We start from the raw sequence: 72089 nt of genomic DNA on the forward strand, positions 1-72089 counted from the left end.
GAGCTAAATGACCGTGAAATTGAAAATCACTACAAAATGAACTCTGAAAATGTCAAAACTTGGCATGGTATCATCATTTCACTCACATAGCATGTGCAAAAGAGTAGAGAGGGTTACGGCAAAAACCGGACGCACTTCGTGTACAAACTGGACAATCTCTTTCGAAGTATCAGGGTTTCTGACGAGAACTCATCTGTTACATGGGCACTTCATTTTTTTTAACTTATTACAACTCCAGACTTTTTTGCGTTCCGTACACATCATTCAAAGCGACGTCATCAATTTTCAACACTTTCTGACAGCATTTGCTATTTTTCAGTCATTTACCGATTTGGGGAAAAGAAAAAAAAACTATATAAAAAACTAATCAGAAATAAATAGAAGAAAATAAAAAAAGCAGAAAAGAAAATACTGTATAAAAAACTACTCAGAAATAAATATAAGAAATTAAATAAAGAAGAAAAGAAAAAAACTATATAAAAAAATTTCAACACTTTCTGACAGCATTTGCTATTTTCAGTCATTTACCGATTTGGGGAAAAGAAAAAAAAACTATATAAAAAACTAATCAGAAATAAATAGAAGAAAATAAAAAACAGAAAAAAAAACTATATAACAAACTTCAGAAATAAATAGAAGAAAATAAATAAAGAAGAAAAGAAAAAAAACTATATAAAAAATTATTGGGGCGCTGCCCAGTGGGCCTGCTAGACCACGGGCGTGGAAATTCAGGCCCACAAGGGCCAGCAGGCTCACAGGGCAGCGCGCCATAGTTAGGCCCAGAAGCCTGCTTTACAAGGGAGTTCAAAGTAGCAGCTGTGGCTGGGTTTATAAACCAGTGCGGCTGCCTTTCGCCCGGCGAGGTGGGACTAAACTTTCTACACCGCGGGTGGCAACGCACCCCCTTTAGTACCGGTTGGTAGCCCAACCCGGTACTAAAGGTGGGTCTTTAGTACCGGTTGGAGCCACCAACCGGTACTAAAGGCCTGCTTTTCCCGCCTCTTGGCCTGGCCAAAATAGGCCTTTAGTACCGGTTGGTGGATCAAACCGGTACTAATAGCCACCGCTATATAAGCACCACTTACGAATATTTTCAATTCGTTTCAGTTTGTTCTTCGCCCCCGTCGCCGCCCCTGTCGCGCCCCAGCCCGTCCCTGTCGCCGTCGTCGTCGCCGCCCCCGTCGCCGCCCCAGCCGGCCCCCATCGTCGCGCGACCCGCCGCGCCGTCGTCGCCATCTCGCGCCGTCGCCCCCGGCCCGCCGTCCGTCTTCGCCGTCCCCGTCGCCCCCGGCCCGCCGCCCCGTACGTGTCGCCGTCTCGCGCCGTCGCCCCCGTCGCGGCGTCCCCGCCGCCCGTCCGCCGCCGCCCCGCTCGTACACACACACACATACACACACATACACACACACATACACACACAGACACACACACACACATTTTTTACTTATTTTCTGTTTTCTGTTGTTTAGATTAATGCATGTCAAATTTTCTGTTGAATTAATATAACTAGTTTATTTTTAGTAAATGCTTAGTTGAACTTGTTGAATTAATAAAACTAGTTTATTTTTAGTAAGAAAATTTAGGTACATGAGATTTGATGATCTAATTAAAATATTACTATATATAGCTACTTTATATTTTTTAGTAAGAAAATTAATATAACTAGTTCATTTTTAGTAAATTCTTAGTTGAATTTGTTGAATTAGTAGAACTAGTTTATTTTTAGTAAGAAAATTTAGGTATTTGAGATTTGATGATCTAATTAAAATATTACTATATATATAGAACTAGCTACTTTATTTTAGTAAGAAAATTAATAGAACTAGTTTATTTTTAGTAAATGCTTAGTTGAATTAGTTGAATTAATAGAACTAGTTGAATTGATAGAACTGGTTGAATTAATAGAAGTAGTTGAATTAGTTGAATTAATAGAACTAGTAAGTGTTTAATGTTTCACCTATATGAACATAGGAAATGTCGTCTGACGACGAAAAAGATTTCATTAAGTGCGAATACTGTGAAGACCAGCGCGGCCTGTGCGACAGAAATTTCCTTGTTGATGATAGGCGCTTCAGCATCAAGCTGGATGAGATCTTCGAAGTGGATACAGTAAGTCACAACGACAAGTATTTTTTCGTAATTAAGCATGACTTATGCTTCATTTGCTTCAACTTATAATTTTTAATTTTCACTATTGTATTAGCGCATCCCCTGCCATGCAAGAATTTTTGTCTTCGATAAGATAGGTTTCAGTGCTATGAGAACTATGGAGGTAAAGAGAGTTTACCTGAAGACCGAGCATGGTTATACTTTCAACGTCAAATTATACAATGCAGACACATACACCTATTTTGAATGCAAAACTTGGCAAGCACTATGCAAGACTTATGCATTTGAGCCTGATATGGTTATCACCTTTGATATTCGTCCGGAAGATGATATTGAAGGTAATAGAGACATCTGGGTCAATGTGCAGACGCCTCCAGTTCTACCATTATGTGAGTTTCTCAACCATATTTATGTCTTCGATATTGTTTATTCAAAAATAGTTGACAAGTAATTTCTATTGACAGCTTATTTTGATTCAAGCAAACATGATCGGCGCTTGGTAGACAGGACCATCTAATGTCCCGGGGCTGAACTAAACTGCGAGGAGATAAGTCATTATGTTTCATGGCTTGAGGATCTTGATGTTGTCAAGAGAAATCATTTTCCTGAATTTGAAAATCTTAGTACTCAAAAAGTGCGACCAATAGTGATCGTATTGAACTACGGTCACATGTATTTAGGAAAGATGGTAAGATTTTTACTATTAGTCCTCAGTGCATCTTTTGCATACATTATTTTTCAAGCTAAACTTTCATTGCTAAGTATATTAATTACTATACGATGTTCTTCAACAGGGACTCCCGATGACAGTTGTGCCTCAGTGGATCGAGACTAAAGGTCGCATGTCAATTGTTAGCTTACGGCCAAGATATCCTACAGTGCACATTAGTGCATTTAGGATTTCTGAAAGCGATGAATGCTTAATAGTGAAAAATTGGAGCAAAATTGTTAACGATCGCAGAGAAGTACTAGGGGGCAGCAATCAGAAGCGCAGCCCACGATTAGGAGACAGGTTCATCTGCATGCTCCAATATGATGAATCAGGAGAGCTATACATCTTATATGCTATTTTACCTGAGAGAGAGCAGCAGGAGTGATTTAGCTAGTTATCATGCTCTTAGTACTTGTTGTCCTCTCATGCGTGTCCGTGTTCTTCGTCCTGAATTTAATCTCAAAGAGTGATTTGCTTTTGTGGTGTTATGAACGCTTATAATATCATGACCATGTTGAACTCGATGATATCTTTGCTAGCTAGTATATACTGTTGTTGGTGATGATATGATGCAAGAGTTTTTATATTAATATGATGATGATTCGTTATTATATCATTTATGAAAGAAACCGCATATTAGTTTCAACTGGATGGATATGGCATATACTTGATCACTTAGCTAGGATCCACATGCATCCAGTCGAAACTAATCTGTGGTACTTTCACCTAATGATTTAACAACTCATTATAATGTAAAAATCTCACTAAATTAAATTGAAAACACAAACTAAAGGAAAAATAAAAATTAAAACCAAAACACACCCAAACATTTAGTACCGGTTGGTGTTACCAACCGGTACTAATGTCCTACACGCACCCAGGCCTGGCTCGTGCCACGTGGTGGCACGTTAGCGCCGGTTCGTGCCGAACCGGTACTAAAGGGGGGGACCTTTAGTCCCCACTCTTTAGTGCCGGTTGCAGAACCGGCACTAAAGGCCCTTACGAACCGGTGATAAAACTCCGTTTTCTACTAGTGGCTGCGGAGGGGTTGGCGCAGGCGGTGGCGCGATTCTTCGCCGGCGTGCGGCGGGAGACGTGGAGGAGCGGTGTGGTGGAGGCGGTCGGGCGTGGGCAGCGGCATGATGGTGGAGGACGGGCGCGGCGGTGTGGTCACGAGATGGCGGCGCGAGCTTCAGGCCAGGTCCATGGCGGCGCAGAGAGGCTCGGCTAGGAGGTTCCTGGCGAGCAGCGTGCGGCCGGCCAGGTGGCTTTGGCGAGCGACATTCTTCTCCTGGCGAAGCTGGCGTGGAGGCGCGGTCCGCGGTGGGGCGGGTCAGATCTGGGCCTGCTTGTCCCGATCTGGTGCCTGGGTGTCGGTGTCATCGCAAGGCCGTACCTTGAGCGGGTGACGGCAGTCCCCGGTGGCCCTTGCCCTTGCCGGTTGTGTGTTGGTCGGAGGTTGCCCTTCCGTTGGGGTGCAGGGGTGGATGGTACCACGTCCCCCGTTTCGCCGTGGTGGTCGCCGGTGCACGGCGGGGAGCGCGGCGGTGCGGCGGATCCAGGCGAAGTGCACATCTGGGTAATGGAGGAGGGTGGTGTGCCGGCTCTAACGGCGGCGGCAGCGTGAACTCAGCCATGGGGGCGGCGGCGCTGAGGTGGCCCTGCCAGGAAGGAGATCCTTGCGGGCAGCGGGCGGTCCGCCGTCTCCGCGAGAGGGGTGAGCGGTGATGCCTCGGGCGAGTTGGCGTCGGAGTGATCGGAGGTGCGGGTCAGAACCATTCTTGTGGCAGTCCCCTAGTGTGGGTGAAGGCCGACGTGGTGGTTCTGGCACTTGCACGGCTTGGTTGGAAGTTGCTGCTCCTTGGCTTTGTTGGTGGATTTGGTCGCTTTCTCTCGGCAGTGCGGGTGGGGGAGGACCATGGCTGCATGGCTTCGACGGCAATTTGCTGCAATGACGGCGGTGCGAGGCATCTGGGTCAGTGCTGCCCGTACCTTGGAGGTGTGGAGATGCGCGGCATTACGAATGAAAATCATGTCTCGTTTTGACCGTGCCGGCGGCGATGGCACCCGTGGGTATCGTTCCCCTCCCTAGAGGCGCCGTCGAGTGTGTCGCCATTCTCCTCGCCTGCTTGGTGTTGGCAGCTGCCTCTGGGCGAAAGCCTTGATTCTGCTGGATCGACACGATGGCGGCGTCTTTGACGTCATCCCTCTGTTGGGAGCATCGTGCCAGGAGACTTGATGATCCTATGTTGCGCTCTTCCCGTGTTCACCGTTGCCCTGGTCGTTCTGCCTTGGCGCAATGTACGATTGTCGTCGGTGATGCCAAGACGATGCCTTCCTCGGGTCGGATCGAGTCCCGTCATTCTCCTGCCACTCTTCGGCTTTATGGGGGGATGGTGCGTTGACAAGAGAAGCTTGACGGGAGCTGCTGTTCTTCGGAGGTGACTGACGTCGGTCGAGCCGCAGCGAGGCTCTCAGTTTGGGTAGGCTTTGTTGTGTTGTCGTGTGTGGCTGTTTGTGGGCTAGCCAGATATGAAGTTGTGCTACGCTCGTTGTTCGCATCGAGTGGTAGTTGTCTTGTACTCTTCTTTTATAAAGCTATGGTACGCAATTTGCGTACTCTCGAAAAAAAATTAACACATCATGAAGGATGGGATTTTGTAGGTAAGGAAAAACCTAAGAAGATTTGTAGCCTTCGAGGTCCACTAGGGGTTCGAGGCGACAAAGGTGCTCCAAGTGGTCTGGGGTTATTATTCATCATTCATATACTCCTCCATGGCCAATACATCTCCTCATGACATCCTTCTGCCGTGTCTTCTGCACATGTCGTTGGCCATTTATCCTCATCTCATTTACTCGTCCACCTATGAAGTCGACTCATCCATTCTCTCTGTCCAATGAATGACACACACCAGAATCTGACACAACCTCCTTCGTACTTATTCATTGCAAATTCTTCGATTCTTCACGTAGAATATATCAGAAAATTAAAGTCGTTAACAACACCCATGTATCAGAAATTCACTGCACACATGTGCATATCCTACACGTTAAAGAAATAGTAGAAGCACTGCCGACAATACCCAGTGTCTTTTTTTTAGTATTTGACAAAATACTACCACATTAGGGGTTCCCGTCCCATTGAACTACCATATTCAAAAAATTGACTGATAACTACCAAATTTTTTAAATTTTGTGACTAAAAACTACCACTTTTGATAAATGGCCAGTTTAGACAATTTAAACGCGTTTATGACAGGCGGGGCCCATCCGTCAGGGCTGACATGGCAGCAGAGTCAACTCCGTTTGTTTTGACCATTAGGGTTGACCGTTCTGACAAGCGGGACCCACATCAACCATCTTCTTCCCCCTCCTCTCTCTCTTTTTGGCATTTCAACAAACATCTTATGTGCATAGGAGAAAGCAGGTGAGCTCCGGCCGACGACGGCCGCAAGCGTGCTCATCCAGCTGCTCTCGTGTCGATTGGGAGGAGCAGGTGTACGCCGGCGTGGCTGAATTCAGCGGTGCTGCTCGTCCTCCACCTAGCGTACCTCGCCAGCAAGCTCGCGACTCTGTCCGACGTCGCGCTCGCCGCCTGCGCCATGCTTCGCGGCGACCGGCCGAGCTCGTCCGCGGCACACCCCGGCCTCTTCGCCGGCGCCGCGCTGGTCACCGCCGTGGAGCTCGCGTCCACGGCCGTCCCGACGTATTATCTTGACTCCTGGTACATGTACAGCTCGAGTCACTCGGACACCGGCGGCGTGGAGTCGTTCGTGCAGGGCGTCCTGCTGTTCGTCTTCCTCGCCACACTCCTCTTCCGCCTCTGCCTCGCCGCGGTCTTCCCGGTCGCCATCGCTGCGTCGGCGACGGCGGCGGCAGAGGAAGCCAGCGACGGTGCTGGCGGCGCAGCCGCTCATCTCCAGCGCGCGTGACAGCTCATGAGCGCGGCCGTGAGCTGGAAGGAGGCCGCCGTGCAGGTGGTCGTCGTGAGCGTCGTGCAGGAGGTCGCTCTTCCCTTGTCGTCGCCTCCTTGCCTTAGATGCACGGAAGGTGCTTGTTGAAATGCCCAAGAGAGACAGAGGAGGAGCAGAAGGAAGGTTGATGATGACTTGTGGGCCCCACTTTGCATAACGGTCAACTTGACAGTCAAAACAAACGGAGTTGACTCTGCTGCCATGTCAGCCCTGATGGATGGGTCCCGCCTGTCATAAACGCGTTTAAATCGTCTAAACTGGTCATTTTTCAAAAGTGGTAGTTTTTAGTCACAAAATTAAAAAATTTGGTAGTTATCAGTCACTTTTTTGAATGTGGTAGTTCAGTGGGACGGGAACCCCTAATGTGGTAGTTTTTTGTCAAATACTCCTTTTTTTTGAAAGGACACAGGAGAGCTGCGCATTTCATTTAGAAGAACGGCGAGAGAAACGCCAACTGTACATAGCGAGAATAAAGCTCCCCAAAAAAAGTAGAAAAAGAAAAAAAAAAGGAAAAACGCGAAGAACCAAGACAGCTACTCTCGCATCATCAAGTGTCGGCCTCCCGCCAGCGCCCAGGAGATCCTCTCTTCGTCAACTCTGAAAAGGACCAATGCAGGTGAGCACTCCACGTTCCGGAAGATGCGATCATTGTGCTCCCGCCAAATTTCCCAGATCAGCAGCAGCACCAAGGAGCGCGCCCTCTTTGCCGTCGCCGGGACGGCGGACAGCTCGCTAAGCCAAACCTCCATGGTGCCATTCCCACGCCAGGACGAAGGCGAAAGAGCCGGAAGCTGGAATTTGTTAGCCGCCAGGTCCCAGAGGCTGACCGTCCAAGGACATTGCAACATGAGGTGCTCAGCTGTCTCGAGGTTCCGCCGACATAGTGGGCAAAAATAAGAGTTCGGCCATTGCCTAGCCAGCAGCCTATCGGCAGTCATGATCCTTTTTTGCGCAAGAAGCCAGGCAAAAAACTTGTGCTTCGCCGGCGCCCAAGCTCTCCAAATCGTGGACATCGCTCCGTAAGCCACAGAGCCCGTGAACTACAGCATGTACGCCGAGTGCGCGGAGTAGCATCCATTTGTCGAAAAACGCCATTCGAAGGAGTCGATCTCGGTCGCAACGAGAGGTGCCACGGCAGCTAACTTTGTCCAGAGCGCGACAAAGGATGGAAGGGTGTCAGCCGTGATACGCCCTTGCAGGTCCCGTATCCAACGGCCGTCAGTGAGGGCAGAAGCCACCGTCCGGCGCTTGCAGGCAGTAATATTGAAGATGTCGGGGGCAATGAGGCATGGGGCTTGCCCCTCCAACCATGCATCAAGCCAGAAGCACGCCTTTCGCCCATTTCCAAGCTGGCAGCGAGTTGCCATGGCAAACAGCAAGTGGTCGGTCATGGAGCATGGCGTTGGGAGTCCCACCCATGGTCGAGTAGGGGCAGTCCTCTCAAACCAAAGCCATCGCAGCCGTAGCGCAATGCCAAACTGCCGCAGGTCCATGATACCAAGACCCCCAAGATTCTTCGGCCTGCAGATCCGGCGCCATGCCACCTTACAGTGACCGCCATGACAACACTCATCGCCACGCCATAGCCAGGCCCGACGCAACTTATCGATTTCCTTACGAGCCCAGGCTGGCAGTTCAAACATAACAAGCCAGTAAACTGTCATGGATGAGAGAACAGCGTTGATAAGCATGAGTCGGCCTGCTGTCGTTAGGAGGCGAGCCTTACAGCAAGCCAGGCGCGCCCGAATTTTGTCCAGCAATGGCTGATAATCAATCTTGCGCAGCTTCCTGAGGGAGAGTGGTAATCCCAGGAACCAGGTTGGCATGGCAGCGATACGGGCGCCGAAAGGGGCGACTATGTCCTGCATATCTAGCCCATCGCACCTGATGGGGATCACAGAGCTCTTCGCAAAGTTTACCCGCAGTCCCGTCACATCGCCGAAAGCGGAGAGAATGGATTTGAGTACCACCAGTTCATCCTTTATAGGGTTGATGAAGAGGGCCACGTCATCGGCATATAAGGAGACGCGCACCGGTGGAATTCTACCTCGCAGCCGCGAGAGCAGGTTGCTTTCAACCGCCTTGTTGGTGAGACGTTGTAAAGGCTCCATGGCCAGGATGAATTGGAAAGGGGAGATGGGGTCACCCTGACAAACTCCCTTGGCATGGTGAATTGGGTCTCCAGCGCATCCGTAAGGATCATAGCGATCCATTCACACCAGTGCTCACCAAAACCCCGTGCCCTCAACATGTTTAGCAAGTAGGGCCAGGCCAGCATATCAAACGCTTTGGCAATATCCAGCTTCAGAAAAAGCATAGGGCGTTTAGTCCGATGGAAGTGGCGAGCCAATCCTTGAACGAACATAAAGTTGTCTTGGATGCTACGTCCTTTGATAAACGCGCTCTGTCCTGGCGAGACAAGTTCCGGGAGACGCTTAGCGAGGCGCATCGCCAGAACCTTGAGAAATAGCTTGGCAACGTTGTGCAGCAGACTGATCGGTCGATAATCTGACAGTGCATTTGCTCCATCCACTTTAGGAATTAAGACAACGTGAGCCCCATTCATTTTATCCAGGCCACGAGGGTTTAGCTGATATAGTTGTTGAAACGCGAGCAGGAGATCAGAGATGATGATGTCAGCAGTTGCCTTGAAAAAGGATCCAGAAAAACCGTCCGGTCCAGGAGCACGGTCACCCGGCAGGTCCTTTATTGCATTTATAATCTCGTCCGCTGAGAACGGGGCTTCAAGTTCAGTAAGGTTCAGTCGCGGCAAATCTAGGCCCGCCCAGTCAAAATCTGCCACCGCTGCCGCCAGTGTGCCAATGATGCTTGTGAAATACTCTTTGGCCACCTGCTCCTTGTGAGCCTGATCCGTGGCGATGGCCGTAGGTGTACTGAGCCGGGCTATGAAGTTTTTACGGCGTCGGCTGTTGCATTTCAGGTGGAAAAACTTAGAATTTGCGTCCCCAAAACGCAACCACTTTACTCTAGCACGCTGCCGCGCCTTAATGTGCTCCACCACACACAGTCCGAGGATCCGGGATTTGAGGTCATGCCAGAGTTGCATCTCATCCTCTTCCAAGAGTCTGGACTCTTGCGCGGCGTCGAGAAGGAGAAGTGTATCCTGTGCCATAAGAAGCTGCAGTCTAATGTCTCCAATGCAATTTTTCTGCCAAAGCTTGAGGGTGTGTGCCGCTCATTTGAGCTTGCAGTCCAGCCGCCCAAGGGAGTTGAGCGGGGGGCATGGCTGATTCCAAGCAGAGGTAATCACCTCTCTGAACCCTTCAATATGGGTCCAGAAAGCCTCAAAACGGAAACGCGGCGATCTTCGCGGTGTGCTTTCACAGGTCAGAAGCAACGGACAGTGGTCGGACATAGCCGTGGCTAATGGTTGCAATCTTGCATTGGGAAATCTCAGGTCCCAAGCCGTGTCACAGAACGCTCTGTCAAGGCGGACCAGCGTGGGGTCGGCCTGTTCATTGGACCAGGTGAAACGGCGCCCAAATAATTTGATCTCTTTGAGCTCGCTATTGTTTAGTGCATCACGGAAGCGTCTCATCATCCGGATATTCAGATTGGAGTTGTTCTTGTCTCGCGCCTCATAAATGAGGTTAAAATCTCCAACAATTACCCATGGCCCAGGAGTGACAGCACGGATTCGTGCAAGATCAGCTAAAAAGAGCAGCCTGGCATCATCGTCACATGTAGGGATGTAAACGGATCGGATCGGATCGGATAATGCTTTTACCATATCCTTTATCATATTTTTTTGTCGGATAAGCGGAGCGGATAATGACCAGATGCGGATCGAATGCGGATTATATCGGATTACGGATTCGGAGCGGAGGCGGGGCGAATTCGGACCGGAAACGGATTAAACATATCGGATGATAGACATGATTTATTTCTACTATGCAAAAATAGGACGTGGCTAGCGAGCGCTCGGGCGCCTGCTCATGTGATCCAGCGCTCCTGCCATATATAAAAAATGCAACCGGTCCTTCCACACGCACTTCCAAAAAAGGAAAGCACTCTGGTCCCTAGCCATCATCTCCCCCCCCCCCCCCCCAAACACGATCCTGTTAAATCAGCCTAGATCTTGTCGTCACATGCATTTGTTAGGGTTCAAAAATTCTTAAAAGTCATAACTTTTGATTCAAGTATCGAAATCCAGTTTCGTTTTCACTGTTGAGTTTCTCACGATGAGTTCTTCAAAACTAGATCTCATATGGGTAGGTTTCATCAAACTTTTTTTGTGGGCAACTTTTGGTGAGATGGAGGCAACTATAGTGCTACACGGAAACAACTTCTTCTTTTTATCCTAGTAGACTGTCTATTAGGTTGGTTTGCATAAAACGAGGAAAAAAACACAAAACATCATACCCCTTTAGTGTTACATGCAAAACAACTCCGCTGGACTATGTGTACCTGTGAATTTTGCTAACATTATCCTAACTTGCCCATCATGGCTACTCGGTTGTCTATTTTTTGATGGTTAGTTGCCTATGGTTGATGTTTAGTTGCCTACAAATACAATAAATTGTCTATCATTGATGCCTAGTTACCTGATATTGGTAATTAGTTGCTTATCATTGTTGCCCAGTTACCTAACTTTGCAGAAATAGTTGCTACAGTATTGTGAAGTGTTTTATCATTATTTTTCTAAGTTGCCTACAAATACTCTGAAGTTGCCCCGATTCGCCACCAAGTTGCCTACCATAACTAGCAATAGCAGACACAAGAGTATCAACGGTAGATGACATTATAGTATTATAAGCAATTTAGAAACAACGACTTGTGACCATGAACAATAGGAAACTTAGAAGTACCGGTGAGGAAGTTAGGAGAATTCCAGACAAAATTAATTAGGACACAAAATGTAGAGAAGTTGCCTATTATTAGCACTAAAGTTGCCTCTAGTAGAAAGGAAGTTGCTTATGAAGGTGATGTGATGTTATATACGTCTGTTTCAAAGTTGTTCTCTATTACTAGTTCGTTGCTTATTGTTGGTAATTAGTTACTTTTAATGGAGTGAAGTTGCTTCTGTTTAGCACTAAAATTGCCTCATCTGGCATTAAAATTGTTTTTTAATCACCGAAACATATCCATGTGGGGTTTAGTTTTGCAGAGCTCGTCGCAACATGGGTAGCCAATACTTGCGCGCTCAGTACTGTTGGTGGGCAGACCCCCCCTAGAAAAGGAAAGCACACATATCGTATACCATCCATCCCCACACAGTTTCGAAATTTGAAATCCTAATGGATGACTTAGATCCCATAAAAACCTTTTGAAATTGTAGGCAACTTAGGTCCCTTATGGACAACTTTCATAGTATTCTAGGCAATTGTGGATCACTCGTAGCCAACTTCGTAGCGACTTAGGCAACTTGGTTTCTGACGCCATGTTAGATAAGTTTCCACTCTATGGTAAGCGACTTTCACAGTACGGTAGACAACTAAACAATCTACAACATAATTTCTAGACCATGGTAACCACCTATTACACAAGTGCACACAGCTAATTAGGAGGCTACTAGGCGAATTCACTTATATACATGGTGCAATTCCTTTAATATCAAAGTTGCTGATTTTTAGCACTAAAGTTGCCTCATATAGCATCAAAGTTGTTTTTTAAAGAAGATCATCAAAACATATCCAAATGGGATCTGCTTTTGAAGAGCTCGTCACGAGGAAACCAACAGTGAAAACGGTTCTTCGTTTTGAGACCCGGTTCAAAAGTTATAACTTTTTGAAAAAATTGGAACGAAATAAATAGGTGACGTTAGCACATGCATGTGCATCGGCGGTGGCTATCCACATGCACGCTAGCACAGTCCCCACACACTGCCACCAATTGTTGTGTTAAAATAGACAAAGCATCAGCTCATGCATGCATCAGACGGATCACGCGCGTGCGCTCGCAACGTCCAGATAGCGCAGCTGCGCGTTTAAGTATTTAGGGCAAAAATATCGGTCTACTATTCACATTGTTTTGTAGTAGTTATTAAGATGGAGCCTACTCTACTCGACTACTACAGAATTAACTTGGTGTTCATACTGGTACGTGACTGCATGCAAGGAAGAAGGAACCACTACGGGTGTTCATACTTGTTCATACTTAGTATTCCTATATACGTGTATATGTACGGAGACCACCGTTCGGACGAATCGCCGTCGTATATGTACGCAGTCGCAGACCTCCGTCTGATGCGCCGCCGGCACATATGTACGCAAAGGTCCGTCTTGACGCCGCCGGCGTATATGTGGATTACCCCTCGTCATGTATGGGTTTAGTGTAGATCATGACCACGAGCCCACAACCGTTGTGCATGCAGAGAAGAGAAGCGATGCATTCATGCATACAGTATACCTACCTTCGTCCTTAGACGCCCTAAACTCACATGATTCATTGCATCTAGAAAAACATGGAAGATCAGAGTGCTCACCTCCTTCGCTTGGACCGGCGCCGGCATTTTTACCCATTGAGCCGGACTGACTTGCCGGAGAGAGGAGGCCGCCGTTGGCGGCGCAAGACAAGACGACGGCTGCGTGTAAATTGTGATTGTGGTCTCGTACTAGGGTTAGGTTAAATTCTATTTATATGTGGTTATTTTTATTAATGGTCAACGTGGGCATTTGGGCTCCTCCATTGGGCTAAATTTATCGGATAATCCTATTTGACAATCTCGGATAATCCGCAAAAAATAACGGATAATCCATATCCATCGGATATTACCAATACCATATCCGCCGGATATCTAGTTGACCAAAATCCGTATCCGCATCCATATCCGCCGGATTTGTGTAAGTGCATACCATATCCTTAAAAACGGATGCGGAAGCGGATTCGAAATGGAAATTATCCATACCATTTACATCCCTACTCACATGGCCCATAGACCGTGGTGATCGACCATGGGGCATCTCCCGTGCGAGGATTTAGTGTAATTGTTATGGCAAAGGAGGAAAGATCAGTGTTTGAGACCTGAAACAGATGGGTGTCCCTCCCCTTGTCGCAGTTGCTGGAAGGATGGCCTGACCAGCAAGCCGAGGCCAACCAGTTTCAGAAACTTCAAGGGAGGGAAACACCTCCCGCTTGGTCTCCTGCAGGCACACGAGAGAGCAACGGGTCTGATCAATGAGTGATCGCACAGTTGCTCTCCGCGCACGGTCGTTGAGGCCCCGCACATTCCAGTTGAAAATTGTGCAGCTACTCATCAGGACACGGGTCATCAACACAGAAAGCAGGCCAGCGGCGTGCGCATGGAATTGCAAATGGTACGGCCGGTGACAAACACGGGCGCCCCACGAGGTCGCCAAAAGTACACAAGGACATAGAACCACGGCGGTGTGGCAGCTACGCCACACGGCACACTCGGAGCTAGGTAGGCAAGCTAACATGAGAAACAGACGGACCCATCAGCAAACTAGCTAGAAACGCGGCACTCAGGCGGCGCTATGATACGTCTCCAACGCATCTATAACTTTTGATTGTTTCATGCTATATTATATTCTGTTTTGGATGTTTAATGGACTTTATTATACACTTTTATATTATTTTTGGGACTAACCTATTAACCGGAGGCCTAACCCAAATTGCTGTTTTTTTGCCTATTTCAGTGTTTCGAAAAAGAATATCAAACGAAGTCCAAACGGAATGAAACCTTCGGGAACGTGATTTTCGGAACAAACGTGATCCACAGGACTTGCAGTCCACGTAAAGAAAGCAACGAGGAGAGCACGAGACAGGGGGCGCGCCTACCCCCCCCAGGCGCGCCCTCCACCCTCATGGGGCCCACGTTGCTCCACCGACGTACTTCTTCCTCCTATATATACCTACGTACCCCCAAACCATCAGAGGCATCCACGAAAACCTAATTTCACCGCCGCAACCTTCTGTACCCGTGAGATCCCATCTTGGGGCCTTTTCTGGCGTCCTGCCGGAGGGGGCATTGATCACGGAGGGCTTCTACATCAACACCGTAGCCTCTTCGATGATGTCTGAGTAGTTTACCTCAGACCTTCGAGTCCATAGTTATTAGCTAGATGGCTTCTTCTCTCTCTTTGGATCTCAATACAAAGTTCTCCTCGATTCTCTTGGAGATCTATTCGATATAATCTTTTTTTGCGGTGTTTGTTGAGACCGATGAATTGTGGGTTTATGATCAAGTTTATCTATGAACAATATTTGAGTCTCCTCTGAAATCTTTTATGTATGATTGGTTATCTTTGCAAGTCTCTTCAAATTATCAGTTTGGTTTGGCCTACTAGATTGATCTTTCTTGCAATGGGAGAAGTGCTTAGCTTTGGGTTCAATCTTGCGGTGTCCTTTCCCAGTGACAGCAGGGGCAGCAAGGCACGTATTGTATTGTTGCCATCGAGGATAAAAAGATGGGTTTTATTGTTGGGGATCGTTGCAGAATTTTAAAATTTTCTACGCATCACCAAGATCCATCTATGGAGTATACTAGCAACGAGGGGAAAGGAGTGCATCTACATACCCTTGTAGATCGCGAGCGGAAGCGTTCAAGTGAACGGGGTTGATGGAGTCGTACTCGCCGTGATCCAAATCACCGATGACCGAGTGCCGAACGGACGGCACCTCCGCGTTCAACACACGTACGGAGCAGCGACGTCTCCTCTTTCTTGATCCAGCAAGGGGAAAGGAGAGGTTGATGGAGATCCAGCAGCACGACGGCGTGGTGGTGGAAGTAGCGGGGATCCCGGCAGGGCTTCGCCAAGCGCAAGCGGGAGGGAGAGGTGTTGCAGGGGGAAAGGGAGGCGCCAGGGGCTGTTGTTTTGCTGCCCTCCCTCCCCCCCACTATTTATAGGGGTCCTGGGGGGGCGCCGGCCACCCTGGAGATCCCATCTGAGGGGGGGCGGCGGCCAAGGGGGTGCCTTGCCCCCCAAGGCAAGTGGGGCGCCCCCCACCCCTAGGGTTTCCAACCCTAGGCGCAGGGGAAGGCCCAAGGGGGGCGCCCCAGCCCACTAAGGGCTGGTTCCCTTCCCACTTCAACCCATGGGGCCCTCCGGGATAGGTGGCCCCACCCGGTGGACCCCCGGGACCTTTCCGGTGGTCCCGGTACAATACCGATAACCCCCGAAACTTTCCCGGTGACCGAAACTGGACTTCCTATATATAATTCTTCACCTCCGGACCATTCCGAAACTCCTCGTGACGTCCGGGATCTCATCCGGGACTCCGAACAACTTTCGGGTTTCCGCATACTAATATCTCTACAACCCTAGCGTCACCGAACCTTAAGTGTGTAGACCCTACGGGTTCGTGAGACATGCAGACATGACCGAGACGCCTCTCCGGTCAATAACCAACAGCGGGATCTGGATACCCATGTTGGCTCCCACATGTTCCACGATGATCTCATCGGATGAACCACGATGTCGAGGATTCAATCAATCCCGTATACAATTCCCTTTGTCAATCGGTACGTTACTTGCCCGAGATTTGATCGTCGGTATCCCAATACCTTGTTCAATCTCGTTACCGGCAAGTCACTTTACTCGTACCATAATGCATGATCCCGTGGCTAACTCCTTCGTCACATTGAGCTCATTATGATGATGCATTACCGAGTGGGCCCAGAGATACCTCTCCATCATACGGAGTGACAAATCCCAGTCTTGATCCGTGCCAACCCAACAGACACTTTCGGAGATACCCGTAGTGCACCTTTATAGTCACCCAGTTACGTTGTGACGTTTGGTACACCCAAAGCACTCCTACGGTATCCGGGAGTTGCACGATCTCATGGTCTAAGGAAATGATACTTGACATTGGAAAAGCTCTAGCAAACGAACTACACGATCTTTGTGCTATGCTTAGGATTGGGTCTTGTCCATCACATCATTCTCCTAATGATGTGATCCCGTTATCAATGACATCCAATGTCCATAGTCAGGAAACCATGACTATCTGTTGATCAACGAGCTAGTCAACTAGAGGCTCACTAGGGACATGTTGTGGTCTATGTATTCACACATGTATTACGATTTCCGGATAACACAATTATACCATGAACAATAGACAATTATCATGAACAAAGAAATATAATAATAACCATTTATTATTGCCTCTAGGGCATATTTCCAACAGTCTTCCACTTGCACTAGAGTCAATAATCTAGTTACATTGTGATGAATCGAACACCCATAGCGTTCTGGTGTTGATCATGTTTAGCTCTAGGGAGAGGTTTAGTCAACGGATCTGCTACATTCAGGTCCGTATGTACTTTACAAATATCTATGTCTCCATTTTGAACACTTTCACGAATGGAGTTGAAGCGACGCTTGATATGCCTGGTCTTCCTGTGAAACCTGGGCTCCTTGGCAAGGGCAATAGCTCCAGTGTTGTCACAGAAGAGAGTCATCGGGCCCGACGCATTGGGAACCACCCCTAGGTCGGTAATGAACTCCTTCATCCAGATTGTTTCTTGCGCTGCCTCTGAGGCTGCCATGTACTCCGCTTCACATGTAGATCCCGCCACGACGCTTTGCTTGCAACTGCACCAGCTTACTGCCCCTACATTCAAAATATACACGTATCCGGTTTGTGACTTCGAGTCATCCAGATCTGTGTCGAAGCTAGCGTCGACGTAACCCTTTACGACGAGCTCTTCGTCACTTTCATAAACGAGAAACATATCCTTAGTCCTTTTCAGGTACTTCAGGATATTCTTGACTGTTGTCCAGTGTTCCATGCCGGGATTACTTTGGTACCTTCCTACCAAACTTACGGCAAGGTTTACATCAGGTCTGGTACACAGCATGGCATACATAATAGACCCTATGGCCGAGGCATAGGGGATGACACTCATCTTTTCTCTATCTTCTACCGTGGTCGGGCATTGAGCCGTGCTCAATTGCACACCTTGCAATACAGGCAAGAACCCCTTCTTGGACCGATCCATATTGAACTTCTTCAATATCTTGTCAAGGTACGTACTCTGTGAAAGACCAATGAGGCGTCTTGATCTATCTCTATAGATCTTGATGCCTAATATATAAGCAGCTTCTCCAAGGTCCTTCATTGAAAAACACTTATTCAAGTAGGCCTTTATGCCTTCCAAGAATTCTATATCATTTCCCATCAATAGTATGTCATCCACATATAATAAGAGAAATGCTACAGAGCTCCCACTCACTTTCTTGTAAACACAGGCTTCTCCATAAGTCTGTGTAAACCCAAACGCTTTGATCATCTCATCAAAATGAATGTTCCAACTCCGAGATGCTTGCACCAGCCCATAGATGGAGCGCTGGAGCTTGCATACCTTGTTTGCATTCTTAGGATCAACAAAACCTTCCGGCTGCATCATATACAATTCTTCCTTAAGAAAGCCGTTAAGGAATGCCGTTTTGACGTCCATCTCCCATATCTCATAATCATAGTATGCGGCAATTGCTAACATAATTCGGACGGACTTCAGCTTCGCTACGGGTGAGAAAGTCTCATCGTAGTCAACCCCTTAAACTTGTCGATAACCCTTAGCGAAAAGTCGAGCCTTATAGATGGTCACATTACCATCCGCGTCTGTCTTCTTCTTAAAGATCCATTTATTTTCTATGGCTCGCCGATCATCGGGCAAGTCAGTCAAAGTCCATACTTCGTTTTCATACATGGATCCTATCTCGGATTTCATGGCTTCAAGCCATTTGTTGGAATCCGGGCCCGCCATCGCTTCTTCATAGTTCGAAGGTTCACCGTTGTCTAACAACATGATTTCTAGGACAGGGTTGCCGTACCACTCTGGTGCGGAACGTGTCCTTGTGGACCTACGAAGTTCAGCAGTAACTTGATCCAAAGCTTCATCATTAACTTCCTCCCCAGTCGGTGTAGGCACCACAGGAACATCTTCCCGCGCTGCGCTACTTTCCGGTTCGGAAGGGGTGACTATCACCTCATCAAGTTCCACTTTCCTCCCACTCAATTCTTTCGAGAGAAACTCTTTCTCCAGAAAGGACCCGTTCTTGGCAACAAAGATCTTGCCTTCGGATCTGAGGTAGAAGGTATACCCAATAGTTTCCTTGGGGTATCCTATGAAGACGCATTTTTCTGACTTGGGTTCGCGCTTTTCAGGTTGAAGCTTCTTGACATAAGCATCGCATCCCCAAACTTTTAGAAACGACAGCTTAGGTTTCTTCCCAAACCATAATTCATACGGTGTCGTCTCAACGGATTTCGACGGAGCCCTATTTAAAGTGAATGCGGCAGTCTCTAAAGCATAGCCCCAAAATGAGAGCGGTAGATCGGTAAGAGACATCATAGATCGCACCATATCCAATAGAGTGCGATTACGACGTTCGGACACACCATTTCGCTGAGGTGTTCTAGGCGGCGTGAGTTGTGAAACGATTCCACATTTCCTTAAGTGCGTACCAAATTCGTGACTTAAATATTCTCCACCACGATCTGATCGTAAGAATTTTATTTTCCTGTCACGTTGATTCTCAACCTCACTCTGAAATTCCTTGAACCTTTCAAAGGTTTCAGACTTGTGTTTCATTAGGTAGACATACCCATATCTACTCAAGTCATCAGTGAGAGTGAGAACATAACGATATCCTCCGCGAGCCTCAACACTCATTGGACCGCACACATCGGTATGTATGATTTCCAATAAGTTGGTTGCTCGCTCCATTGTTCCGGAGAACGGAGTCTTGGTCATCTTACCCATGAGGCATGGTTCGCACGCGTCAAATGATTCGTAATCAAGAGACTCCAAAAGTCCATCTGCATGGAGTTTCTTCATGCGTTTGACACCAATGTGACCAAGGCGGCAGTGCCACAAGTATGTGGGACTATCGTTATCAACTTTACATCTTTTGGTATTCACACTATGAATATGTGTAACATCACGTTCGAGATTCATCAAGAATAAACCATTGACCAGCGGAGCATGACCATAAAACATATCTCTCATATAAATAGAACAACCATTATTATCGGATTTAAATGAGTAGCCATCTCGAATTAAACGAGATCCAGATACAATGTTCATGCTTAAAGCTGGCACTAAATAACAATTATTGAGGTTTAAAACTAATCCCGTAGGTAAATGCAGAGGTAGCGTGCCGACGGCGATCGCATCGACCTTGGAACCATTCCCGACGCGCATCGTCACCTCGTCCTTTGCCAGTCTCCGCTTATTCCGCAGTTCCTGTTTTGAGTTACAAATATCCGCACCGGTATCAAATACCCAGGAGCTGCTACGAGTACTGGTAAGGTACACATCAATTACATGTATATCACATATACCTTTGGTGTTGTCGGCCTTCTTGTCCGCTAAGTATTTGGGGCAGTTCCGCTTCCAGTGACCACTTCCCTTGCAATAAAAGCAGTAGTCTCAGGCTTGGGTCCATTCTTTGACTTCTTCCCGGCAACTGGCTTACCAGGCGCGGCAACTCCCTTGCCGTCCTTCTTGAAGTTCTTCTTACCCTTGCCTTTCTTAAACTTAGTGGTTTTATTCACCATCAACACTTGATGTTCCTTTTTGATCTCCACCTCCGCTGATTTCAGCATTGAATATACCTCAGGAATGGTCTTTTCCATCCCCTGCATATTGAAGTTCATCACAAAGCTCTTGTAGCTTGGTGGAAGCGACTGAAGGATTCTGTCAATGACCGCGTCATCCGGGAGATTAACTCCCAGCTGAGACAAGCGGTTGTGTAACCCAGACATTCTGAGTATGTGCTCACTAACAGAACTATTTTCCTCCATTTTACAGCTGAAGAACTTGTCAGAGACTTCATATCTCTCGACCTGGGCATGAGCTTGGAAGACCATTTTCAGCTCTTCGAACATCTCATATGCTCCATGTTTCTCAAAACGCTTTTGGAGACCCGGTTCTAAGCTGTAAAGCCTGCCGCACTGAACGAGGGAGTAATCATCAGCACGTGATTGCCAAGCGTTCATAACGTCTTGGTTCTCTAGGATTGGTGCTTCACCTAGCGGTGCTTCTAGGACATAACCTTTCTTGGCAGCTATGAGGATGATCCTCAGGTTCCGGACCCAGTCCGTATAGTTGCTGCCATCATCTTTCAGCTTGGTTTTCTCTAGGAACGCGTTGAAGTTGAGGACAACGTGGGCCATTTGATCTACAAGACATATTGTAAAGATTTTAGACTAAGTTCATGATAATTAAGTTCATCTAATCAAATTATTCAATTAACTCCCACTCAGATAGACATCCCTCTAGTCATCTAAGTGAAACATGATCCGAGTTAACTAGCCCGTGTCCGATCATCACGTGAGACGGACTAGTCAAGATCGGTGAACATCTCCATGTTGATCGTATCTTCTATACGACTCATGCTCGACCTTTCGGTCTTCCGTGTTCCGAGGCCATGTCTGTACATGCTAGGCTCATCAAGTCAACCTAAGTGTATTGCGTGTGTTCCGAGGCCATGTCTGTACATGCTAGGCTCGTCAACACCCGTTGTATGCGAACGTTAGAATCTATCACACCCGATCATCACGTGGTGCTTCGAAACAACGAACCTTCGCAACGGTGCACAGTTAGGGGGAACACTTTCTTGAAATTATTATAAGGGATCATCTTACTTACTACCGTCGTTCTAAGCAAATAAGATGCAAAACATGATAAACATCACATGCAATCAAATAGTGACATGATATGGCCAATATCATTCTGCTCCTTTGATCTCCATCTTCGGGGCGCCATGATCATCTTTGTCACCGGCATGACACCATGATCTCCATCATCGTGTCTTCATGAAGTTGTCATGCCAACGATTACTTCTACTTCTATGGCTAACGCGTTAGCAATAAAGTAAAGTAATTTACATGGCGTTATTCAATGACATGCAGGTCATACAAATAAAGACAACTCCTATGGCTCCTGCCGGTTGTCATACTCATCGACATGCAAGTCGTGATTCCTATTACAAGAATATGATCAATCTCATACATCACATATATCATTCATCACATCTTCTGGCCATATCACATCACAAGGCACATGCTGCAAAAACAAGTTAGACGTCCTCTAATTGTTGTTGCAAGTTTTTACGTGGCTTCTATAGGTTTCTAGCAAGAACGTTTCTTACCTACGTAAAACCACAACGTGATATGCCAATTTCTATTTACCCTTCATAAGGACCCTTTTCATCGAATCCGTTCCGACTAAAGTGGGAGAGATAGACACCCGCTAGCCACCTTATGCAACTAGTGCATGTCAGTCGGTGGAACCTGTCTCACGTAAGCGTACGTGTAAGGTCGGTCCGGGCCGCTTCATCCCACAATACCGCCGAAACAAGATAAGACTAGTAGTGGCAAGAAAAATTGACAACATCTACGCCCACAATTGCTTTGTGTTCTACTCGTGCATAGTAACTACGCATAGGCCTGGCTCATGATGCCACTGTTGGGGATCGTTGCAAAATTTTAAAATTTTCTACGCATCACCAAGATCCATCTATGGAGTATACTAGCAACGAGGGGAAAGGAGTGCATCTACATACCCTTGTAGATCGCGAGCGGAAGCGTTCAAGTGAACGGGGTTGATGGAGTCGTACTCGCCGTGATCCAAATCACCGATGACCGAGTGCTGAACGGACGGCACCTCCGCGTTCAACACACGTACGGAGCAGCGACGTCTCCTCCTTGATCCAGCAAGGGGAAAGGAGAGGTTGATGGAGATCCAGCAGCACGACGGCGTGGTGGTGGAAGTAGCGGGGATCCCGGTAGGGCTTCGCCAAGCGCAAGCGGAAGGGAGAGGTGTTGCAGGGGGAGAGGGAGGCGCCAGGGGCTGTTGTTTTGCTGCCCTCCCCCCCCCCCACTATTTATAGGGGTCCTGGGGGGGGCGCCGGCCACCCTGGAGATCCCATCTGAGGGGCGGCGGCGGCCAAGGGGGTGCCTTGCCCCCCAAGGCAAGTGGGGCGCCCCCCACCCCTAGCGTTTCCAACCCTAGGCGCAGGGGAAGGCCCAAGGGGGGCGCCCCAGCCCACTAAGGGCTGGTTCCCTTCCCACTTCAGCCCATGGGGCCCTCCGGGATAGGTGGCCCCACCCGGTGGACCCCCGGGACCCTTCCGGTGGTCCCGGTACAATACCGATAACCCCCGAAACTTTCCCGGTGACCGAAACTGGACTTCCTATATATAATTCTTCACCTCCGGACCATTCCGGAACTCCTCGTGACGTCCGGGATCTCATCCGGGACTCTGAACAACTTTCGGGTTTCCGCATACTAATATCTCTACAACCCTAGCGTCACCGAACCTTAAGTGTGTAGACCCTACGGGTTCGTGAGACATGCAGACATGACCGAGACGCCTCTCCGGTCAATAACCAACAGCGGGATCTGGATACCCATGTTGGCTCCCACACGTTCCACGATGATCTCATCGGATGAACCACGATGCAGAGGATTCAATCAATCCCGTATACAATTCCCTTTGTCAATCGGTACGTTACTTGCCCGAGATTCGATCGTCGGTATCCCGATACCTTGTTCAATCTCGCTACCGGCAAGTCACTTTACTCGTACCGTAATGCATGATCCCGTGGCTAACTCCTTAGTCATATTGAGCTCATTATGATGATGCATTACCGAGTGGGCCCAGAGATACCTCTCCGTCATACGGAGTGACAAATCCCAGTCTTGATCCGTGCCAACCCAACAGACACTTTCGGAGATACCCGTAGTGCACCTTTATAGTCACCCAGTTACGTTATGACGTTTGGTACACCCAAAGCACTCCTACGGTATCCGGGAGTTGCACGATCTCATGGTCTAAGGAAATGATACTTGACATTGGAAAAGCTCTAGCAAACGAACTACACGATCTTTGTGCTATGCTTAGGATTGGGTCTTGTCCATCACATCATTCTCCTAATGATGTGATCCCGTTATCAATGACATCCAATGTCCATAGTCAGGAAACCATGACTATCTGTTGATCAACGAGCTAGTCAACTAGAGGCTCACTAGGGACATGTTGTGGTCTATGTATTCACACATGTATTACGATTTCCGGATAACACAATTATACCATGAACAATAGACAATTATCATGAACAAAGAAATATAATAATAACCATTTATTATTGCCTCTAGGGCATATTTCCAACATTTATATCATATTGCATGAGTTTATCCCTCTACATCATGTTATCTTACTTAAAGCATTACTCTGTTCTTATGAACTTAATACTCTAGATGCATGCTGGATAGCGGTCGATGTGTGGAGTAATAGTAGTAGATGCAGAATCGTTTCGGTCTACTTGTCGCGGACGTGATGCCTATATACATGATCATACCTAGATATTCTCATAACTATGCTCAATTCTATCAATTGCTCGACAGTAATTCGTTTACCCACCGTAATACTTATGATCTTGAGAGAAGTCACTAGTGAAACCTATGCCCCCCAGGTCTATTTTGCATCATATTAATCTTCCAATACTTAGCTATTTCCATTGCCGTTTATTTTACTTTGTATCTTTATTTCTTTTTATTATAAAAAATACCAAAAATATTATCTTATCATATCTATCAGATCTCATTCTCGTAAGTGACCGTGAAGGGATTGACAACCCCTTTATCGTGTTGGTTGCGAGGTTCTTGTTTGTTTGGGTAGGTGCGTGTGACTCGCACGTCTCCTACTGGATTGATACCTTGGTTCTCAAAAACTGAGAAAAATACTTACGCTACTTTACTGCATAACCCTTTCCTTTTTAAAAAAAAACCAACGCAGTATTCAAGAGGTAGCACGCTACCATCCTCTCCAACAGGAGCGCGGAGATCTTTGTCCGGCAGGTTGATGCGGGCCGGGGAAAGAACTCCAGCTGCCTTGGCCAGCTTGGTCGTGAGCCGCCCCAGCGGCGTCTTGAACCTGTCCACGTAGCGCTCCCTGACACGCGGCGTGAACTGAGAAGGCTTGTCGATGAACTCCAGCTGTTGTGCCAGCCTAGCTTGCGCCTTCTTCTGCTGGGTCATGCCCTTCGAGAAACCCACCTTGGCCACCCTTGTGCTTGAGCGGCGCGCCACCTCAGCAGGCGGCGGCGTGGGGATGAAGAGGGTGTCTGCTTCCGGAGCAGGCGGGTCGGCGTTGAACTTGAAAGGCGGTGGCCCCATGATGGATGGGGGGAGCATGCCAAAGACTTGGTTGAGGAAAGTGGTGTTGGCGTCCACCTCCAGTGCCTGCAGTTTGGAAGCCAGACGATTGGCGTCGATCTCTGGCTCCGGCTGGAAGGAGGCTCGACGCTCCGGTGTGCCAGAACGCAAAGGGAGGAGCGGCAGCTCTGGCTGAGCAGACCCCGCGCCCATGTACTCTGCATTGGGCCAAGGCTGCAGGGGCAAGCCACCGGGATGGGGGCGCGAGGTGGACTGCGCACCGGAGGAAGGCCAAGCTCAACCTCGGTGAGGTTCGCCCCAGACCAGGGCGGCAGGCTCGGGTCCACAAAGGGCCAAACCGCCTCGTCCGCCCCGAAACTGTCCAGGACAGACGGCGGACGACGGAAGGCCGTGTCGTCGAGCTCGAGCAGCAGAGGGTCGGTGCGGGTGATGTCTTGCCAAATGGACTCCACCTCCAGCAGGAAGGGGGACTGGTCCATCGCCCCTGGCCAAGCCACTGGTACGCCAAAGATGGCATCAGCAGCGTTTGCACCAGGGGGAGCAGCCACACCTTGGAGGACAGGGAGGGTGCGGACGTCGACGGCAGCAAAACGTGGCTGGAGCAAGTTGCCGTCGCGTGCCGGCCTCGACGAGCGCGAGCGGCTGTAGGAGCGCTCGGTGCCCTCAGACTCGGACAGTGCGCCAGTGGGAGAGCCATGGCGACGCCGGCCACCACTGGACGTGCCATGGCGCTGGTCCTGACGGCGCCTGGATGGCCCGTCCTCGCGGGCAGCTCCACCTGAGCGGCACCCGAGGAGCACACCCCGCCAAGCTGGGCCAGGGCGGCTGCGGCGACGGCGACGGCCGCGGTCGCGGTCTGCACCATCATCTTCATCTTCGTCATCGTGGCGCCTCGGACAAGGATGCTCGCTGTCACCGACGCGAGGGACGTGAGCCGGCTCAGCCCGCCCTTCCTCGACGTGGCGAGCCCTGCGGATATGCTCCTCGAGCGGCCATTGGGGGTCGTTGGCGCGCGGCATCTCGGGGTCGCGGTCAGCTATCGGGGTGTAGTCCTTTGTGGTGTCGAGGTGGATGAGCAGAGAGAAATCCGGCCCCTCTAGCCCCTCGTCCCGGGGGCAGCCCTCCGGCAGCGTCTGGCGGCCCCTGGGGTCCAGGGGTCGATCGATGATGGAGAACCCCCTTTTGGTGGGGATGTCGTCCGGACTCCATGCCCACACCCAGGCAAAGAGGCAGGCCGTGTTGGAGAGGGAGGTCGTCTGCCGCTCCAACCAGTCGACGTGGCATGTCTTCCCGAGCGCATCCTGCCCCGCCTCCTTGTTCCAGGACTGCACCGGCATGTTCTCGACGGCGATGCGGCAGTAGTACCGCCAGACACGGCGGTGGCCGTGTGCCGATGGTGACCAGGCCGACAGGGAGAGCGCGACGCCCCAGCAGGAGACGACCCCAGCGTCGAAAGCGATGTCCCGGTGCCTGAAGTGGACGAGCCCAGAGATGGCCAGGCGCATTGACGCGGGGAAGGGGAAGGAGTTAGGATGGGCGACGCGGCCGGAGTGAACCGCGGCGTGGTGGCCGACGGGGCTGGAGAGGCAGAGGCGGAGTCATCCGAGAGAGGTGTATCAGTGGCTCTGCACAATACCCAGTGTCGCCACATCATATCCTGCTGAATAACCACACATGTGTACTGTCGTTAAATAAATCATTGGTCACGCGAACCCGGAAAAAGACGGCGAAAAATTCACGGACACACGACTAGTAGTACCCAATATACTCGGCAAAAACAGTGACACGTCGTTTTGCGTTGTCGGCCGGTGTTGTCGAGTCATTGTACTATGTTTTGTCGTTTCTTTCTTTTCTCCAAATCGACAAACCGTTTGTCTTTGGTTAAAAAACAGAAACATACAAAATCAAATGAATGCATTCAAGGGCCGGTAATCCAATTCTGAGCCCAGGCTCAGCTACACCCGCCCTTACAAAAAAATCAAAATAAATACTAGAAAAATTCAAAAAATTCCAATTTGTTTGTGCGTGGTAGATAATTTGATGCGTGAGGTACGCTTCAATTTTCAAATTATTTGGACATCTGAGCAGCTCTCAGCAAAAAAGACAAATTCGGGGTCTGTAAAAATGTTTACTGTTCATGCACTGTTCTGACCCGATTTGTCTTTTTTGCTGAGAGCTTCTCAGAAGTCCAAATGAGCTAAAATTTTGAGCGGAGCTTACGTGATAAATTGTCTATCATGCAAAAAAGGATTGGAATTTTTTGAATTTTTTTTATTTTTTGTGATTTGTTTCCTGGACGGGTGCAGATAAGCCTGGGCACCGAAACGCCGCACTCAGGCTCACCCTTTTCTATAAAAGAAAAGAAATACATACATTTTCCCTCTGTTTTTTGAGCAAGGGGCACCACCCACCAAAGAGTTTTCAACTCACATGGTATTAGAGCATCTACAGCCGGGCGTCTCAAACCAGCCTCATACGCCTGAGCGGGTCGCCTGGTCACGATTTTTTGACCCAGACGGGCCCCTCAAACGGTCCTTAAACGCCCAGGCTGACCGACAACCCACATATCCAGCCCAAATATGGGGTGGATATGGGGGCGCCCGGGCACGCCAGCCCGCGGACACCACACATCTTCAGTTTCTAATTTGAGATATCCGGATGTGGAATGCGTTTTTGAGGGGTGACCGGTCCCTGTCCGTGGATGCGCCCGGACGTTTGAGGGGTTGGATTTGCCAAGTCTGATTAGAGATGCTCTTAGGTGTTCCACCCCCATCCCTTGATGGCTAGGGCAAACTCTCCCCTCCAAACTTTGTCGGCGAGCCTGTGGATTCTTCTCTCCTCTGCCCGCTGCTCCGGCGGCTGATGGCGGGGAGGAGAATCCCGGTGTCTTCGCTCTGGTTAGTTGTTTAAGTTACGTACTTTTTTAGTCCTCGCAGGTGCGGCGTTCGGACGTATGGTCGTGCTTCTTTTTTGAGTTTGTCTTCCGGGCTCTGATCCTCCTCGAGTTCGTCCATCTGGACGTACTCGACGGAGCTCCGGCATAGATTCCTATCATCGTCTTGGTGAGGTGAGGTTATGGTTTCTTGTCATGTGGGCAGATTTGGTGCCAGATGCTTCATATCTATTCAAGGGTTCAGCGGCAACAACTGCGGCTCCAGAGCGATGGTCCTTAAGGGCACGTGCACGAAGACTTCGCGGCTGTTATCGACAAGGTCAAGCCGGCTCCGATAGGGGAGCAGCGACAGCGGCGCGTCAACCGCTCGTTCCGGCGGCAGTAGTGGTCGTTCGGTGCTCTCGGAACCTCGATGTAATTTTTATGATTTTAGAGATGCTTTGTACTTCCGATCGATGAACTCTGATAATAGATATCTCTTCTCTCGCAAAAAAAGAGAGTTTTCAACTGAAAACAAAAGAGTTTCACTAGTTCTTCTTTTAGAAACAGAGTTTCACTAGCACTTTTTTTTGCGAGAAGTCGAGTTTCACTAAGTACTAAACCCACGCAATTATTCTAAAAAAAAAAACCCACGCAACTGTCTGGATCCATCTTCGTTTTTTCCCCGAGAATCGTCTGGATCCATTTTCGTGTGCGAGGCATCCTCTCATTTTGCACGGCCCAGCTCTCTTCTCGCCGGCGTACGCTGCTACATGTCGGCACTCCACGCAAACAAAAAGAAGCCCAACCGAAAACGCACGCGCCTTTCCAGGCTCACCACGGAAAAAAATACCACGCGCCGCTCACGAGCAAACCGTGACAACAGCCAGCCAGATATGGCAACGGAGGCACGGGCCGCACACAGCCACTGAAAACCGCAGCTGCTCTTCCGTCCGTCCGTCCCTCCGCCCGTCCGCGCCACTCCACTCGCCTTGCCCCACTCCCACTCTTCTCTCCCCGCGCACACCGAGTCGGCACCGGCTCATCACCCATCACCTCGGCCTCGGCCACCGGCAAACCCCCCGATCCGCTTTTGCAGGCAGCGCACTAAAACCCCGGGGAGCGCGCCCCGCGGCAGCAGCAGCACCGCAGTGGGAGAGAGAGGCTTCGCCCCGGCCCGCACCGAGCGGGGCGATCCACCGTCCGTGCGTCCGCACCTCCTCCGCCTCCTCCCCTGTCCCGCGCGCCCACACCCATGGCGGCGACGGGCGTCGGCGCCGGGTGCCTCGCCCCCAGCGTCCGCCTGCGCGCCGATCCGGCGACGGCGGCCCGGGCGTCCGCCTGCGTCGTCCGCGCGCGGCTCCGGCGCTTGGCGCGGGGCCGCTACGTCGCCGAGCTCAGCAGGGAGGGCCCCGCGGCGCGCCCCGCGCAGCAGCAGCAACTGGCCCCGCCGCTCGTGCCAGGCTTCCTCGCGCCGCCGCCGCCCGCGCCCGCCCAGTCGCCGGCCCCGACGCAGCCGCCCCTGCCGGACGCCGGCGTGGGGGAACTCGCGCCCGACCTCCTGCTCGAAGGTAAAAAACAAGGCTGAATCCTCAGATCACTCCGCGTCTTCGTTTTACCAAATACGGTACTGCGAAGTGGTGCTGTATATGTGAAGTTTCTGTCGATTTCTTCCTGACGGATGTTCAGTCGATTCAGTTGTATATATGTGATACGTTCGTTGTTCATCGATCGTACAGATTTACCAGCACACTAGATAGAAATCGAGACCGACGCGGGCAGATCAATAGATTTTTCTAGACGTTTTATTGGATCGTGAGATGATTGATTGGGGTGGCGTGTCGATACGATAGCGGTGCACCGCCGATGTATCGGGGCATGTGCACGTGGTTGGGTCTCAGCAGACATATCACTAGACTGGTATCGTAATTTACTAGTACTACTGGAAAGAGGACTAAAAAGGCTAGGCCAAGTGCACGCATGTTGGGAACGTAGTTAAATTGATGAGTTTGTCCTTTGCTTGGGCTGGTATTATTACCAAAAAATGGTGTTAGTCCCTGTACTTATTAATGGGAAAATCTTAACATGACACTGGGGTTTATGAGTCTCCAATTGTATATTCTCAGCACTCAACTGATTTTACTGATACTGTAGTGGAAATGACACGTGAGCACCCCCCTTCAAGGAATGCAATGCTTCTTTCTGTTTTATATTACAGGAACTAGAAGGAGCTTCCACCTTTGAGTACAGAAGTACTCCCTCCGTTCCAAAATAGATGACTCAACTTTGTACTAATTTTGTACTATAGTTAGTACAAAGTTGAGTCATCTATTTTGGAACGGAGGGAGTAGTATCGAAATTGAAGACCCTTGTATTACTGTCTTGTTTTTCAATGAAAATGGGAGGCCCATGCAGTAAGTCACATGGGCACCTGGGAGGCTGGGATCATGTGTGCTTTGCAGAGTACTAGACCCAGCTCACCCTCTGTTAGATTACTTGTTGGGCTGCTACTTTGTGTTTGCTGTGCAGTATATCAGACATCCTGAATTTGGCATCTAGCTGAGAACAGAATGCAGGTTGCACCATTCTTATTATTGCTAAACTGTTGTCACGCAATTTATAAAGAATGTGATCTTCTGAGTATTAATTAATCATGTTCTGCTAATATCTGTCCTCGCTCTGGTGTTGACAAATATACCATATGAATATTTTCCATTTTGCAACCAGGGATTGCTGAGGATTCCATCGACAGCATAATTGTGGCTGCAAGTGAGCAGGATTCTGAGATCATGGATGCGAATGAGCAACCTCAAGCTAAAGTTACACGTAGCATCGTGTTTGTGACTGGTGAAGCTGCTCCTTATGCAAAGTCAGGGGGGCTGGGAGATGTTTGTGGTTCGTTACCAATTGCTCTTGCTGCTCGTGGTCACCGTGTGATGGTTGTAATGCCAAGATACTTGAATGGGTCCTCTGATAAAAACTATGCAAAGGCATTATACACTGGGAAGCACATTAAGATTCCATGCTTTGGGGGATCACATGAAGTGACCTTTTTTCATGAGTATAGAGACAACGTCGATTGGGTGGGTACACAATCACCTTCTTATTCTCTGTTGAATTGTAGCAACTGTTTATCCTTGTTTACACTTCTTTTAGCCCTGCAAAGACATATGTGATTTCCATACTTTTTTGTTATTTCCCTTGTACTCTTGCTCATGAAGGTCAAAATATCATATATCCATGGAAGTCATGCATGTGCCTAGTATTTTTGGTGTCGGTGCCTTTAACTTTCAGGGATTAATACGTGGAATTTGATAACTAAAGTTTATTTTATTGAAAAAAATTGTAGGTTGGCTGAGCCCACAGCCACGCAGTGGCACCACTGCTTGCACATGATTTTGCATTTCTGTTTGCACCGAGCACTTCATGTGAATAAGGTGTAAAATCATAAAGTACCAATTTTATTCTGCCAATTGCACTTAAGAGTATATACATTTATCTTGGCCTCAATCATGGGAGTACTGTGCATTCAGTGCACCATCATTGTTCTAAGGAGAAAATGTGGGTGCAAGGAAGACACTTTTGTCCCTTAATAAAAGGCAGGCACTCTGTTGTCATATAGATAGAAAGCAACAAACTTATTTCAAAGAGCTAACAATGGCAAAAGAACCAAAAAAAGCATGCTAAGGCGGCGACACCAAAAGGTGAGGGGGGCCTTGTGACTGACAGCACCCCAAACTATTGCCATTGTTTTACTAAATGAAGATCATTTTAGAAGCTCTCAGGAACTTCGAAAACAGTGGCTTTCCGTCCACAGATCGTCTGTTAATATTTTTGTCCAGTGATACTTTTTTTGCTCCTTACAAGAGTGCCTATGTTGACATATACATTGTTAAGTTGTTCATAAGTTTACTTCTTATTCTAAACAGCAAGTGCCTAATGCTTGCATTTATTTTGGCTATTTATTTTTATTCTCATTTCAATCAACACTTTTGTTCAGGTGTTTGTCGATCATCCGTCATATCATAGACCAGGAAGTTTATATGGAGATAATTTTGGTGCTTTTGGTGATAATCAGGTACACTACACTATACTAAGCTCCTAGTTGACTAAGTCGTAAGTTGTACCTCCTCGCTGACCGGCTGCTCTATGTCGTGCAGTTCAGATACACACTCCTTTGCTATGCTGCATGCGAGGCCCCACTAATCCTTGAATTGGGAGGATATATTTATGGACAGAATTGCATGTTTGTTGTGAACGATTGGCATGCCAGCCTTGTGCCAGTGTACGTTGTTTGTGGATCTGAAAGTCCAATCCTTTATTCATTCTCTGCTTTGCAGTGTGCCCATGTCTACATTTCTTTTATGCTTTTTTCATGTCTGTTCTTATATTGCATATATGCTTATGGAGTCTAAAAGTTACCGGAGGGAATAACTCTTAAGGATTTCCTCAATCAATTATCTTTAGCTTTAGTTAACATTTATTGTGGCAAACATAATGTGTTTTGAGATTTACAAGTTCAGAGATTGCACTTCACTAGTTCGTAGCTAATCTGATGTTTTCCCCGAGAAAATGCCTAAAGCTTTGTGTCTTGATGCATTGATAGAAAAAGAGTTTATGTACAATCCCAAAGAGGGGACCCAAAATTACAACACCGCACCCCTGAGAACTAGGCGCTGCCGGAAGAAGCGATGCAAGCCCCACTGCCCCTGCCTTAGCTCAAAGCCGGGCCTCAGCCTTGATTGTGTCAAGTAAGCTAGCAGTGCTAGATTGCGCAAGGTCGATTCGTCGAAGATGACAGTGTTGCGCTGCTTCCAAATCCACCAAACTATGAGCATGATCACTGGAGAAGTACCTTTTCTCGCGGCTGAGGGGGTGGACTGGTGGTCTGCTGCTGCCAGTTTTCAGATAATCTGAAAAATGCATGTTTTGATGATTTTAGTATCTTGCGGACCCTGGGTACCACCTAAGCTTTCACACAGTAATTTGCAGTTACACCTATAAAAGTAACGGTCATGATATGCATGTGTTTTGGGTAGATCATGGTGCATGCATTTTAGGAATTAGGACATGTCAGAACCACGTGAGGCTTATGGGGCAATTCATTTGTTCCATTATACGAGTCATGAATATGGTTCAGCATGTTTGGACGCTACTTGTTTGGGGCAATTTCAGATGGTGAATTGTAGCTGCTTGATGTTGGCTAGCTGGCTTATTTTGTACAAGTATCGATGTTAGATGCATATTTCCTTTTGTTCTTGTGCTGTTTGCCATGTTGTATTCCCCTTTTCTGTCGCCAGTGTTGCATGTTAAATTGGTTTTCATTACGTAATCAACTTTGTTGCTGACATCAGTCATTTTTATTCAGCCTTCTTGCTGCAAAATATAGACCATACGGTGTTTACAGAGATTCCCGCAGCACCCTTGTTATACATAATTTAGCACATCAGGTTTGGGTCTATCACCTTTCATTATCCGTACATGGCTTTGTAAGTCGGTTCACACGTATCGTCATACTGTATGTTATTTCAATGTCATTAGGGTGTGGAGCCTGCAAGTACATATCCTGATCTGGGATTGCCACCTGAATGGTATGGAGCTTTAGAATGGGTATTTCCAGAATGGGCAAGGAGGCATGCCCTTGACAAGGGTGAGGCAGTTAACTTTTTGAAAGGAGCAGTTGTGACAGCAGATCGAATTGTGACCGTCAGTCAGGTGAAATACTCAATACTTCTCTTTTTTCTTTGCGGGATGTTCTTCAGTTCAATTGCCCTGTCTTTCACCCAATTAAGAAATGGTTTAATCTTTTGTTTCTAGGGTTATTCATGGGAGGTCACAACTGCTGAAGGTGGACAGGGCCTCAATGAGCTCTTAAGCTCCCGAAAAAGTGTATTGAATGGTAACTATATTTGAATCCACTTATCTTCTTCTGAAACATATTTACAGAAATAGATGGATGGGTTGCAAGAATAAATTCAGTTTGCTCTTTCGGTATGCAGGAATTGTAAATGGAATTGACATTAATGATTGGAACCCCACCACAGACAAGTGTCTCCCTCATCATTATTCTGTCGATGACCTCTCTGGAAAGGTGTGTGGATAGTACCCTATATAATAACATGTATATCTGATCTAGTACTTTCTTTTTCTTTGCTAGTTTGCTTCCCATGATGTTCTCACTAACTAATCCTATGTGGTGTGGCATACTTGTCAGGCCAAATGTAAAGCTGAATTGCAGAAGGAGCTGGGTTTACCTGTAAGGGAGGATGTTCCTCTGGTTAGATACAAACCCCTAAGATATATATTTTTTAAATCCCTAAAAAAAACTTGCCGATCATCTCATTAGCTTGATTCACAGATTGGCTTTATTGGAAGACTGGATTACCAGAAAGGCATTGATCTCATTAAAATGGCCATTCCAGAGCTCATGAGGGAGGACGTGCAGTTTGTAAGTTCATATTCTTTTTCTTGAGACTAGAGTATAAATCAAACATGTAGGTGTGGGGTAGTATAATACAGACATAAGTTCCAGCTATTGCTTCCATGAGAATTTTAATGCTATTCAGTAATATGCTACTGCAAGTTTTGAAACAAAGTTGGAAGCAATAAATATATGTGTAGCACTGACCATGCAGTGCCACTATAGCTGGAATGTCCTGTAGTCTATGTGATCTAACACACTCAACAACATGTTTTCGCATACAAACACATGCGTGCGCGCAACAAACATACTCTACAATAAAATTGGCTTGGTGAACTGCAGACATGCTCTTATCTCCATTCCAACATTTCTTGTTTGAACATTGGCTGAAGACTAAGAGAAGGGGGACCCAGGGTGATGTAGCCAACTAGATCCAGTAAGGAAGCTAGCCGAGCCTAGGAGGATTCGCTTAGGTAGCTGGAACGTAGGGTCTCTGACAGGGAAGCTTCGGGAGCTAGTCGATGCAGTGGTGAGGAGAGGTGTTGATATCCTTTGCGTCCAAGAAACCAAATGGAGGGGACAGAAGGCGAAGGAGGTGGAGGATACCGGCTTCAAGCTGTGGTACATGGGAAGGCTGCAAACAGAAATGGCGTAGGCATCTTGATCAACAAGAGCCTTAAGTATGGAGTGGTAGACGTCAAGAGACGTGGGGACCGGATTATCCTCGTCAAGCTGGTAGTTGGGGACTTAGTTCTCAATGTTATCAGCGTGTATGCCCTGCAAGTAGGCCACAATGAGAACGCCAAGAGGGAGTTCTGGGAAGGCCTGGAAGACATGGTTAGGAGTGTACCGATTGGCGAGAAGCTCTTCATAGGAGGAGACCTCAATGGCCACGTGGGTACATCTAACATAGGTTTTGAAGGGGCACATGGGGGCTTTGGCTATGGCATCAAGAATCAAGAAGAAGATGTCTTACGCTTTGCTCTAGCCTACGACATGATTGTAGCTAACACCCTCTTTAGAAAGAGAGAATCACATCTGGTGACTTTTAGTAGTGGCCAACACTAGCCAGATCGATTTCATCCTCTCGAGAAGAGAAGATAGGTGTGCGCGCCTAGACTGCAAGGTGATACCTGGAGAGAGTGTTGTACCCCAGCATAAGCTGGTGGTTGTTGACTTCCGCTTTCGGATTTGTGTCCAGCGGGATAAGCGTGCCAAAGTCGCTAGAATGAAGTGGTGGAAGCTCAAGGGGGAGGTAGCTCAGGCGTTCAAGGAGAGGGTCATTAGGGAGGGCCCTTGGGAGGAAGGAGGGGATGCGGACAATGTGTGGATGAAGATGGCGACTTGCATTCGTAAGGTGGCCTCGGAGGAGTGTGGAGTGTCCAGGGGATGGAGAAGCGAAGATAAGGATACCTGGTGGTGGAATGATGATGTCCAGAAGGCAATTAAAGAGAAGAAAGATTGCTTTAGACGCCTATACTTGGATAGGAGTGCAGTCAACATAGAAAAGTACAAGATGGCGAAGAAGGCCGCAAAGCGAGCTGTCAGTGAAGCAAGGGGTCGGGCATATGAGGATCTCTACCAACGGTTAGGCACGAAGGAAGGCGAAAGGGACATCTATAAGATGGCCAAGATCCGAGAGAGAGGAAGACGAGGGATATTGGCCAAGTCAAATGCATCAAGGACGGAGCAGACCAACTCTTGGTGAAGGACGAGGAGATTAAGCATAGATGGCGGGAGTACTTCGACAAGCTGTTCAATGGGGAGGATGAGAGTCCTACCATTGAACTTGACGACTCCTTTGATGAGACCAGCATGCGTTTTATGCGGCGAATCCAGGAGTCCGAGGTCAAGGAGGCTTTAAAAAGGAGGCAAGGCGATGGGCCCTGATTGTATCCCCATTGAGGTGTGGAAAGGCCTCGGGGACATAGCGATAGTATGGCTAACCAAGCTATTCAACCTCATTTTTCGGGCAAACAAGATGCCAGAAGAATGGAGACGAAGTATATTAGTACCAATCATCAAACAGGGGGGATGTTCAGAGTTGTACTAATTACCATGGAATTAAGCTGATGAGCCATACAATGAAGCTATGGGAGAGAATCATTGAGCACCGCTTAAGAAGAATGACAAGCGTGACCAAAAATCAGTTTGGTTTCATGCCTGGGAGGTCGACCATGGAAACCATTTTCTTGGTACGACAACTTATGGAGAGATACAGGGAGCAAAAGAAGGACTTGCATATGGTGTTCATTGACTTGGAGAAGGCCTATGATAAGATACCGCGGAATGTCATGTGGTGGGCCTTGGAGAAACACAAAGTCCCAGCAAAGTACATTACCCTCATCAAGGACATGTACGATAATGTTGTGACAAGTGTTCGAACAAGTGATGTCGACACTAATGACTTCCCGATTAAGATAGGACTGCATCAGGGGTCAGCTTTGAGCCCTTATCTTTTTGCCTTGGTGATGGATGAGGTCACAAGGGATATACAAGGAGATATCCCATGGTGTATGCTCTTTGTGGATGATTTGGTGCTAGTTGACGATAGTCGGGCGGGGGTAAATAATAAGTTAGAGTTATGGAGACAAACCTTGGAATCGAAAGGGTTTAGGCTTAGTAGAACTAAAACCGAGTACATGATGTGCGGTTTCAGTACTACTAGGTGTGAGGAGGAGGAGGTTAGCCTTGATGGGCAGGTGGTACCCCAGAAGGACACCTTTCGATATTTGGGGTCAATGCTGCAGGAGGATGGGGGTATTGATGAAGATGTGAACCATCGAATCAAAGCCGGATGGATGAAGTGGCACCAAGCTTCTGGCATTCTTTGTGACAAGAGAGTGCCACAAAAGCTAAGGCAAGTTCTACAGGACGGCGGTTCGACCCGCAATGTTGTATGGCGCTGAGTGTTGGCCGACTAAAAGGTGACATGTTCAACAGTTAGGTGTGGCGGAGATGCGTATGTTGAGATGGATGTGTGGCCACACGAGGAAGGATCGAGTCCGGAATGATGATATACGAGATAGAGTTGGGGTAGCACCAATTGAAGAGAAGCTTGTCCAACATCGTCTGAGATGGTTTGGGCATATTCAGCGCACGCCTCCGAAAACTCCAGTGCATAACGGACGGCTAAAGCGTGCGGAGAATGTCAAGAGAGGGCGGGGTAGACCGAATTTGACATGGGAGGAGTCCGTTAAGAGAGACCTGAGGGTTTGGAGTATTACGAAAGAACTAGCTATGGACAGGGGTGCGTGGAAGCTTGTTATCCATGTGCCAGAGCCATGAGTTGATCACGAGATCTTATGGGTTTCACCTCTAGCCTACCCCAACTTGTTTGGGACTAAAGGCTTTGTTGTTGTTGTTGTTGTTGTTGTTGTAGCCAACTAAATCCAGTTGATCAGTGGTTTTTACTCTTATTTTTACAGGTCATGCTTGGATCTGGGGATCCAATTTTTGAAGGCTGGATGAGATCTACCGAGTCGAGTTACAAGGATAAATTCCGTGGATGGGTTGGATTTAGTGTTCCAGTTTCCCACAGAATAACTGCAGGGTATGCCGAGAACTTCTTAACAAGACCTTCGTTATCAGCTTGGATATATTATAATGTTCAAAACATTTATGTCTCTCTTTTTGTGCAGTTGCGATATATTGTTAATGCCATCCAGGTTTGAACCTTGTGGTCTTAATCAGCTATATGCTATGCAATATGGTACAGTTCCTGTAGTTCATGGAACTGGGGGCCTCCGAGTAAGACAACTGCCCTGAAAATTAACCTTATCTTGGCTCCAACTCAAATGTTCTAATTGGCTCGTGTATTCAACAGGACACAGTCGAGACCTTCAACCCTTTTGGTGCAAAAGGAGAGGAGGGTACAGGGTACGCACTGCTCAATTTTAGCTAACTTTCAGTTTATCTTTTTGCAATGTCTTGGGGGTTCATTGCGCCATAAATCAACTTGTGATAATTAACTGTTACTGTTCTGTACTTGCAGGTGGGCGTTCTCACCGCTAACCGTGGACAAGATGTTGTGGGTAAGTTTTTGCTGAGCTCTTGTCCGGTTATAGGATCGACCTTGGCTGTAGCATGGTACCTTAGTGCCCCTTGTATATAGACCTAACCTGATGGACTCACTTTGTCTACACTAATCATAGTAGTCGATTGCCCGGAGGCGTTTTGCTTGGATTCTGCTAATTTAATTTTTATGACGATAACTCATACCATGGTTTGGTTCTCCGATGGGGGCCAGAATGGCGTCTAGTGTCTGCGATCTGTGTAACTAGCCAATGCCGGGTTGTTCCAAGTGAAAATTTACCTTTTGACCATTGTGCAGGCATTGCGAACCGCGATGTCGACATTCAGGGAGCACAAGCCGTCCTGGGAGGGGCTCATGAAGCGAGGCATGACGAAAGACCATACGTGGGACCATGCCGCCGAGCAGTACGAGCAGATCTTCGAATGGGCCTTCGTGGACCAACCCTACGTCATGTAGACGGGGACTGGGGAGGTCGAAGCGCGGGTCTCCTTGAGCTCTGAAGACATGTTCCTCATCCTTCCGCGGCCCGGAAGGATACCCCTGTACATTGCGTTGTCCTGCTACAGTAGAGTCGCAATGCGCCTGCTTGCTTGGTCCGCCGGTTCGAGAGTAGATGACGGCTGTGCTGCTGCGGCGGTGACAGCTTCGGGTGGATGACAGTTACAGTTTTGGGGAATAAGGAAGGGATGTGCTGCAGGATGGTTAACAGCAAAGCACCACTCAGATGGCAGCCTCTCTGTCCGTGTTACAGCTGAAATCAGAAACCAACTGGTGACTCTTTAGCCTTAGCGATTGTGAAGTTTGTTGCATTCTGTGTATGTTGTCTTGTCCTTAGCTGACAAATATTTGACCTGTTGGATAATTCTATCTTTGCTGCTGTTTTTCTTTTGGTCAAAAGAGGGGTTCCCTCCGATTTCATTAACGAAACCACCAAAATAACAGCACCCAGTGCAGGTCTCAGGTTCAGATATACTTAAGACTACTAAATCTAACAGCAGCTAAAAAGCTTAAAGATTCAGGCGACATAACCGAACAAAATCCACAACCGAAGGGACAAAGCAGGACAGTAAAAAGGCAGCCGACACAAAGCGCAGGTCGCTGAAGAGGCAAGCAGACAGAGGTCTGCATCCTGTCAACACCACTGTGAAGATGAAGAGAAGATCACCCGCCGCTGTTTTTTCCTTTGGTTATCTAGTCTCTGCACCCCTGGTCTCCACCCTGCGACGCTCGATATATTTCGCTTGCTACCAGCTCGATTATTCTTGCTCCCAACATCAGTAGCTTTTGATCTGGGTTTTATCCGCAAAATAGACCAATCAACGACCCAACTACACATTAGTCTTACCAGGATCGTGGGATCATGAATTTGTTTTTGATCTAAAAATTGTCATTTCTGCATTTCCAGATGGACCAGAATATAGCACAAGGATTGATTTTTTCTCTGACTTTTGAAAAGTTTTCAACCATCTTTTCAGACAATCATCCCGCAAAAAAATAATCTAACCCACTAGGGGTTGATCTCGAATCAAATGGACATTTAATTAAGTTCCATATAAGTCTGGCAACAGAACAGTTAAAAAACAGATGCTCAATAGTTTCATCCTGTCCACAATAGACATATTCTTTCTTCCCTTTCCACCATTTTCTGATTAAGTTGTCTTTAGTTAGAATGCTTTTACGCACGCTCAACCAAAAGAACATTTTAATCTTGGCTGGAATTTTAATTTTCCATAGAAACTTGTGTGGGAAACCCACATCAGTTTTCATAAGGAAAAGATATAAAGATTTCACAGAGAATTTTCTATCATTGGTAAGCATCCAGATAGGCTTGTCCTTGCCTCCATGCATTCTAATCTCCTTGCATCTAGATTTCAGGCTAGCCCACAACTCGGCTTTGTCCCCAAGTAAACTTCTTCTAAAAGTAAAATTATTCCGTCCCATTTCAACAGCCACTGCAACAAAGATAACATGATTAAAACTAACATTGTATAAGCTGGGATAAGCCTCTCTTAAAGGTTTGGAGCCCAGCCTCCAATCTTCTCAAAACCAGTATTTTTGGCATCCCCTAATTGTTTCTTAACATGTTGATAATAAAAAAAATTCACCTACAAAAGGCTCCCCAAAAATTGAGTCTCCAGGTCTTTTCTTAATGCCAGAGATGCATTTGCCCTTTACATACTTATTAAGTAAAATATCAATCCATATTCCTTCTTTAGTTTCTAATTTCCAAAACCATCTAGCTAATAGAGCTTTATTCATTAGTTCTAGATTTAAAATCCCCAAACCCCCATGTTTTCTGGGAGGTAGCATGTTTTCCAATTGATTAAGTGGTATTTCTTTTTGTCCGCATTCTCCTTCCAGACTAGTCTAGCTCTGAAGAAGTCAGCTTTTTTCCTAATGCTAATAGGCAAGAGATAGAAATATATCATATACATTGGAATGTTAGATAAACAGGATTGGACCAAGGTCACTCTACCTGCCATATTTAAAAGTCTCCCTTGCCAGCCAACACATCTTTTTTTCAATTTTCTTAGTAACAATCTTCCAAAAATCATTTCCTAGCCTTACATCAGAAACAGGTAACCCTAGGTATTTCAATGGATTTTTTCCAAGTTCACAAGTGAAAATTTCCTGATAAATTGTTGTTTTATTGATGGCCTCTCCAAATAAAAATATCTCACTCTTGTGAAAGTTTATAGTCAGGCCTGCCCTCTGTTCAAAAGCACTAAAAAGGAATTTTAGATTTTTGACACTTTCTTCATCATCTTGTTATAAGAATATGGTGTCATTTGCATATTGCAGCATGTTTACACCGTTATTTTCAAACTCAGGCATAACTCCTTTCACAAAACCATTTTGTTTGGACTGTCTAGTATGATAGCTATGGCATCAGCAGCTAAATCAAATAGCAGGGGAGACATGGAATCTCCTTGCCTCAGCCCTTTATGTGTTTTAAAATATGGCCCTATCACATCATTTACCTTGACACCTGCATGCCCTCCAACCATAGTGTGCATCAGCAAGTCACACCATTGACCAGGGCAATTCTTTAGTTTCAACATCTTATATACAAATGGCCATTTTATCTTATCATAAGCTTTCTCAAAGGTCCACCTTGAACAAGAGTGCACTTTGCTTTTTATGGTGAATAGTATTTAGGGCCTCACATAACACGCCACTCCCTCCATAATATATCTCCCCTTAATAAAGACAGTTTTGTGTGTGGGAGATGATGGGTTTGATCACCCGAATCAACTTGTTCATCAACACTTTAGTAATGTTTCTAAAACTAACATTAAGAAGGCATATTGCTTTAAATTTTTGTATCTGCTTAGCATCTTGCACTTTTGGTATCAGGGTGGTAATTCCATAATTAAGTCTTGTTATATCTAGATTTCCAGAATGAAAATCATCCAATAGCTTCTTGAGATCTCATTTCACATGATCCTAGAAATGTTGATAGAAATCTTGCCGTTGTTGTTGTTGTCGTCGTCGTTGTCAATCTTCTGAGACAGGAGGGAGCGAATGGACCAATGGCGTCGTCGATGAATCTTCCGAGACAGGAGGGGGCGATGGGCCCAGGTCAGGTGTGCCTTGTGCTCACGGCCACGGTCGGGCTTGAAGTGCATCTATGCATTGGCACATCCTTGCTGCCCTGCAAACCTACTACTGGCTTTATGCTTGGCGTGACCGCCTCATATAGGCCTGACCCAACAAGAAACCAGGACGGGTCATGTCGACTAGGTATCGATCCTTCTCCGTTGGACGTACGTCGTGGCCAACCTTTGATTCCTTCTCCCCGCAGTCACATGGCAAATTACGTGTGCGTCACCAGGTCCCTCTCCTAGAAAAACCGGCCTATAAATCTCTCTTGGCGCCTCATCTCTGGCCATCTCATTCTAATTGCCTCGACTAACACCAGCGCAGCAGCTAGCTTACCTCGATCGTGTGTGTCCGTGTCTGTCCATGGCGCCGTCGGAGACGATGCTGGAGTCGGCGGCGTACAGGCGGATGAAGGCGGAGAACCCGTCCGAGTTCGTGCCGCGGAGCGTCTTCTTCGCGCGCGACGGCGGCAGCGGCATCGACCGCCGCAACAGCCTCTGGGTGAAGGCGGCGCTCGTCTACGAGTCCGTCACCGGCCGCCACGTCGACGACGGCGTCAAGCCCCTCGCCACCAGCCTCTTCCTCCAGGTCGCCCGCGAATGCCGCTCCCGCATCCCCGACGACGCACCGCAGACCAAAGCCACGGTGGTGACGGACGCCCTCAACAAAGTATCGGGCGCCGTGGCTACGCCTATTGGTACGCAACCACGCACGCATGGCATCCTCCTTAGATCTTACATTGAGATCCGTGCAAAAAAAAATTCATTTTCTTTTTCTTTTTTACTACATGTTACTATATCACTTGACCGACACTTTGTTAGGTCTCAGTTGACTGAAACCTAACCAACCATAGTTTTCTTGGCGTTGATCATGCATGTACGCTCTGATTTGTAGCCGGCGCGGGCGGCGGAGAAGATGGATCAGAGGAGAAGCAGAACAAGACGGCGGAGCTGCACGACGAAGAAAAAGAGTCGGACGACAAGCAGGTGATTGACGCCGTCTTCCTCGTCGTCGGCTTCCTCAGGAGGCTGGTCAAGGCAGCCGAGGGCGTCAGCCGCGACGCCGTCGACGAGGGGTTCAAGTCCACGCACATGCAGGACATCGTCACAGACATGATCAAGCTGGAGAACCAGCTCCCCCTCAAGCTCATCCTCGACGTCGTCGAGCACGTCCAGGACGCGGCACGCGCCGTCGCCGCCGACACCAAGTTCGAGGGGCTCCGGGAATGCCTCGAGGGGTACAAGCTCGGCTTCAACCCCGCCACCTTCTTCGACGACGTCGTCAGGCCCTTCTGCTGGTACTACTCGCCCTTCTTCAACAAGCAGCTGCCGGCCGTGGACCGCGGCCTGTTCGACGGCAACCACGAGATCACGCTCCTGGACTTCCTGCGCGCCAGCGTGGTGCCGACGCCGCCGGGCGCGGAGAAGGGGGCGGCCGCCGGCGGCAGGACGTCCCGCATGCCGACGGCCAGGGAGCTGAGCCGCTCCGGCGTGCGGATCGCGCCGGGGGAGGACGGCCGCGCGACGGTGGAGTTCGACGAGGCGTCCGCCAGGCTGCAGCTGCCGGCGCTGGTGTACGACTTCAAGCTGGCCACGGTGGCCCGGAACCTGCTGGCGCGGGAGTACGAGGAGCAGAACAAGCCGGTGACGCGCTACTTCCAGATGATGAACGAGCTCGTCGACGAGGCGGCCGACGCCAAGATCCTCCGCCGCGCCGGCGCCGTGCGCGGTGGCGGGGCGTCCGGCGCCGAGGTGCACGAGTTGGTCAAGCGGATCGACGGGTACGCGACGTACCCATCGGTGTACATGGCCATGGACGTGCAGATCGCGAAGGTGAGGCGGTTCCACGACATGAGGATGCAGAACTTCCTCGTCCGCTACCGCCCCGGCGTCATCTGGGCGTCGTCGGTGGCAGCTGTCTCCTTGGTCGCCATTGTTGCCGCCAGGAGACGGGGGTGAGGAAGCCAACCGCCCGTGCATGTCATACGTACGTGTATTCATTCATTCATTGCTGATTGAAGTTTCTACATAGTTTGTACAACTTGAAGTGTAATGTTGTGTCTTGTGGTAATGTGTACCGGTGTACAATGTGTAAGTGCAAGCAAAGATGTCTAGATGAGTCAAAAAATAATCATAATGCTAATCATAATTAATTGCATGATAGTCCTTGCAATTTGGTGCAGATTATGCCAATCCATGTAATTGTAATGTCCCGGATCATATCTTCATTGATCACCAAGATACGGGTGAGATTTGGGGATGGGAAATGGAGTACAGATGAGGACGAGAGAACAGAGAAACACAGAGAGAGTTTTAGAGACTTTCAACGCATACCCCTCCCACATGGCACGTTCAGCTCTTATACAGAAGAGGCAAGAGCATGGTTAATAGTATAGCAAACAAGGTTATATGAAGTTGCCATGTCACATATAGTTAACCTAATAGCCAACATGTATAAGAGTATGGTTAATAGTATAGCCAACTGCTGGCTATATGATGTTGCCATGTCATATATAGTCACCATTTATAGTCACTCATACAACAAAGTTAGCTATAAGGTTAGACGTGTGTCTGGTGGCGCCACGTGCCACCTTCGAGCGGCTAACTCCCCTACAGACTTGGCGGCTCTGGCCAACTGCGGTTTCCCCATCACAAATTTCGGATCCGACGGCTTTGGGATAGCTCAATATCAGGCCATATGAAGAAATCTTTACTAGGCTTGCCGGTGCTGGCAGCGGCGACGCTCGCGGGTGTCGTTTTCCTTTTTGGAGGCGCTGCCATGGCCTTCATCTGCTCTCCTCTTTGAGCTCAGGGGAAACTCTAGGTCCGGTTCTCCAGACCGGATGGCGGTGGCGCCGTGGTGTCACTTTCCTTCTTGAAGGCACTATCTTGTGATCGTGGTGTTCCTGAGCGATGTTGGATGTCTTGTTGGTTCGATTTGCTTCTCTTGTTCTGGGTTTTGTCGGTTTAGCTGTGTAGTTTTGTCTGCTTGGGCTGAGCATCCCATTTCTCTCTGCTTCGGATGCCATGTACACGTCTCCTTGCATTTGTGTTATGTAATGTACCCCTACCTGTACTCGTTCTGCCTCCTTCTATCAATTAATGATACACAAACTCTGTGTATTCGCAAAAAATACTACTTTTGGCTATAAAACCTTTTTTCACCTTCTCTTCATCTCTTTTTTCATATTTATTGCATTTGCCTGGGAGTACGCATATAGCTAGGCTCTTGCATTAGAGCCTACTCCCACCATTTTTTATGTCTCTCTTTTTCACATAGGCAAAAGTGTTATGTAAGCGGGCTATAATCCCATTATTGTACTTGCTCTAATAGTGAGTTGCTCAGTAGTACTACTTTATTATGCATGGCCCATCATACACTCTCATAATGTTTCTTGGAGTCCGTACTGCAGCCGACTGTTAACCTAAAACCCGATTCTCTTCTCTCTCCTCTTCTCTCTCATCCAACTCAGTACAAATATGATAGTTTAATCCTTATATCCTGCTGACCGTACCTTGATATGCTTGCTCTAATTACACCAACAGTGCTAGAACTTGTCACGATGTCCACCTTAGTGTCTGAACTTAAAAATTACGCTGGTTTCAATACTTGGCACACTTTTTTTTAACACAGTACGCAGACGCTCATACGTACGCACATACACTCACCCCTATAAACGCACGCACGCACTACCCCTATGAGCACCTTCGACGGACTAAGCTGGCACATCATCTTGAGATTGACGAAGTAGTCACAGATGCATTTGTAGTCGGCGGGAACATCTCCTCCCACTGAACGCACATTGCCAGAAGGACCGAAATAAATCGAGGATTTCCAGACTTGACATTGATGCTCGCATTTTCCTGGATTTATTTCTACGTACATTGTCAATAGCTTAGGAAAAGATTGTTTTATAGTTAGGTTATCTAAGTTTTGGGAGTCAAATACCCCTGACTTTATTTTGCCTCAAATTGTAAATGATATGCCATTGTTTGAGGAATTAAATTTTGATGATAAAAAAAGGATAAAAAGGTCTTATCTCGTACAACACACTCGTTGGGTCAAATGGGCTGCAGTAAGTATGACCCGTTTCCACGTGTTAGTTTTCTTTTAGAAACTACAAAAATATGTAAATTATAATTACAATAAATAATCATATAGTTTAAATACATCAACGTTATTATATTAATAGTTATAAATTCTAAACATGTTTATGTATTTTTAAAAGGTGTTCATATATTTAAAAAGAAATTGTAACAAAATTATATATGTTTATTAAAAAATATTAATACAATTTTCAAAATCTTCATGTTTTTTAAATAATCTTCATGTAGTATATAAAGTGTTCAGGATTTTAGGAAATGTATTCCTAGTTTTAAAAAGTGTAAAAGTGTTTTCATAAAGTTCATGTGTTTGTCCAAATATATATTTTTGAATAAAAAATTTAAAATATGTGTGGACAAACAATTAATAGCCTAGTGTGCCCCAGAATTATAGATCCTCAAATGAACTCTTTTCAAATTATACATACATTTTTATAATTCATATTTTTTTAATCACATGATTAATTTAAAAAATATGCAAATATTTTTTTAATTACATTAACATATTTTAATTTAAGTTTATTTTGTTTGCATATTATTTATAAGATAGGAATATTGTAAATTATTTTTATTACTATTACAGTAATTTACATATTTTTTACAAATTTATGAAAAAGGAAAAAATCATATGTAGAAGGTCCACGTAAAAAACGAAAAAAAATAACATTCTAAAAAAGGACCATGTGAGTATTATTTTAGAAACATGAAGATTTTGAAAATTAGATGAACATTTTGAAATTGCAAAGAAATATATTAAATACGTGATTGCTTCTAAATTATGAAAACATTTTAGTAATTCTTAGCTACTATTTTAATTATGTGAATATTTACAACTACATGAACATTTTATTTATTGTTGTGATTATACTTTACATATTTTTTGACAATTTCTAGAAAAAGGGGGAAAGAACTAACATGTGGAAAATGGACAACATTGACTGCAACCCATTTAACTCCACGAGCGCTTTAGGGTACATGAAGCATATCGATGCATACTGGACAACAAACCTAACCAGGTGAATTGGTTAGCATAGGTCGTCGCTTCGAATCGTGCCCACTCCTAGTTTTTGTTTATTTCTGTTGTGGTGAGACCCGATGGTCATTGAGTCATACACTTTACAAGTCGGCCTGTCCCGACACTCCAAGTGGGTCCCGCGCGCACACTGGCATGTGTAGTCAGCAACACATACGTATCCAAATTCTTTGGAATAGCTTCATAAGTTGCGAAGAAATGGAGAGCTATTGCAAATGAAGTCATGTGATGATCTCCGTGATTTGTTCACCAAGACTTTACCAAATTCTTTGTTCCAGAAACATGTTAATGGAATGGATACAAAATGACTTTGTTATTTGCAAGGTTCATGGGACTACACTCGCTATATCCTATTAAAGATCCTCAGATCTTTGATATAGCACTCTTTTCCTTTATGAGTTTTTTCTTATATGGTTTCTCCTAGAAGGTTTTAATGAGGCAATAATAATATAAACATTTTAATATGTCATTTTCTCCTTGTTTCCCCACTAGTTTTTGGAAGGAGTTTTTCATGGCATATGATGTATATCTCCTCATATATTCCCCCTGTAGGTTTGCAGGAGCATTTTTCAAGATGATGATTCTACATAGTCAAAGTGGAGATTATGGGGAGTGTTCGGAATTAGTTCTCTGGTAATTAATTTATGAATAACCTCCATGTTGTAATCAGGAAGCGCTTTGCATATGGCTAACCGACACGACTCTATCTCGCCTCTTTTCCAAATGACGCATCCGGTGGATGCATCCCCTTAGGGGATATATAATGTAAACCATCATCAATGAAAGAACAGTTGATTCATTCTTGTACTTGATATAAAGGTGTCACAAAGTAAAAGCTTCCTATAGTGAATGTGCCAAACAAAGTGAGTGTGATCCATAGGTCCACTTGGCTACCCAGGAGGGAGGAATCTGGACACAAGAGGACAAAGCTTCACGAAAGCGTCCAAGGGGAATGAGGAATCCTCAAACAATAAATGCAGGTCAACTTCATGTTGATATTCTATCTAGGGTGAAGAACACCTTAAGGATGTTGGACACATCTAGGACCCAACACGAGTGTGCACAAAAATATTGGTACTGGGACATCAGAAGACCATGACTCAACTATTGTGGGAAATCGCGAAGAGTCAAAGATAATGATGAAATCTCCACTATGTATATGGTTTCGAGAGCATCATATAATAAAAACTACATTATGTCGACATTTATTTCTCCTTGAGAATTGCAAAAGACCTTGGATTGGATCGAGACCCTAAGTCCATGCATGACTGATCCACATGAAGGCATCAATTGAGGATGCGCTGTCTCTCAAGAAGAGGGGGTGTTGACCTGATCAGTAATACCCAATCCTTTGAATGTGTTCCCTGGTGGAGCATAATGGGGTTTCGTTCATGAGAGTAACAAAAACAATGAGGTGATGAGACATGAAGTGAGGCTTGTAGCATAGGGGTCCACAGAGAGACCCATCATCTATTAAGATGAAACATATTCTCCTGTTATAAGTGGATAACACTCCGATCTTTGATATACTAGCATTGCATAATGAATTTGTATATCCAATTGATGGATGTTGTGACTGCATAGTTGTATGATTCACTTGATTTGGATATCTCTATGATAGTTTCCGAGGGAATGATGGTATTGAACTGGAAAGCTTATCGCAACATGTATTGCATAAAGCTTTAAAAGTCATTGTATGGCTTTAAAGTAGTCGGGATGAATATGGTATAACCGACTAAGTGAATTCCTTCATTAGAAGGATTACCGAAACAATGATGGTTACTCATGTGTATTCATCAAGAAAATCCAAAGAAGGATTTGCACAACTTGTGTGTATGCTGATGATTTGAATATCATAAGAACTACACAAGAAATGCATGAGACAAGAAAATCATCTTAAGATGGAGTGTGAGATGAAAGATTTGGTTGAGACCAAACTTTGCTTGAATCTGGAACTTGAGAGTATTACTTTGGGAATACTTGTTCATCAGTCGGCATTTATCCATAAGATTGTTGAAAAGTTCAACATTCATAAATAATCTCCATCAAAGAAACTATGGTTTTGAGTAAACTTGTTCATGGACTCCAGAGGCCTGAGGCCGAAGCCCTGCATACGGGACGGGCCGAGCCAAAATTTCTCGCCCGAAGCCCGGTCCGAAAGCCCTAAATTGCAACAAATGTATATTTTATTCAAACATAGGTATATTATATTGTTTTAATATCACAAGTATAATAATTTAATTGAAAAAACATCGTTCATGTGCTTCAGGCCGGGCCGGGCTGGGCCGGGCTTGGGCTTAGAATTTTGAGTCTGGACATTGTCAAGCTGGGCCCGAAGGATGATTAGGTTTAGTTGTGAGATATCTTGATTGGTAGAGATAAAACTCAGTAAGACCTAAGGGCAGCGATGAAGAGATGTTTCGGTCGAGTTTCCAAATCTCGGTGCAATGAGCACTAATCTATCTGGAAACTTCGCTAGGCATGCTATATCATTAGTGAATTTATTGGCTAGTTACAATACATCACCAATGAAAAGGCATTGAATTGGTGTGAAGAATATATTCTGGACACCAGAGATCTTGGTTTGTTTTATGAGAAAAATCAAGATCTAACCATGGTTGGATATTGTGATGTTGGGTATGTATCGGATCCCCATTATTCTAAATCACATATTTTTTCTTCTCGAACAAGTCGCAAGACATACTTTAGTGGCTGCATCCACAAATCATATTGAAATCATTGATTGGTATGAATCATCATGTGAATGTGTGTGGCTTCACAGAATGATGAACTTCGTTGACATTTAAAGTGGGTTTGATGGTAGGAATCATCCACCATTATCTATGAAGATAATGTTGTTTGTATTACACAGATGCAGACATGTCATAATGAGTATATTAATCTAAAAGTATTTTCTTCCCCATGAGTTGAAAAAGAAGTGGGAATATAAATATTTTGGAAGCAAAGTCATATGTGATCTTTGTGATATGTTCACAAAATCTTTACCAAACTCTTAATTCCTGAAAGATGTTAATGAATTGGTACTAAGTGACTTTATTGTTTGCAAGGTTCACGGGGAGTGCGCTCCAGAGCGATAACCTATTCGAGATCCTCGGATCATTGTTATTGCACCTTTTCCCTTTATGAGTATTTTATATGGTTCCTCGTAGAAGGTTTTTTAATGAGGCAATAGTAATACAACCATTGTGATATGTCGTTTTCTCCTTATTTTCCTATTGGTTTTCTAGAAGAGTTTTACATAGCATATTACACATGTTTCTTGTATTTTTCCTACAGGGTTTCGGGAGTAGCCTTATCAAGATGATGATGATGTTTACAAGGATAGCAGAGATTAGAGAGAGTATTCAGATTTAATTAACCACGTGTTAATTAAGGGTAATCTCTCCTAGTAACTCTAGCCTCCATGTGAAGGGATAAGTGTGCAGTGTTTCACGTGTAAGTTATCACCCGAGATTCATTTATCCCCTTTTGTTTCACATCACCAATGACCACCACCCATGGCCCGTGCATGCCATCCGTGTATTCATTCATTCATTCGTGATCAAAGAAAGTACGTATAGGTGTCTTATGGAAATGTGACGCGCAATATGCCTACCGGTGTACGATGTGCAAGTGCAAGCGAACATGAGATGATTTGTCAGGGCTCTCCATCTCCAATGCTAACATAATTAATTGTGTAATAATCCTGACAATTTGGTGCAAATCATGCTGATCCATGTAATTTGGTGCTAATGTTTGTTAAATATCATCTCATTTTTGACTTAATGAATAGGCAGCATGAGACCGCTTTAACTAAAATCGTATAGAACAAAGGGTAAATGTCTTTTGAGGGGAGCATATGGAAATATGATGGGTCCAACACCGCATTCACTTTTTATCTACCAATCAACACAAATATTCTAAGCAGACACAATACACCGTCGGCTCCATCTAGCTGATGTGCCCTTTTCCTTTCGTGCTGAATATTTCCCATAATACAAATGTTGTGCGGACCGAGCAAACCATGACAAAACAAAATGCATGAAAAAAATAATAATTTGTGGTCTTTACGAATTTAGTTTACTCGTATGCAAGTAGTACCATTACAATTGTGATTACAAATTATTCACAATAGAGTTCTCTATTAGTTAGAGACATACCCAAGTATAATGATGTAAAACAGTGCAACGATGGAAAGTTCATTAATTTCCAAATTTATGGAAGTATGGAATTATTTCGACTTTCACCAAACTGGTCTGCCGCATGCTCACATCAAAATGTCAACAAATTTGCTCAATCGGACTTCACGAAATGCCATCATCTACCGCAACACCAAAATAACTTGACTTACACATATACTAAATAATGACATTACAAATAGTTGTAACGTGAAATAAAGAATTGCATATTATCTATACATAGAGGTGATTAACTCCTGATCAATCATAGCTCAGTGAGAGGTGAGGCAGACAAAACATCGTCAAAGAAGACATCCACCTCTCGCCACATCGGAAGCTCGCCCATCTCCAATAAACTCACCGGCTCGACATTAGCTGCATAATACTCAAGGTGTGATGACATCATACCATCATCGTCGAAAATCGTCGGTGCAGCAAATGAGAGGCCGGGGAACATGCAGTCTTCGTCCTCCGGCGGCACAATAACATCGGCGTTGCAAAACGGAGAGTAGTCGCCGCCTGTGCGGCACGTGTCCACTGAAATCTTCAAACCGGCAGAAACGGTAGACTCATCAGGCTTGCTGGCATTGACTGTAGACGCCATCACCTCGAGCGGCCTGAGGACAGAGACCGGCGAGCCCACAAACTGTGACTCATCACTAGACTCCTCGCATGTGGCCGCCGCAAGGAGGTGGCCGACATCACCATCAGCATCGGGCAAGACAGCATGATCAGGATCGGCCGAAGGGGACGGCGAAGTAGGAAAATTCGTTGTGGCAGATGGCCCACGAAGCCGGAGGGCGGCGCTATCATAGACCATGGCAGCCTCTTCCGCGGTGTCGAAGGTTCCGAGCCACACCCTCACCCCCTTGTTGGGGTCGCGGATCTCCGCCGCATACTTCCCCCACGGCCGCCGCCGAACCCCACGGAATTTGGGCTCCTCCACGAAGTCGGCCCTCCTCTTGGCGCCGAGGACAGCCCCTCTCCGGAAAGGAGAAGCCTGCGGCTGCGGCGACACCATCATCCTAGCCGGCTGCTCGAGGTGGATTTCCTCCACGAAGCGGCGTCCCTGCCGCGGCGAGTCGTCGCTGGAGGAGTCGGTGGCGTCCCGATCCTCGAACGTGACGCGAAGGACTCTCGGCATCGCCACGGCCGCGGCCTCCTCTCCCTCCTCCTCCTTGACGACCCTCCTCAGGTGCTGATCCAGTGTCTTCCCACCGGCGACGATGGCTTGCACCATGGCCACCCTCCTCGTGGACTGATCGAGAGAGTGAGGAAAGGTCCTGGAAGACGAAGAGGAGGGGAGGTGGAAAGGGGAGGGGAGGTGGATCGGCCAACGCGAGGCTTTGGGAAGGGGAGACGACGTACTCTACCCGTTTATAGGATCTCCCAGCGTAATAGGCAACAGTTTAACAGATTGATATGCGAGGGAGATATTCTTTATTTTTGGCTGGTTGGGATGGAGGGAATCGCGCTCCCGTTACGCTACCAAAAATCAAGCAATGTGGACTCATGTACGTGTCAATGACACACGGGACCCGACGCTTCCCCCATTTATGTACACGATCGCATCGTTGCCTTCTCTGCCGGATGACTTTGATTAAGATTAAGTAAGTAATGATAATCGGATCGATTTAGATGGACGGGGCGGTCAAGTTCTGCTTTATTTTGGGAAACGAGAGATCCTTGAAAATCTCTACCCGACCAACCGATCCACCGCGCGTATGTATAGCCGCAAGCCCGCAACCTTTCTCCGCGTATCTACCGCCCAATGCCCATGCATGCACCTCTCATACGCGGCCGGTCAATTTGTACGTAGGATTCGATGCAACAACAAAAAAATCTACTCGTACGTAGGATAAATTGATTGGGCAGTGTCTCCGGGATACGGTGGACACCCATGCAAAAAAAAAGTACGGTGGACACGATACGTATGTACGTGATCTAAGTATCTAACTGAGTGGAGGGCTAGTAGTAAAATTCTGGGGTCAAACGTAACAGCTCGATCTGGTCCAAGGCATCATCAATCTAAGCTAAGCAGACCGGGACAACGCAAGAGACCAAACTGTTGCCAGGGAAGCTAGCGAACAACGGCGGCTCGACGACGACGACGGAAAGATGCCGAGGCGCAGGGGGGCGAGAGATACCGGACAGAACCGGGCCGGCGGCGGGTGGAGACGGCGGAAGGGACAAAGTGAGCCACTGAGGGGGCGTGGAAAGGTGCAAACTGTCGTTACGCTGTGTTTGTACGTGTGTGGGTGTGACACGAGCTGAGAGGGACGCGACGATCGATGATGGGACTGCTGTTGGAGTAGCAAGTGGAGGTCGGAGACAACAAAACTGGACTGGCCTGCCTGCCTGGCTGGCTCTAAATTTAAATGAGACAAGCTATTTTTGAATTGGAACGGGAGGGACATCGTCATCGGGCTGATGGGACGACAAGGGGTTGCTGTTTTAGTCTAGCAATGTACACCTGGGGATTTAGTAGGTTATTAACGTGCGGTCGTGCTGTGTGGTGGCTGCTTTTCTTGGCTTCGTATGGAATGTTTTTATGTTTATGTCCAATGATTGAGAATTTAGACGGCAATTGGGCACCTATATAAAAATTGCAAAACATGTGTTTTCTTTTAATTTTTTCTAGTCTAGACCTCGTGCGCCCGCATTTGCAAGTTATGCGACCAGACATCGCACCACAAATTTTCAACACTTGCGACCGGAGCCCTTGTGAGTTATTTGATGAGGAAGATCGAGTGGCGGCAGGTACTGAGGGGACAATGAAGGAGAAGGGGATGATCTTGCGTCGATGAGCGAACCTGGTGGCTGGATTGGGAATGAGCTCACAATGGGTTCGTTTGTGCCTTAGCTTGATGCGTCTGGGCTCATCGAAACCGTATGTAGATTGCTTTTTTCGAAATAAGGAGCATAGCTCCCAATTTTCACTTTGATAACATAGAATTATCCACCAGGCATCTCTACCCCCTGATGCTATCTGAGCATGTACCTGATGTGTAAACTCCAGCTCAAACTACACTATTACAAACTTTTTATTTGAAACATAATATAAAGCCTCCAGCTCGAACTGGAAACAAGCACTAAGTCACAACAGACTTCACTTGGTGTACCAGCATAACTTTCCAGCAACGTTCCCACCAAAATCCTCAAGTTTCAACGACAACTCTCCAGAAATGCACACCAATCTTCAGGGCTCATCCAGCAATCCGCAACATGAACGGAGCCCGGCCTTTCCTCATGAACCTGTAATAGCAGCTTTGCTCCTTTGACTTGCAGCCCTCATATTTTTCTGTTTCTGTGTAAAGCAGACTGAAACTCTAACCGGTAAGTAGTCTGAGTAATTACACTACTAGGATCATAAGGGTGAACATTGTTAAAGCAAGCATTGTTCCTACACTTACATATAGCCCAAATTGCCGTTGTCACTCCCACTACTACTAAACATATGTATTTCCTAGAAAAAATTCACAACCTGCACACATATTTCTCTAACATAACTCGAATCCATATGGATACCCAGAGCACAGCTAACTAACCCCACGCATATCTAGCCAAAGAACAATGTATAAACAAGTAGTTCACCATTTCCTTTCTACAAAATTTACATTTAGTGCTCCCTACCCAACCTCTTTTTAACAAGTAGCTTTAGTAAGAATTCTATTCCTAAACATCAACCACAAAAGGACTTCAATCTTCAAAGGTACTTCTATAAACCATAGTCTCCCAAATGGACATTTCACTTGCAGAGCTTTTAACATCAAATGCATAGAATTACCAAAGAATTTACCAGAATTATTTAAAGTCCAAACACATTTATCATTTTCCTCATTTAACATCACTCTAACACACAAGTCTTGCAGTTGCTGCCATGTTAGCTACTGTTGTATTAAAACTAACATTAAAATTATACAATCTAGGAAATTTGTTACACAGAGCATAATCCCCCAACCATTTATCCTTCGAGAACCTTATGTTCTTACCATTCCCCCATTTTTTCAAACTGAATTTGTAAAATAACTATTCATACAACAAGAATTCCATGCATAAAAATGTCCTGGTTTGCTTTTAACATTAACAAGGAAATTACCACAATTATTGTTCTTAATATCTTCCTGTCCTTAACCTCCTCCTTTTCCAGTATCCACAACCATTTGCTTAATACACATACATTCATAATCCCAAGACCCACTAGCCCCAAACCTCCTTGATCAACATGTTGACATACTTCCTCCCATTTAACTAAAGTATATCTATGAGAATCATCACCATCTTGCCACAATAATCTCTTCATTAAAATATTGCACTATGTAAAATAGCAATATGGAACATTGACATCATGTAATAAGGAAGATAAACATGATCTAAGAAAACACAAGTTAGCACCATAGGACATGAACCTCCCCTCCCAATTTACTGACTTCTTATCCATCTTATCTTCGGCTTTCTTACCACTCATATTCCTAATCTTAACATTATGCATTGGTGTACGTAAGTAAGACATAGGTAGTACCCTAGAAACACAAATGAAAATATCCCTTGTATGTAATTTGCTAGCGCAACTAAATCAGAGTCGTCGATCAGTAACACAAAAACGAGACGAACTCCTACTACTGCATGTCCTTTCCTCTTATTAAATACCACCTGCGAAAACCCTCTTCCAAGAATCAAACGAAGTCAGATTCACACTTCCCAGCTGAATCAAATAGGTCGGTCAAGTGGTCACACTGATGTCAAGGCCACTGAAGTTGTGTGTTTTGGTAGCGTGTGGGGTAACTTTTGACATGGAACCACGTCAACTCGGTCTCGAGGAATCTTGCACTACCATTGGAGTTGGAGATGATTTGCCAATGTCGGTCATGATGAATAGGTGCTAAAACCGATCTAGGCACCATGTGATGGCGAAGAATGTACTTTATGCTTGTTAGGAGGCCATGACATATGCATGGAAGGAGATGACATGCAGAGAAAACTTCCATGGGAGGTGCATGCAGAGGTGGCTCCAGATGAAGGGAAGTTTCCATGTGTGTCGGTGCCAACTTATGGTACAACCTATTGTTGCAAAACAAGATGCTCGCTTTCCTGGTCCCTTCGTCTTGATAAAAACTGAGTTAATGGAGATGAATATCAAGACATATCCAGGTCCAGATGAATATTTTAGGCGGTACATGCAAGAGATGTCTGGAGGCGTTTGGAGCCAATGTTGGCATACACAAGGTTTGGGATTTGGTTTGACAGAATGGGTAGATAACTCAAGTTGGATTTGTTCGTGCCTGAACTTGATGTAGGCGATAGCGAAGTAGTAGCGAGAGTGGTGCAGAGTTGAGGTGGATGCAGGGGGGAAAGGGACATACATTAGCTACGAGCATTCAAGAGGAAGATGAGATGATGGGGTGTGAGGGCTTCCTTTGTAGTCTTAGAGCGCCCATCACATCATAGTCGTAGTCCTTTTTTCGGTGGGCCAGTAAAGACAATTTGGGTGAAACCAACAAAAATTATGCAACTTGGACACTTGGTACAACCTTTCAATCACTGATGCAACAATGTCTTCTCTAGCAGGTTCTCCTTAATATTCATGGAGCGATTAGTTGACTCAATTGTTTTTTTTCAAAGGGAGGGGGAGGGGAGATTTTTTTTTTAAAACAACCACAGGGGGGTCACCACATGAATATTATTTCATTTCAAAAGAGATTGATCCAGTTTATAAGTGAAACTATCCCTTTTACGTAGTTTGCTAGTGCAACTAAATCATAGTTGTCGATTGGTAACACAAAAGATGAGACGGGATCCTACTACTGCTACATGTTCTTTCCTCTGCATAAATACCACCCCCGAACACCCTCTCCCAAGAATCAAACAAATTAATATTCACACTTCCCAGCATAGTCAAATAGGCCAGTCAGGTGGTCACACTGATGCCAAAGCCATTGAAATTGTGTGTTTTGGTAGCGTCTGGGGTTATTTTTGACATGGAACCATGTCTACTCGGTCTAGAGGAATCTTCAACTACCACTGGAGATGATTTGAGATTGTTAGACACGATGCATAGGTGCTAAAACCGGCCAAGGGACCATGTGATGGCGAAGAATGCTCTTTATGCTTGTTCGGATGCCATGACATATGCATGGAAGGAGGTGATATGTGGACAAAATTTCCATGGGAGGTGCGTGCAGAGGTGGCTCCAGATGAAGGAAAAGTTTCCATGTGTGTCGGTGCCAACATATGATACAACCTATTGTTGCAAAACAAGATGCTCACTTTCCTAGTCCCTTCGTCTTGATAAAAATTGAGTTAATCGAGATGAATCTCGAGACATATCTAGGTCCATATGAATATTTTAGGCGGTACATGCTAGAAATGTTTGGCGGTGTTTGGAGCCAATGTTGGCATACATGACGTTTGGGATTTCGGTTTGACAGAATGAGTAAATAGCTCAAGTTGTGTTTGTTCGTGCCTCAACTTGATATAGGTGATAGCGGAGCAGTAACGAGAGCGGTGCAGAGTTGAGGTGGATGTGGGGGAGAAATGACGACATACATTAGCTACGAGCATTCAAGAGGAAGACCAGATGAGGGGGTGTGAGGGTTTCATTTGTAGTCTTAGAGCGTCCATCACGTCATATTCATAGTCCTTTTTAGTGGGCCAGTAAAGACAATTTTTGTGAAACGAACAAAAATTATGCAACTTGGTACAACATTTCAATCACTGATGCAACAATGTCTTCTCTAGCAGGTTCTCCTTAATATTCGTGGAGTCATCAGTCGACTCAATTGTTTTTTTCCGCGAGTGGGCGAGTGGGGGAGGAGTTTCTTTAAACAGCCACTGGGGGGTCACCACATAAATATTATTTCATTTAAAAAATATTGATCCACTTTATAAGGCAAACCAGATCGAAAACCTTAACAGCCCGAGGGGCAAACATAGTCAATTACACCCAAGGAAAAATAAAAGCCCACAGAGATGTGGAGACATGACGAAGCTCTAAAGTCTTGCAAACACGACGAGCAACATGAAGGACAGAAACACGAGCAATGTATCGAGGAGCGGCACAAATGCAGTCCAAGGGCATTGCGACACTAATATACATCGGGTAGCAACAATAGGACCCGCTTGCTTGGTGGCAACTAGCCGAAGAGAGTCAACGAATGTCGCCAGCCTAGAAAATTTAAGGGTTAGGTGCCTGCATGTGGTGGATAAAATCTAGAAAATAGAATGCAAAGTTGGCCCACACATCGCCTAATTCAGCATATGCACCTTCTCAGATACCTCACGCATTAGTTGAAGAAAATATGCCCTAGAGGCAATAATAAAGTTATTATTTATTTCCTTATTTCATGATAAATGTTTATTATTCATGCTAGAATTGTATTAACCGGAAACTTAGTACATGTGTGAATACATAGACAAAACATAAGTGTCCCTAGTATGCCTCTACTTGACTAGCTCATTTATCAAAGATGGTTATGTTTCCTAACCATAGACATGTGTTGTCATTTGATGAACGGGATCACATCATTAGGAGAATGATGTGATGGACAAGACCCATTCGTTAGCTTAGCATTATGATCGTTACAGTTTCATTGCTACTGCTTTCTTCATGACTTATACATGTTCCTCAAACTATGAGATTATGCAACTCCCGAATACCGGAGGAACACTTTGTGTGCTATCAAACGTTACAACGTAAATGGGTGATTATAAAGATGCTCTACAGGTGTCTCCGGAGGTATTTGTTGGGTGGGCATAGATCGAAATTAGGATTTGTCCCTCCGTGTTTCGGAGAGTTATCTCTGGGCCCTCTCGGTAATGCTCATCACTATAAGCCTTGCAAGCAATGTGACTAATGAGTTAGTCGCGGGATGAAGTATTATGGAACGAGTAAAGAGACTTGCCGGTAACGAGATTGAACTAGGTATGATGATACCGACGATCGAATCTCGGGCAAGTAACATACCGATGACAAAGGGAACAACGTATGTTGTTATGCGGTTTGAGCGATAAAGATCTTCGTAGAATATGTAGGAGCCAATATGAGCATCTAGGTTCCGCTATTGGTTATTGACCGGAGAGTTGTCTCGGTCATGTCTACATAGTTCTCGAACCCGTAGGGTCCGCACGCTTAACGTTCGATGAAGATTTGTATTATGAGTTATGTGTTTTGATGACCGAAGTTTGTTCAGAGTCCCGGATGAGATCACAGACATGACGAGGAGTCTTGAAATAGTCGAGACATAAAGATTGATACATTGGACCATGTTATTCGGACACCGGAAGTGTTCCGGATAGTTTCGGGTAAAAACGGAGTGCCGGAGGGGTTACCGGAACCCCCCGGGGGAACTAATGGGCCACCATGCGCCTTATTGGAGAGAGAGGAGGGAAGCCAGGGCAGCCCCCCCTTAGCAGTCCGAATTGGACAAGGGAAGGGGGGGTGGCGCCCCCTTTCCTACTCCCTCTCCCTCTCCTTCCTTCCCCCTCTCTTCCTTGTGGAGGAATCCTACTAGGACTAGTAGTCCTAGTAGGACTCCCCCTCCTTGGGCGCGCCCCTAGGGCCGGCCGGCCTCCCCCTCCCTCCTTTATATATGGGGGCAGGGGCACCCTAGAACACACAAGTTGATCTTTTAGCCATGTGCGGTGCCCCCCTCCACAGTTACACACCTCGATCATATCGCCGTAGTGCTTAGGTGAAGCCCTGCGCCGGTAACATCATCATCACCATCACCACGCCATCGTGCTGAAGGAACTCACCCTCGTCCTCAACTGGATTAAGAGCACGAGGGACGTCATCGAGCTGTAGGTGTGCTGAACGCGGAGTTGCCGTACGTTCGGTACTTGGATTGGTTGGATCACGACGAAGTTAGACTACATCAACCGTGTTACTAAACGCTTCCGCTTTCGGTCTATGAGGGTATGTGGACACACTCTCCCCTCTCGTTGCTATGCATCTCCTAGATAGATCTTGCGTGATCGTAGGAATTTTTTTGAAATTACTGTGTTCGCCAACAGTGGCATCCGAGCCAGGTCTATGCGTAGATGTTATATGCACGAGTAGAACACAAAGAGTTGTGGGCGATAATAGTCATGCTGCTTACCAGCAACGTCTTACTTTGATTCGGCGGTATTGTTGGATAAAGCGGCCCAGACCGACATTACATGACCGCGTTCATGAGACTGGTTCTACTAACGTGCTTCGCACATAGGTGGCTAGTGGGTGTCTGTTTCTCCAACTTTAGTTGAATCGAGTTTGACTACGCCCATTCCTTGTTGAAGGTTAAAACAACACACTTGACGAAAAATCGTTGTGGTTTTGATGCGTAGGTCAGAACGGTTCTTGCTAGAAGCCCGCAGCAGCCACGTAAAACTTGCAACAACAAAGTAGACGTCTAACTTGTTTTTGCAGGGCTTGCTGTGATGTGATATGGTCAAGACATGATGTGATATAAATTTTTGTATGAGATGATCATGTTTTCTAACAGAGTTATCGGCAACTGGCAGGAGCCATATGGTTGTCGCTTTATTGTATGCAATGCAATCGCCATGTAATTGTTTTACTTTATCACTAAGCGGTAGCGATAGTCGTAGAAGCAATAGTTGGCAAGACGACAACGATGCTACGATGGAGATCAAGTTGTCACGCCGGTGACATGGAGATCATGACGATGCTTCGGTGATGGAGATCATGAGCACAAGATGATGATGGCCATATCATGTCACATATTTTTGATTGCATGTGATGTTTATCTTTTATGCATCTTATTTTGCTTAGTACGGCGGTAGCATTATAAGATGATCCCTTACAAAATTTCAAGGTATAAGTGTTCTCCCTGAGTATGCACCGTTGCTACAGTTTGTCGTGCCGAGACGCCACGTGATGATCGGGTGTGATAAGCTCTACGTTCACATACAACGGGTGCAAGCCAGTTTTGCACACGTAGAATACTCGGGTTAAACTTGACGAGCCTAGCATATGCAGACATGGCCTCGGAACATGGAGACCGAAAGGTCGAACGTGAATCATATAGTAGACATGATCAACATAGTGATGTTCACCATTGAAAACTACTCCATCTCACGTGATGATCGGACATGGTTTAGTTAATTTGGATCACGTGATCATTTAGATGACTTGAGGGATGTCTATCTAAGTGGGAGTTCTTGAGTAATATGATTAATTAAACTTTAATTTATCATGAACTTAGTCCTGATAGTTATTTTGCATGTCTATGTTATTGTAGATCAATGGCCCGTGCTACCGTTCCTTTGAATTTTAATGTGTTCCTAGAGAAAGCTAAGTTGAAATATGATGGCAGCAACTATACGGACTGGGTCCGTAACTTGAGGATTATCCTCATTGCTGCACAGAAGAATTACGTCCTGGAAACACCGCTAGGTGCTAGGCCTGGTGCAAACGCTACTGATGACATTAAGAACGTCTGGCAGAGCAAAGCTGATGACTACTCGAGAGTTCAGTGTGCCATGCTTTACGGCTTAGAATCGGGACTTCAAAGACGTTTTGAACATTATGGAGCATATGAGATGTTCCAAGAGTTGAAGTTAATATTTCAAGAAAATGCCCGAGTTGAGAGATATGAAGTCTCCAACAAGTTCTATAGCTGCAAAATGGAGGAGAATAGTTTTGTCAGTGAACACATACTCAGAATGTCTGGGTACCATATCCACTTGACTCAGTTGGGAGTTAATCTTCCTGATGAGAATGTCATTGACAGAGTTCTTCAATCACTGCCACCAAGCTATAAAGGCTTCATGATGAACTATAATATGCAAGGGATGAACAAGACAATTCCCGAGCTCTTCGCAATGCTAAAGGCTGCGGAGGTAGAAATCAAAAAAGAGCTTCAAGTGTTGATGGTCAAAAAGACCACTAGTTTCCAGAAAAAGGGAAAAGGGAAGAAGGGGAACTTCAAGAAGAACGACAAGAAAGTTGCTCAGGAGAAGAAACCCAGGTCTGGACCTAAGCCTGAAACTAAGTGCTTCTACTGCAAAGGGACTGGTCACTGGAAGAGGAACTTCCCCAAGTATTTGGCGGATAAGAAGGATGGCAAAGTGAAAGGTATATTTGATATACATGTTATTGATGTGTACCTTACTAATGCTCGTAGTAGCGCCTCGGTATTTGATACTGGTTCTGTTGCTCATATTTGCAACTCAAAACAGGGGCTGGAGATTAGAAGAAGATTGGCTAAGGACGAGGTGACGATGCGCGTGGGAAATTGTTCCAAGGTCGATGTGATCTCCGTCGGCACGCTACCTCTACATCTACCTTCGGGATTAGTTTTAGACCTAAATAATTGTTATTTGGTGCCAGCGTTGAGCATGAACATTATATCTGGATCTTGTTTGATGCGAGACGGTTATTCATTTAAATCAGAGAATAATGGTGGTTCTATTCATATGAGTAATATCTTTTATGGTCATGCACCCTTGCTGAGTGGTCTATTTTTGTTGAATCTCGATTGTAATGATACACATGTTCATAATATTGAAGCCAAAAGATGCAAAGTTGATAATGATAGTGCAACTTATTTGTGGCACTGCCGTTTAGGTCATATCAGTATAAAGCGCATGAAGAAACTCCATGCTGATGGACTTTCTGAATCACTTCATTATGAATCACTTGGTGCTTGCGAACCGTGCCTCATGGGCAAGATGACTAAAACTCCGTTCTCCGGAACAATGGAACGAGCTACTGACTTATTGGAAACAATACATACCGATGTATGTGGTCCAATGAGTGTTGAGGCTCGTGGCGGGTATCATTATTTTCTTACCTTCACAGATGATTTGAGCAGATATGGTTATATCTACTTAATGAAGCATAAGTCTGAAACATTTGAAAAGTTCAAAGAATTTCAGAGTGAAGTGGAAAATCATCGTACCAAGAAAATAAAGTTTCTACGATCTGATTGTGGAGGCGAATATTTGAGTTACGTGTTTGGTCTTCATTTGAAACAATGTGGAATAGTTTCACAACTTACGCCACCTAGAACACCACAGCGAAATGGTGTGTCCGAACATCGTAACCATACTTATTGGATATGGTGCGATCTATGATCTCTCTTACTGATTTACCGCTATCGTTTTGGGGTTATGCTTTAGAGACGGATGCATTCACTTTAAATAGGGCACCATCAAAATCCGTTGAGACGACGCCTTATGAACTGTGGTTTGGCAAGAAACCAAAGTTGTCATTTCTTAAAGTTTGGGGCTGCGATGCTTATGTGAAAAAGCTTCAACCTGATAAGCTCGAACCCAAATCGGAGAAGTGCATCTTCATAGGATACCCAAAGGAAACTGTTGGGTACACCTTCTATCACAGATCCGAAGGCAAAATATTCGTTGCTAAGAATGGATCCTTTCTAGAGAAGGAATTTCTCTCGAAAGAAGTGAGTGGGAGGAAATTAGAACTTGATGAGGTAATTTTACCTTCTCCCGAATTGGAAAGTAGTTTATCAAAGATATCAGTTCCAGTGATTCCTGCACCAATTAGTGAGGAAGCTAATGATGATGATCATGAAACTTCATATCAAGTTACTACAGAACCTCGTAGGTCAACCAGAGTACGGTCCGCACCAGAGTGGTACGGTAATCCTGTTCTGGAGGTCATGTTACTTGACCATGACGAACCTACGAACTATGAGGAAGCGATGATGTGCCCAGGTTCCGCGAAATGGCTTGAGGCCATGAAAAGAGATGGGATCCATGTATGAGAACAAAGTGTGGACTTTGGTGGATTTTCCCGATGATCGGCAAGCCATAGAAAATAAATGGATCTTCAAGAAGAAGACCGACGCTGACGGTAATGTCACTGTCTACAAAGATCGACTTGTTGCAAAAGGTTTTCGACAAGTTCAAGGAGTTGACTACGATGAGACTTGCTCATCCGTACCGATGCTTAAGTCTGTCTGAATCATGTTAGCAATTGCCGCATTTTATGATTATGAAATTTGGCAAATGGACGTCAAAACTGCATTCCTGAATGGATTTCTGAAAGAAGAGTTGTATATGATGCAACCAGAAGGTTTTGTCGATCCAAAGGGTGCTAACAAAGTGTGCAAGCTCCAGCGATCCATTTATGGACTGGTGCAAGCCTCTTGGAGTTGGAATAAACGTTTTGATAGTGTGATCAAAGCATATGGTTTTATACAGACTTTTGGAGAAGCCTGTATTTACAAGAAAGTGAGTGAGGGCTCTATAGCATTTCTAATATTATATGTGGATGACATATTGTTGATTGGAAATGATATAGAATCTCTGGATAGCATAAAAGGATACTTGAATAAGAGTTTTTCTATGAAAGACCTCGGTGAAGCTGCTTACATATTGGGCATCAAGATCTATAGAGATAGATCAAGATGCTTAATTGGACTTTCACAAAGCACATACCTTGATAAATTTTTGAAGAAGTTCAAAATGGATCAGTCAAAGAAAGGGTTCTTGCCTGTGTTACAAGGTGTGAAATTGAGTCAGACTCAATGCCCGACCACTGCAGAAGATAGAGGGAAAATGAAAGTCATTCCCTATGCTTCAGCCATAGGTTCTATCATGTATGCAATGCTGTGTACCAGACCTGATGTGTGCCTTGCTATAAGTTTAGCAGGGAGGTACCAAAGTAATCCAGGAATGGATCACTGGACAGCGGTCAAGAACATCCTAAAATACCTGAAAAGGACTAAGGATATGTTTCTCGTTTATGGAGGTGACAAAGAGCTTGTCGTAAATGGTTACGTTGATGCAAGCTTTGACATTGATCCGGATGACTCTAAGTCACAATCCGGATACGTATTTTTATTGAATGGTGGAGCTGTCAGTTGGTGCAGTTCCAAGCAAAGCGTCGTGGCGGGATCTACGTGTGAAGTGGAGTACATAGCTGCTTCGGAAGCAGCAAATGAAGGAGTCTGGATGAAGGAGTTCATACCCGATCTACGTGTCATACCTAGTGCATCGGATCCAATGAAAATCTTTTGTGACAATACTGGTGCAATTGCCTTGGCAAAGGAATCCAGATTTCACAAGAGAACCAAACACATCAAGAGACGCTTCAATTCCATCCATCATCAAGTGTCGAAAGGGGACATAGAGATTTGCAAGATACATACGGATCTAAATGTTGTAGACCCGTTGACTATGCCTCTTCCACGAGCAAAACATGATCAACACCAAAACTCCATGGGTGTTAGAATAATTACTTTGTAATCTAGATTATTGACTCTAGTGCAAGTGGGAGACTGAAGGAAATATGCCCTAGAGGCAATAATAAAGTTATTATTTATTTCCTTATTTCATGATAAATGTTTATTATTCATGCTAGAATTGTATTAACCGGAAACTTAGTACATGTGTGAATACATAGACAAAACATAAGTGTCCCTAGTATGCCTCTACTTGACTAGCTCATTTATCAAAGATGGTTATGTTTCCTAACCATAGACATGTGTTGTCATTTGATGAACGGGATCACATCATTAGGAGAATGATGTGATGGACAAGACCCATTCGTTAGCTTAGCATTATGATCGTTACAGTTTCATTGCTACTGCTTTCTTCATGACTTATACATGTTCCTCAAACTATGAGATTATGCAACTCCCGAATACCGGAGGAACACTTTGTGTGCTATCAAACGTTACAACGTAAATGGGTGATTATAAATATGCTCTATAGGTGTCTCTGAAGGTATTTGTTGGGTTGGCATAGATCGAGATTAGGATTTGTCACTCCGTGTTTCAGAGAGGTATCTCTGGGCCCTCTCGGTAATGCTCATCACTATAAGCCTTGCAAGCAATGTGACTAATGAGTTAGTTGTGGGATGAAGTATTATGGAACGAGTAAAGAGACTTGCCGGTAACGAGATTGAACTAGGTATGATGATACCGACGATCGAATCTCGGGCAAGTAACATACCGATGACAAAGGGAACAACATATGTTGTTATTGAAGGAAATATGCCCTACAGGCAATAATAAATATGTTATTTATATTTCCTTATATCATGATAAATATTTATTATTCATTCTAGAATTGTATTAACCGGAAACTTGATACATGTGTGAATACATAGACAAAACAAAGTGTCCCTAGTATGCCTCTACTTGACTAGCTCGTTAATCAAAGATGGTTAAGTTTTCTGACCATAGACATGTGTTGTTATTTGATAAATGGGATCACATCATTAGGAAAATGATGTGATGGACAAGACCCATCCATTAGCTTAGCATGTTGATCATTCAGTTTTATTGCTATTGCTTTCTTCATGACTTATACTTGTTCCTCTGACTATGAGATTATACAACTCCCGAATACCAGAGGAACACCTTGTGTGCTATCAAACGTCACAACGTAACTGGGTGATTATACAGATGCTCTACAGGTGTCTCCGATGGTGTTTGTTGAGTTGGCATAGATCAAGATTAGGATTTGGCACTCCGAGTATCGGAGAGGTATCTCTGGGCCCTCTCGGTAATGCACATCACTATAAGCCTTGCAAGAAATGTGACTAATGAGTTAGTTACGGGATGATGCATTACGGAACGAGTAAAGAGACTTGCCAGTAATGAGATTGAACTATGTATGAGGATACTGACGATCGAATCTCGGGCAAGTAACATGCCGATGACAAAGGGAACAACGTACGTGTGACGCCCCCGATTCAATCATACACTAATCATACACGCAAATGTGTACGATCAAGATCAGGGACTCACGGGAAGATATCACAACACAACTCTAGACACAAATTAAATTAATGCAAGCTTTATATTACAAGCCAGGGGCCTCGAGGGCTCGAATACACAAAAGTCAGCGGAAGCAACATTATCTGAGTACAAACATGAGTTAAACAAGTTTGCCTTAAGAAGGCTAGCACAAAAGCAACATCGATCGAAAAGGCAAGGCCTACTGATGTCTACTACACAACCTTCTTCTTGTTGACATTGTTGGGCCTCCAAGTGCAGAGGTTTGTTGGACAGTAGAAAATTTCCCTCAAGTGGATGACCTAAGGTTTATCAATCCGTGGGAGGCGTAGGATGAAGATGGTCTCTCTCAAGCAACCCTGCAACCAAATAACAAAGAGTCTCTTGTGTCCCCAACACATCCAATACAATGGTGAATTGTATAGGTGCACTAGTTCGGCGAAGAGATGGTGATACAGGTGCAATATGGATGGTAGATATAGGTTTTTGTAATATGAAAATATAAAAACAGCAAGGTAACTAATGATAAAAGTGAGCACAAACGGTATTGCAATGCTAGGAAACAAGGCCTAGGGTTCATACTTTCACTAGTGCAAGTTCTCTCAACAATAATAACATAACTGGATCATATAACTATCCCTCAACATGCAACAAAGAGTCACTCCAAAGTCACTAATAGCGGAGAACAAACGAAGAGATTATTGTAGGGTACGAAACCACCTCAAAGTTATCCTTTCTGATCGATCTATTCAAGAGTCCGTAGTAAAATAACACGAAGTTATTCTTTCCGTTCGATCTATCATAGAGTTCGTACTAGAATAACACCTTAAGACACAAATCAACCAAAACCCAAATGTCACCTAGATACTCCAATGTCACCTCAAGTATCCGTGGGTATGATTATACGATATGCATCACACAATCTCAGATTCATCTATTCAACCAACACAAAGAACTTCAAAGAGTGCCCCAAAGTTTCTACCGGAGAGTCAAGACGAAAACGTGTGCCAACCCCTATGCATAGGTTCATGGGCGGAACCCACAAGTTGATCACCAAAACATACATCAAGTGAATCAATAGAATACCCCATTGTCACAACGGGTATCCCATGCAAGACATACATCAAGTGTTCTCAAATCCTTAAAGACTCAATCCGATAAGATAACTTCAAAGGGAAAACTCAATCCATTACAAGAGAGTAGAGGGGAAGAAACATCATAAGATCCAACTATAATAGCAAAGCTCGCGATACATCAAGATCGTACCACCTCAAGAACACGAGAGAGAGAGATCAAACACATAGCTACTGGTACATACCCTCAACCCCGAGGGTGAACTACTCCCTCCTCGTCATGGAGAGCGCCGGGATGATGAAGATGGCCACTGGTGAGGGATCCCCCCTCCGGCAGGGTGCCGAAATAGGGTCCCGATTGGTTTTTGGTGGCTACAAAGCCTTGCGGCGGCGGAACTCCCGATCTATTCTGTTCCCCGAAGGTTTTAGGGTATATGGATATATATATATATAGGCGAAAGAAGTCGGTCAGGGGAGCCACTAGGGTGGAGGGCGCGCCCGGGGGGTGGGCGCGCCCCCCTGCCCCGTGCCTTCCTCGTTGCTTCCCTTACGTATACTCCAAGTCTTCAGGATTGCTTCCGTTCCAAAAATAACTCTCCCGAAGGTTTCATTCCGTTTGGACTCCGTTTGATATTCCTTTTCTGCGAAACACTGAAACAAGGAGAAAAACAGAAACTGGCACTGGGCTCTGGGTTAATAGGTTAGTCCCAAAAATAATATAAAAGTGTATAATAAAGCCCATAAACATCCAAAACAGATAATATAATAGCATGAATACTTCATAAATTATAGATACGTTGGAGACGTATCACCTGCTGCCTGGGAGCCTCCTAACTACTCCTGGTCGTCAGCGGTCTCCACGTAGTAGTAGGCACCCTCGGGGTAGTAGTAGTCGTCGGTGGTGTCGTCTGGATCCTGGGCTCCACCATCTGGTCGCGACATCCGAGAAGAATGGAAAAAGGGGAAAAAGAGGAAGCAAAGCAACCGGGAGTACTCATCCAAAGTACTCGCAAGCAAGGATCTACACTACTTATGCATCGGTATCAATGAAAGGGGTAGTATCTGTGGACTAACTGCAGAATGCCAGAATAAGAGGGGGAGAAGCTAGTCCTATCGAAGACTATCATCTTCTGGAAACCACCATCTTGCAGCAACAGGAGGGAGTAGAGTAGTATAACATAAGTCATATTTATGTTGTTGTATCAACGCTCCGGATCCTTTCTCGACTCCCGAAGCAACATATCCAAATCATGCCTCAGCATCCAGTTCTAGTTGTATCGATCGGGATACAACTCCGAGTGTCTGTTACCATAGGACAGGCTATCGATAGATGTTTTCTTCCCTGCAGGGGTGCACCAACTTACCCACCACACTCAATTAACTCCATCCGGACACACTTTCCTGGGTCATGCGGCCTCAGCCAAACAATACGCCGCAAACCGACCTAGGCTAAATAGAGAGGTCAGCACGCCGGACTAAACCTGTGCCCCCAAGGGTCATGGGCCATCGCCCTGGGAACTCCTGCACGTTGCGAACGCGGCCGGTGAGTAGACCTAGCTACCTCCTTAAAAAGGCAGGTGCTTACCAGTCCACCCCGGCGCGCGCCGCTCAGCCGCATGACGTCTATTATGCTTCGGCTAATGCATATGGCGCAGAACGCCCATACTATGCCCATGTGATGGTTAGTGCTATCAGGCCAGAGGCCCCTTGGATCAAATATCCAAATCTTAGTGGATTAGGAACGCGCGGTAACAAGCAGAAACTCACGAAAGATGTGACCCCGTCGCCCCGTCTCGAGGACTTGCGGCAAGGGCTAAGAATGCCCGCCACGCCTCGTAATTATCTCGCGGACACCTTCCAGGTCAACTCGACTCCACATCACTCGTAATTAAGCTCGTGCGGGTACCCCTCAGGGCTGACCCGTCTTTAGTAACATGGTTTAGTGTAAAGTCACAGTAACCATAGTAACTGTGTGTCTAACGCCAAGGGGAACCCTGAGCAACCACCCTCGATGGATTCCACTCGATGTAATCATCAAGGTGAACGTAAGAGGAACCTACCTCGAGGTTCACAATTGAGGAGTTGCACGATGACCACGATTGAGAGTCGTATCGGAAGTGGTAAAGGTGGAATCACCCTCGATGACCACGACCGAATAGCTACACTACAGGGTTAACATCAGAAGTGCTGATGAGGTCTCACCCTCGGCACTTGATAGTAACCCAGTAGTGTCGAGCAACTAAGGGGAAAGTGATGTGCGGTGCCGGGGCCTGGTCTTTGATCCCATTGATCGGGTCTTCGATGATGAAGCAGGGGCAATGATACGTCTCCAACGTATCTATAATTTTTGATTGTTCCATGCTATATTATATTCTGTTTTGGATGATTAATGGGCTTTATTATACACTTTTATATTATTTTTGGGACTAACCTATTAACTGGAGGCCCAACCCAAATTGCTGTTTTTTTGCCTATTTCAGTGTTTCGAAGGAAAAGGATATCAAACGGAGTCCAAACGGAATGAAACCTTCGGGAACGTGATTTTTGGAACAAACGTGATCCAGAGGACTTGGAGTCTACGTAAAGTAATCAACGAGGAAGGCACGAGGAAGGGGGCGCGCCTACCCCCTGGGCGCGCCCTCCACCCTCGTGGGCCCCTCGTTGCTCCACCGACGTACTTCTTCCTCCTATATATACCCATGCACCCTGGAAACATCATATATGGAGCCAAAACCCTATTTCCACCGCCACAACCTTCTGTACCCGTGAGATCCCATCTTGGGGCCTTTTCCGGTGCTCCGCCGGAGGGGGCACTGATCACGGAGGGCTTCTACATCAACACCATAGCCTCTCCGATGATGTGTGAGTAGTTTACCTCAGACCTTTGGGTCCATAGTTATTAGGTAGATGGCTTCTTCTCTCTCTTTGGATCTCAATACAAAGTTCTCCTCGATCTTCTTAGAGATCTATTCGATGTAATCTTCTTTTGCGGTGTGTTTGTCGAGATCCAATGAATTGTGGGTTTATGATCAAATTTATCTATGAACAATATTTGAATCTCCTCTGAATTCTTTTATGTATGATTGGTTATCTTTGCAAGTCTCTTCGAATTATCAGTTTGGTTTGGCCTACTATATTGATCTTTCTTGCAATGGGAGAAGTGCTTAGCTTTTGGTTCAATCTTGCGGTACTCGATCCCAGTGACAGCAAGGGAAACGACACGTATTGTATTGTTGCCATCGAGGATAAAAAGATGGGGTTTATATCGTATTGGATGAGTTTATCCCTCTACATCATGTCATCTTGCTTAAAGCATTACTCTGTTCTTATGAACTTAATACTCTAGATGCATGCTGGATAGCGGTCGATGTGTGGGGTAATAGTAGTAGATGCAGAATCGTTTCGGTCTACTTGTCGCGGACGTGATGCCTATATACATGATCATACCTAGATATTCTCGTAACTATGCTCAATTCTATCAATTGCTCGACAGTAATTCGTTTACCCACCGTAATACCTATGCTCTTGAGAGAAGCCACTAGTGAAACCTATGGCCCCCGGGTCTATTTTCCATCATATTAATCTTCCAACACTTAGCTATTTCTATTGCTGTTTATTTTACTTTGCATCTTTATTTATCTTTATCATAAAAATACCAAAAATATTATCTTATCATATCTATCATATCTCACTCTCGTAAGTGACTGTGAAGGGATTGACAACCCCTTTATCGCGTTGGTTGTGAGGTTCTTATTTGTTTGTGTAGGTGCGTGGGACTCGCGTGTGGTCTCCTACTGGATTGATACCTTGGTTCTCAAAAACTGAGGGAAATACTTACGCTACTTTACTGCATCACTCTTTCCTCTTCAAGGGAAAACCAACGCAGTGCTCAAGAGGTAGCAGGCAACAGGGACAAGGTGGGGGTCACTGATGGATCACTAACCAACCTATACTAAGCAGTTTAGGGTAAGCAGATAAGGTACAACAGCAGATACAAAAGCAGGCTATGCATCAGAATAGGAGCAAACAATTACAGTAGCAAAATCTAATGCAGGCATGAGAGAATGGAATGGGCGATATCGGGATGATCAAAGGGGGGGGCTTGCCTGGAAGCTCTGCTGAAAAGGGAGAAGTGTCGTCGTTG

At 45.9% G+C, this 72089-nt stretch overlaps 4 protein-coding genes across 4 annotated transcripts; 2 read left to right on the forward strand and 2 right to left on the reverse strand.

Annotated features, from left to right (window-relative positions):
* Positions 1-7328: 7328 nt before the first annotated feature.
* Positions 7329-7808, reverse strand: LOC141026857 (uncharacterized). Its single transcript, XM_073503719.1, has one exon. The coding sequence runs from the start codon at positions 7806-7808 to the stop codon at positions 7329-7331; it is 480 nt and encodes a 159-aa protein (XP_073359820.1).
* A 20796-nt stretch (positions 7809-28604) lies between these two features.
* LOC109782951 (starch synthase 1, chloroplastic/amyloplastic) lies at positions 28605-39136 on the forward strand. Its single transcript, XM_020341607.4, has 15 exons — positions 28605-29353; positions 30510-30865; positions 31783-31860; positions 31943-32067; positions 33151-33232; positions 33324-33497; positions 33600-33681; positions 33782-33873; positions 33997-34059; positions 34141-34230; positions 37632-37756; positions 37845-37953; positions 38030-38082; positions 38198-38237; positions 38537-39136. The coding sequence occupies exons 1-15, from the start codon at positions 29038-29040 to the stop codon at positions 38693-38695; spliced, it is 1944 nt and encodes a 647-aa protein (XP_020197196.1). The 5' UTR covers positions 28605-29037; the 3' UTR covers positions 38696-39136.
* Positions 39137-42131: 2995 nt separating this feature from the next.
* LOC109782866 (uncharacterized) lies at positions 42132-43988 on the forward strand. Its single transcript, XM_020341529.4, has 2 exons — positions 42132-42539; positions 42737-43988. The coding sequence occupies exons 1-2, from the start codon at positions 42206-42208 to the stop codon at positions 43798-43800; spliced, it is 1398 nt and encodes a 465-aa protein (XP_020197118.1). The 5' UTR covers positions 42132-42205; the 3' UTR covers positions 43801-43988.
* Positions 43989-51420: 7432 nt separating this feature from the next.
* LOC109782778 (ethylene-responsive transcription factor CRF1-like) lies at positions 51421-52421 on the reverse strand. The gene has a single exon (XM_020341426.3). It carries the CDS (start codon positions 52394-52396, stop codon positions 51422-51424), a length of 975 nt encoding a protein of 324 aa, XP_020197015.1. The 5' UTR covers positions 52397-52421; the 3' UTR covers position 51421.
* Positions 52422-72089: the final 19668 nt, after the last annotated feature.

Source organism: Aegilops tauschii, chromosome 7 (genome assembly GCF_002575655.3).
Source record: "Aegilops tauschii subsp. strangulata cultivar AL8/78 chromosome 7, Aet v6.0, whole genome shotgun sequence".
Lineage (NCBI taxonomy): Eukaryota > Viridiplantae > Streptophyta > Magnoliopsida > Poales > Poaceae > Aegilops > Aegilops tauschii.

Excerpts from the sequence above, each read along its gene's own strand:
- LOC141026857 (XM_073503719.1), bottom strand. The coding sequence starts at position 7,808 with ATGTCCACGATTTGGAGAGCTTGGGCGCCGGCGAAGCACAAGTTTTTT.
- LOC109782951 (XM_020341607.4), top strand. The coding sequence starts at position 29,038 with ATGGCGGCGACGGGCGTCGGCGCCGGGTGCCTCGCCCCCAGCGTCCGC. Across the intron at positions 31,861-31,942 it reads GTGCTTTTGGTGATAATCAG|TTCAGATACACACTCCTTTG; the intron begins GTACACTACACT and ends TATGTCGTGCAG. Across the intron at positions 33,682-33,781 it reads CCGAAAAAGTGTATTGAATG|GAATTGTAAATGGAATTGAC; the intron begins GTAACTATATTT and ends TTCGGTATGCAG.
- LOC109782778 (XM_020341426.3), bottom strand. The coding sequence starts at position 52,396 with ATGGTGCAAGCCATCGTCGCCGGTGGGAAGACACTGGATCAGCACCTG.
- LOC109782866 (XM_020341529.4), top strand. The coding sequence starts at position 42,206 with ATGGCGCCGTCGGAGACGATGCTGGAGTCGGCGGCGTACAGGCGGATG. Across the intron at positions 42,540-42,736 it reads CGCCGTGGCTACGCCTATTG|CCGGCGCGGGCGGCGGAGAA; the intron begins GTACGCAACCAC and ends TCTGATTTGTAG.